The following is a 71,195-nucleotide window of genomic DNA, read 5'->3' as shown; positions in this document are numbered from 1 at the left end:
TAGGTAAATAGAAACTCTGGAAAATACTGGAATTTCCACGTTTTCTCTACCCTTAGTGGGAAGTTACTCCTTTTCAGGTCAGGACTTTCAAGACTTTCAGCTTAAGTGGCTGAAACCATGGAAGCTTGGTGTTTTCCCTCTTTGGGACATTCCATTGAGCAGATCTGCCTCCTGATTCCTCACTAAACTCACCTTTATTTCAAGTGAGCCATTTCACACCTTGTTCTCCAGCGTCAGGGTGGTGTTCTGCGTTGTAGGATGTCAGAAGAAGGGCCTCCTGTCTGAATTTTTCATCCATCTCCTCCGGCTGGAGATGCATCCACCTCGCTTTCAACTGGCTTGCTGGAGTATGGGGAGCAATCCAGCTGTGGAAGCATGGAATTTAGCGTGGGCTAATTCCTGCATGCAGTTTACCCAGCTTCTTTGGGTGTGTCCTGCATGGGCTGCTAGACCACAATGGAAACTACCCACGCAGCTTCAAACAGCTAATGAGGCGACCTCGCACCCACCACACCCAGCGACTGGAAGATTCTGGCCCATCTTGTAGAATAGCACTGTGCAGAGTTACAGCATCTGGCTTTGGCAAGTCTGCAGGCACAGACAGTCTTTGAAACAAAAACAAAACCATGCATCCTCACCACTGTTTATTCCCATATTTACATGACTAAACGCTGCAATGCACACATGTGGGCAAGGGCAGGAAGAATGCGCTCCACCAGTGATTGTGAAGGAACTGTAGTGGCTTAGCACCCTGCAAGATCTGCCGCTCGAGCTGATCCACAGCTTTTTCTAGCCCCAGCAAGGGTTTCACACATCTCAAGCAGAGTTGGTGCTTGCAATGTGAAAGCTACCTAAAAGGTGTCATATTTGGCCTTCAAAATTGAAGTTTATCAGACATTCAAACAGATTGCGAGCACACTTATCCTTAAACCCCAAATATCCGTACATTTCACCGGAGATGCAACTCTTTTCTGAGTCTCCTTCCTACAAGAGTCATATGGATCTTCTGTAACTGACACGCAGGTACAGGAAAAAATGGATTTCTTGGAGTCTTGCTTGTTTTGTTACAAATATACCTCTCATGCTGAAGAGCTGAGCACCTTCAGCTCTTTTATTGGCCTCATTACTCTGGGTCTATGGGTAGCTAGACATGGCAAAAGATAGCAAATATTTTAGATGAAAGATGATAGAAGAAAGCAAGAATTGTTTTAAGTCTTTGTTGGCACACCAGGCTGTTTCTGCATTTCAAACACTTTTGCAGAAAGGCTTATTCTGGCAGTGTGAACACTGAGTGTATCTGATCTTTCACGGTTTAAATGATTTCTGCATGAATGCATTGTGTTCTCCTTGTGCAAGTATACCTGTGTGGGTGAACAGATCTGAGCCCAAAAAGACTGTTATGGCTTTTGAGTTCATCTTTGAAGATGTCTGCCAACCTTAGACTTTTACAGCGGGAATCTTGCGTAAGACCACATGTGCAAGAAAATCATCCATGCAATATTTAAAAGCCATTGTTTCCTCCATTAGTTAAGAGGAAACACAGACTAATTTCTTACTGAATGTGTTTTTATGGCCTTCTCACGGCTTTGATGATCTTGTGGGAGCATGTAATCATAAATTATTAAAAGGAAATTTAAGCTGCTCAAAGCTAAACACATAAGTTATCTTGTTAAGGAGGAAAATGTATGTGAATGGATCAGTAGAATTAAATCACTGCAAGACATAATAACCTTCTGTTGGGATTTCATGTAGGGAACCTGATAATCTTAGTTGTCTCTGTCATAAAGGAGCAGAAAGATATTTTTACACACACATTTTATTGCAAAATAAAACATGGTGCTCTAGGCACAAAGTGGAACAAGAGAGTGCGTGTAAACACATATGTACATACTTGTGCATACACACATGCATTCTTTTGGTACACTTCTTTCCAGATGCAGTTGGAGTCCTGGCTGCTGTGAGGGTTTGGCAGCTTTCTTGAGCAGTGTGGGTGTTTATCATTCTACTGTGATTGTTCATGTTGTGATGAGTTTCCTCTTGAGTGCATTTTTCAGGCACATGTTCCTGTCAACCAAGGTCAATCCTGAGCCAGAGAAGCAGTGCACAGGTGCAGTTAGCCTCTTTCTTTTGGCTGCAGACAGTGGCACTTCTCAATTTAACTTTTATGATTAAACCATTACCCTGATACAACACCAAATAGAATCCTTCTGCACAGATTTCAGAAAAAAAAAAAAGGCTTTTTACATAAGCAAGGGAAAAAATGAGTGATTTTATAAAAATAGACTCTCAAGACTGACCAAGAACCTGTTAAAATTGATGGAAAGGCTCTTTGGATATTATCAGGCTCTGCTTCAAGCCCTTAATGCACTCTCTGGTGTGTATAATCCCAGGTGGGAGTAGCTCTTTGTTAGGCAGAAGGTGGTTTCTTACTTTACTCTCAGTAGGTATAGTGCTGGTATCAGTGGAGAAAGCTGAGGGTGATGGGAGAGTTCATGACAAAGAATGATTTCTTTCTTCTTGGGCGGCAACCGGCTTCTAAACAAAAAAGGCCTAAGGGGAGAAATGCATGAGGGTCATTACAACTGTCATTTGGCACTTACTAACATGTACTCTTGAAAGAAACTGTTAACACAATTTTGCTAATTCTTGCCAAACAGCAAGGGCAAGCTGGCAATATTTTGAAGCCAGAATTGGACTGCAGGCTTTATTGCTCCTCTCTAGGATCAACTGATCAAGAAATATGGGGAACTGAACATGACTAACCCTTCTACCTGCAGAAATCCATGCTTGTCCACTCACCATCACGTACTGTGTTTCTGTCTGACTTCAGAGACAGTAGCAGAGATTATGGAAAGGTCCATTTGGAATCAAATCTGGCCAGGGGTGCCAGGGACAACAAGAGGGGCTTCTTCAAATACGCTGGTAGCAAAAGGAAGACTAGGGAAAATGTGGGTCTGCCACTGAATGGGGGTGGGTGCTGTGGTGACGAAGGATTCAGTCAAGGTGGATTTATTGAACTCCTTCTGTGCTTCAGTCTTTACTGCTGAGGCCAGCCCTCAGGAATCCCAGATTCTGGGGGCAAGAGAGGAAGTCTGGAGAAAGGAAAAGTTTCCCTTGGTTGAATGGGATTGGATTAGAGATCAGTTAGGCAAACCTGACACCCACAAATCCATGGACCCCTATGGGATGCACTCATGAGTTTTGAGGAAGGTGGCAGATGTTATTGCTGAGCTCCTCTCCATGGTCATGGAGAATAGGAGAGGTTCCTGAGACTGGACCACTCTCCAAGCCCATGGAGAGCAGGATTGGTGCTTGAGGACTGGAGGAAAGCCAATGTCACTCTGCTCTTCAAAATGGCAAGGAGGAGGACCCAGGTCAAGGGAGGTGATCCTGCCTTTCTACTCAGTTCTAGTGAGGCTGCATGTGGAGTTCTGTGTCCAGTTCTGGACTCCTCTGTTCAAGAAAGACAAGGAAATCTGGAGCAGGTCCAGCAGAGAGATACAAAGATGATCAGGAGACTGGAACGTCAATCTTAGGAGGAAAGACTGTTTAGCTTGGAGAAGAGAAGAGCGAATCTTATCAATGTATACAAATACCATAAGGGGAGGTGTCAAGAGGATGAGACCAGACTTTTCAGTGGGGCCCAGTGACAGGACAAGGGGCAATGGGCAATGACTGAAACACAGGAAGTTCTATCTGAATGTGGGGAAAACTTCTTTACTATGTGGGTGACAGAGCTCTGGAAAAGGCTACCCAGAGAGGTTGTGGAGTTTCTTCCTTCTCTGGAGGTATTCTGAATTTGCCTGGACATGATCCTGTCCAACCTATTGTAGGTGAACCTGCTCTAGCAGGAGGGGTTGGACTAGATGATCTACAGAGGTCCCTCTCAACACCAGCTGTTCTGTGATTCTGTGTTTTTTGCCCTTCTTTTACAGTAATAATAACCTGTGATGAGGTAATGCTTAAAGATCAAGGATGTTGGTATTAATTGACCTGGAAGGAATTTATTCAGGTGTTTAGACTGTATAGTGGTTTTGATTCCACTCAGGAGCACATAAAAAGCCAGATCTTCACTAGGAGTGGATAAAAGCCAGATTTCAGCTTTGTTGGGTCAGATTTTTCCCCTTAGAGCAGCACATACTGTCCAGAGTAAAGGAGGAGTTGCTTATTCCTCTCAGAACCTTGTTGTTTGTGTTTGTCCTCTTTTGCCTGGAACAAACAGGGTAGAACTCTCCTCTCACTGTGTCTGAAATGACGAGATCCATGATGTGTGAGAAATTCAAGGCCTGAGAAGGGACACCAGTCCCAAGGGTCTATCACAACTTAGGTAAGCAATGATAGAGTAGACTGGAGTACAAAATCGGCAATAAAATATGAAAGAGGGACAAAGCATTTTTTGTGGCTGTTGTGCTTTAATCCGAGCTGGCAACTGGAGCTGCTTGCTAACTTCCCCCTCTCCCTGGTGGGATGGGGAAATTGGAAAAAGGTAAAACCTGTATGTTGATAAGAACACTATAATAATTAAAAAATAAGTAAAATATAATAATAATAATGAAAAGGAGAGAAAGGGTGCCTTCCAACTCAGAATATTCTGTGATTCTGTAATTCTGCAAAATCTGAGAGAAATAAGTGATGCAGAATACAGTTGCTCATCACCCACTGAACAACACCCAGCCCATCCTGCAGCAGCGATCAGCTTCTCCTGGTCAACTCCCCTAGTTTATATACTGGGCATACTGTTCTATAATATGGAATATCCTTTTGCCCAGTTTGCTTCATCTGTCCAAACCGTGCTCCATCTCACCTTCTTGTGTAGCTCCTCACTGGCAGGGCATGGGAAACTGAAAAGTCCTTGGCTTCAGGTGAGCACTGCTCAGCAGCAACAAAAACATTGGTGCTATCAACATTATTCTCATACTGAATCCAAAACACAGCTCTGTACCTACCAGGAAGAAAATTAACTTCATCCCAGGACAGTAGTGGCAGGAGTAATTATAATCTTTCGCTGAAGCTGGACAGAGAAGGGTATATAAAAGGGGGGCTGAAATCTAACTCACTGTGTTTTCCCATCTCTGCCTTCATTCATTTTTGCAGTTTAATTGTGGTTCCGTATCACTGGGTTACATGAACCGAATATTGCTTAAATGCTTGACTTCAGCAAGTTCAATACAAACCACTCCATTCAATACAGTAAGAAACTTCCCTGGAAGCTTATAGAACAGTTTTCTCATTGATCCGAGGCACTTGTTTTGTTGGTACTTTTTAATGTGCTTCTGAATTTATTTGGAGCATTTGACTGTGCCAAGCTCTGCAAAACTGGGGGAAATGTAATTCAGTAACTGTACAGTAAAATATGTCTTGTATGTGCTGTGAATGTTGGCACAGATGGATGCTGGATTAGGTGAACACTGCTGGTCTCAGAGTATTTGGGGTATTTTTTTCTTGCACACACGAAATAAAATCTAATGAATTTACTTTCTTGATATCATTCTGGAATAAATCCACTTTAATAAATAATGTTAAACTACTAAGGTGTGCTACTGATATGACTACATTTTATTTCCTGCTTCATGTAAACCATGAATGGCAGAGAGAACCAGTTAAGTGTTTTTAGTTTTAGATGCAGGATGTGTGATGCAATCCACTACAGGGTTTACGCACTTATGCACGGAGCATATTTTTTAGCTACTGTACTTTGAAACCTGTGCCAGACATCTATGCAGCCAGACAGTAAACAAAGAAAATGATACCTTAGGCCAGGAACCTTCAACAGCACTCCAAGGGTTTTCCTCAGAGATTGTAAATGGGAAGTGTAGCATGTGTAAAGTCACAAAGGTTAGTAGGCCAGCCAAGCTCAGCACTGTGCCTGTGAGCGGCATGTATGGGGTCTGAAGTAAGGGGGAGTTTTGCAACTAATTTCAAAAGAGATAGGACTGCCCCAAGTGTTTTGACAGCGGTTTCTTTTCATTGGTATCAACCAAATTACTGCAGATTTGGTCAAGGATGTGCAAGGTGAATTCCATCTGCTGTCAAAGAAGGTTGTGACACTTTATATGTATTGTTTAATTAAGAAAAATATTTTGCTCTGGCCGTCAAATACTTCATGAACATTTTGCCTTAATCTATGTAAAAGTGCTTTCTGACTGAACCACACTGAATGCAGATTCCACTTCAAGCTAAAGGATTCTAATTGCAGTGAATATTAATTGCATACACTTCCAGATCCCAAAATGGGATTTTGTAATTTAAAGTTTTGATATGTGACTTACATGTTTCTGGAAATTCTGTAAAATTGAAAAGATTGAAGTATTTGATATTTGATATTTTTTCCCCCAAAGCCAAATGTAGAGTTAAAAGCTAAGCTTGAAACAATCTGGTCTGGCTGCACAATTCATTGCAGACTTTAAGAAGGATTGAAGAACTATTTCACATTCTTCAGTTGCAAGTGAATATAACAATGAAATAAAAATAATTCTGGAAATGGAAAATTAAGCATAAAATGTATTCATAGAAAGCAAGGCTGCTGCAGTATGATAATACTTCTGCTGATTTTGATTTGGTTTTTGAGGTGTGGAGATTTTTTAGTTTTCAGGTGATTTGTTTTTGATCTGCTTCTAATAATGATTATTATGACATGAGTACAGTAATATAGTGGCTAGCTAATGACAGTCTTCTGCCCCATCAAAATCAATTTGTGATGCCTCCTGAGAAATGTAGTTTCAAATCTCTTCTCCCCATCACGATGATAGATGCTCATGGTGTCAAAAGTTACTTTTTTTGTGTGTCAGTACAATGGATAAATTTGGAGAGTGTTTATAGCTCTTGGCTTCTTTCTTTGGAATATCTGAATACTGGCTCTACTGAAGGAGGAAAACTAATGTTCTTTGGGTGATAGAGTGGAGATGGAGTAGCAGAAGACACTGAATTGCAGAGCAGTCGAATAGGAGGAAAACTACAAAATGGGATTTTTCCCCATGGATATTTGTAGTCCAGAAGGTTCAATCTCTGAACATCATCCGGTATCTGAGGACACTGACAGGAAGTCTGATGAAGGGTTTGTACCAGTGATATGATGTCTGGGAAAGCAAATATTACCAAGAATTGGTCCTTGTATTTCAGTGGCAGTTAGGTAGAAAGAATACTCAGACCTGTAACTGACTTATTTTAAGATATTAATCATACTGATATTGCCCTGTCTTCTCTTTTCTCCCTGATATCATTATCTGAAAAGTGAAGAGAATAATAATCTTCCTGCTTCACCGGGTAGGAGTGTGCTATAGTCCAAAGACTTCTGCAGTGCTGTGCAGAGTACAGAGAAACCAAGTTTACAATCTTGTCTTGATCTGCCAGATCTTTCCTAATATAGAAAAGGAAAAGAATTTTTGCTTTAGAGTTATCCTCTGATATCGCGCTTGTAGCAAGCGTGGGTAGAAACCCTCTCAGATCTTGGTTCGCGAAGCCTAGCCGTGATGATCCTTCAATATGAACTCTGAACAGAGTTTTGTGTTTGAGTTTCTGCATTTTCTTCAGGGTTTGTTCAAGGAGTCCACAACACGTCCACAACCTTCAGCAGTAAATAGCTAGATGAGACCTGTTAAATCCAAGAATCGGGTTTTGTCAGAAATGTAAAAGTTCATAATATGCTCTGGACCAGAGAGGTGGTTAACCTTCCCGAGATTTTGACAGCTACATGGGAGCAACTGACTCTCATATGAAGAAGAGATTTGCACTTCAAGGGCTGCATCTGCTCCCTCCACTACAAGCTAATGGCCAAAATTATTTTGCCAGGTTGAGAGCAGAGTTAGTCCTGAATCTGCAGCTTCCTTGCACTTCGAATAGGTTATATGGTGGTCATGTATGTGGGTTGTAGAAGCATGATTAAGGTTCTTTAAGCGGAGTATAAATAACAGAAAATTAAGGGCCCATTGACTCTTTACAGGAGGCCTATTTAGTTAATACTAACAAAGCTTTTTTTCCCATTTTAACTGCCATGCATTCAAGTTTGTTTTAGCTGCTTTTGTTATAATTCACTCTGTTTTTTTCTCAGCCATTTCTCTTTGCTTTTGTGATCTCTGTTTTCCTTCCATCCAGAGTTTCCTTTTCTACGCTTCTCTCAAGCAGATTCCTTCCATCCACTACAAGAATGGGTAATCAAATCAATTGTTGATTGAAATCCTGGTTCTCTGGGTGTTTCTCTCTACTGCCTTTAATAGTGTCAGGATTCAAGATACATTTGGTTTTTTTTCTTGCCATTACACGAATAGTGCTCCCCAGTAGGACTTTGAAGTTCATATTGTATTCATTAATAAGATTTTAAATCTTTTCAAGACAGTCCCTCCTAGCCCTTCTTCACCAGCAGGATGTGTAACCTATTGCATATGAATTGGTTCCGGGAGTGGGGCCGGGGAGCAAGGGAATGGGGCTGGGCCAGTAGGCAGGAATAACTGCTTCCCTAAATGTAGGAAAAGGGATGTCTGGGTCCTAGCTTGTGAGGGTTGAGGAGGTGAGGAGCTCAGTCATCTGTTCTGAGCATGGGTGCATCAGCTTCTTAAAGAGCTGGCAGCAGTAGCAGTGATTGGGGTCTGCGAGGACCCTCAGAAGCTCACAACTGGGGAACCAGCTGTGATTCCAAAGGTTGGTTTGACCAAACCGGGACAAACTGTTTCCAGCACAGTTTTGGCTACCCACAACCTCTGTTGGCTTAGTCCTGTATTTCTGATGCCAATGCATTGCTTAATGATGTCAGCGGGTGTTTTTGGGTTTGCAAGGAATGCAGGAATGGGATCTCTGAAAAACAGAATCTGTATGTAGAAATGTTCTAAACCAGAATAATGTTTTGCAGAAACTTGCCTTAAACATTTTAGCAAGAAAGCCGAGCTCCTTCAGGCCCTTTGCTATTGCTTTATGAATTATCCTTGCAGGTAGCTCACATTCTTCCACGCTGCCTTTAGATGCATTTGTGAAAGGCTTCTGAGGGCAAATAATTCAGTAAAATCTTTCTGACCAGTGTACGCCTGGATACCACTGAAGTTTGCAAGATTTCAGAAGCTTAAGGACTTTTGTGAATTATGCCTCGTCAGATCATCACAGATATTCCAGTGGATCTTTTGTGGAGATGATAACATCTCTTCAGTGTTGAAGATTTTAACTTTACTTGATTTTTGTTCTAGAACTGAAGAGTGTGCTATTGTGCCTACGCAGGCCTTTGCTGGGCTTGATGTTTTCTTTCATTCTTTGTTTAATTGGAATGGAGCCACCACACTTACTTCTTACAAGGGTATTTCCTGCCAGAGCCAGCAGTATGGATGTCTGTAACATATTTGGGGATTCCTTATTAAGTGTCTGACATGCTTGATAAATTCACCATGTTTATCAGTTATAAGTATCCCCAGGTAACTTTAGGATGAAAGCTTCTGAAACACATCAGCTAGTTAGATATTAGCTTTTGTACTCAAGATGTGCTGGACACCAGAGACTTCCTTCTGTAGCAGTGTGTTGAACGAATTACTGTGTAGCCTTCAGCCACTGCTGTGTGTTGGTTTTTGTCAGTCTGTGACAATCCCAACTGTGTTGGGATTTTCTTACCTTCTGACAGAAATGTCATTGGCCTTTTCTGACCTTGCCTCGTGGTCACTCATGAGATTTTGAAAGATCTTTTGAAATTACTTGGCTTCTCCCTTGGTACGATAATATTGCAGAGTACTACTTCCTGGATTTTCCTGCTAGAACATAACAGTTTTTACAGTGGTAAAGTTTTAAATAGAGTTTGAAATACTTGGCATCAGGATAGAGGTTTTTGCATGCAATATATTAGTCAGTGACTTACTAAACCCCTAAAAAGAGTGGCTTGTGCAAGAAACTGCATATTCCCTAGTAAATCATAGAAGTATAGGAATGGGACAGAGCTCAGGCGACCAGTCCATCTCTCTGTTTTGTGGCTGAGCCAAGGACTATTTTTGACAGTGATTTGTGTAACTTTTCCATAATGGACTCCTGTGATGAGGATTCCATGACCAGCCTCAGTGAGCTGTTCCAGTGTATGGCTGTTTTTGTTAGTTATTTTGTCCTAATAGCTAACAAATCTTCTTTTACCACATGGTAACCGGAACTATTCTTCTAACCTTGCTGAACCTGAAGAACAGTTGATCACTGTCATATTTATAACAGCATCTTGCATATTTGAAGACTTATGTCTTTCCTCAGTCTCTTTTCTAGACTAAACAAACCCAAATCTTTCAGCTTTTCTTCCTAGATCGTATATTCCAACCCAGTGAGTGTGGGTTTTTTTGGTTGCTCTTCTCTGGATTCTTCAGATTATCTGCATAAATCTTAATGCATATAGTTCAAAACTAGACTGTATTTTTGATTTGAGGCATCACTAGTGCCAAAAGGTGAACTAGATACCTCTCATAAAACACCACATTTGCAAGAGAATCATACTTCCAATTTAGTTTGCACCTGGTTTATCAAAGATTTTTCTTCAGTTCTGTAGCTAATTTGCTTTTCTCTACTTTGTGCATTTGATTTTCCTGCAGAAGTGCAGAACTTGTCTTTTTATTTCATTCCATCAATTTCACAGCCAGTGATTAATTGGCAACCCCTTCAACCTGTCCTGTGAAGATTTTTTTGTTCTTCACAGGCAGATGGCCTGCAAATTTAAGTGTACCTTAGTATTCCAACATTCTACTTCTAGCTGGGCTTCAGTCAATCCTTTCAAAACAAAAAACAGTAATAGTATTCATCCAAGAATCATATAGTAATGTGTTTTGAAGAACTTTCTTCTACTGGCTTACTAATGAAAGCACTGAGGGCGTATTGTGCAGCTTGTGTCACAATCTTTCTAAACTTGATATCCTATTTTCTGTTTCTCCCTTAACCTGTGGACTATAAACATGGAACAAAGTAGAATGGTCTGAGATGAGGTATTTTTCATCTCCATTAGGAAGGTTGGCCAGAATACCACCTGCGTTCCTGTTTCCCCAGCCCTTCCCCAGAGCCAATAGCCACTTCTGGTTGGTCTGGTCTGAGTCACACCTGACAGTTTTATTAGTGCTCATGAACAGCATTGGGCAATGGCTGGATCACTAGCTGAAGCTTGGCACTGTGTCGGTAATATCATGGATTTGGGCTTCTGGCAGGCAGGCAGCTGACACCCTAGGGCACTGCTTTGACAATGGATGTCTCTGTTCATCTCAGAAATAATTGTAACAGAAAAAATAATCTTGCTGTGATAGTCATCAACAAAGCAGAGAAAAAACAAAGAAGCATAGCAATTTACCTAGTGTCTGCTGTATTCGGTGACAGGTTTCCCAACACTGAAATGGTCCCTCTTTACTTCCCAAGTTATTTAAGAGCAACAAACATACTCATCAGCTGACTTGTCCTCCAGCAGCTTTCAGAAAGTTTTTAAAGGGCTGCTTTATTCCCCCCCCCTTTCATTCCTGGCAAATGCACAAATATCTAACGAACTCACATTACTTAAATAGAAACTAATAGAAGAGAGGGTTGTACAAGCAGTTCAGGATCTGATCACAAATATGCACTAAGCTGCTGGTTCTCCTGGGGTGAAATTCACCTTGAAGAGAGGCAAAAATTGCACCTTCGTAGCTCAGAAAAGGCAAATATCCTTCTTGTATTTTAGTCAATCCAGCTGTAGAGTGAAGTGGAAAGGCAGAAGAGGCATCTCAAGTGTTGGTCTTATAGCTTGATAGTTATTTATAGCAAAAGAGAATAATCATAAAATAAGATGAAAATATTTTGGTTTTATACTGTTATCCTAAAGTGAATCACAATCTCTGAACTAATAAATAATAGAGAGAAGTGTTTAAAAAGGAAAAAAATATTAATGAAAACATGATTTTATTTTTGTCTCTTCTGGAAGAGCGCTGTGCCAGATGCAGTAGTAAACATACCTCCTTTGAATCACTGGAAATGAGAAACGGGCATATACTTGAGCTTAGGTTGTTCATACAAGTTTATAACTGTTTTGGATCTTTTGAGCATTCGGGAAAATCCAGCCCACAGATTTTTAAACTATGATTCTGGCTACAGAGGCACTACACATTCTTTTTCTGTTTTTAATAAGTCTCTCTCTTTGTGCAACAAATCCTTCTAAAAAATTGTACCAGCAGTGCTAACCAATGGGTAGCAGCTAGAGACTGAGTGGAGAGGAATTGCTTTGGCTGGACAGAGACTAAGGGATCTGTACACCCAAATTTCTATTGTTTTTAATAGGAATTTGGCTTAAAAAATCATAGCTCTCATATGTATTCAGTGTCTAAGAATTGGAGGTCTCTAACCATGCATTCCTATCTTGCTGGATCCACTCTCCCACTGTCTGGTACACCCACCAGGGAGGCAGGTATGCCATTGCACACATCCTCTGCAAGACTCCTCACTTGTCAGGTGCACATTGCTGTTTTTCTGGTTGAGAGCACCTACCATCTGCTGGCTGGAGCTTATAGATCAAGGAAGGAAGAACCCGTGCCCCACCAGGAGTGCAGAGGTTACTTAATAATCTTAAGAAGGTTTACTATGTTATAATGTGGATTAGTTTTTCTCATTCTTTCAGTGGCTTTTCAGAAGATTATGGGAGACTTTATGGAAATGCAGGACACTTGTGCACTCTACGTGTATTCCGTACACTCTGGCATACTGTCATTCTGATTCTCCCATGCAAATAACCAAAGGAAATGGAAAAATAAATTCCAAAAAAGTCCTTTAATAACAACTGCAATTGAATATCTCAGTTCTGTTCAGATGGAAAATCTGAATGAAAACCTGGAAGCTTAAGTATAGGACAAGGGGATGCTAATTTAACTTCCAAAGACCTTTACGATTACTGGGAACTCTGTCATTTAGGATTATTTACAACAGGGCCAAGTATTACTGTTACTTTTTTGTAGCCAGTTCATCAATAACCGATGAATGAGGCTTATAAGTAAAGAATGTAACTTGGTAGGGTGGTTGCACACGAAGGGAATTTTTTGCAATAGCGTTTCCATTTCCTCTACCTATTGAAGAGACTTTAATTTCTACAGAAGAGAACTAGCTATACAGGGACAGCATTCATTGGTATGTAGGCTTATGAAAAAATTGCAAAGCAGTAGATTCCTGAGCAGAATTTCAGTGGTAGTGCAGTTAGATAAACACATGCTCACTGTAAGTTTGTTAATGTCAAGGATGACAGAAAAATGAGAAACTCATAAACCTTGATCAAGGCATCAAGACAATGGGACACCATAATTTTGACACAGGAATTTTTATGGATTGCATGAGACTGGCTGCACTCCAGAATTAGTTCCAGACTGAATTATAATTCCATTCTGTATCTTCCTTAATGTTAGAAACCTGAGTAGTGAGTGGTTATTACACTGAACTGTATTACGTGCACTGTTTAAGCACGCTGAGTACTGTACATGATTGTGACTCTATTTTTAAGTACACTTCTCTTTTATGTGTTTTCACTTAGAATAGCTCTGTAGGGTGATGTTGGACTCAACCCGTACACACGGTTCACGTGGTTCTAGAGGGAAGTCACATTATCTGCCAGTGCTGAGCATAAAGAAGAGGGGAAGTAATCTCCAAACTATATGAAGAGAATGTATCAACAGGTAATATTTTTACTTTCCTTCCCATTGTGGATGTTGCTTTTATACCAAGAAAATATGGGATCAGTGAAGATAAGGTGATGGCTGAAATTCTCCATGTATTCCCATACACAGGCAGCTTTCTGGCAGAATAGCACAATTAGTTTTGAAGGCAACTAAACCACCACAACTAATGGACTAGACTAATTTGAGGAATTTTATCTGAATGCCTCTTTAAAACTTGGGATATCGCTAGGTGTCACTGGCATTCACCACTTTCTCACCTACCTTCTCTTCCCCTATGCCAATGCTTTCTGGGCTAGTTTCTGCTGGTAAAATACCTACAGAACCTATCAGTCTTGTTTCTGAGTTTGTGTCACCTGCCTGTGTCCTGATCACATCAGTCTCTGGGTCTGCAGCCCACAGCTTGAAACTGAGACAAATGGGTTCTCATTCCCTTTCTTTTCTGTCTCACTTGTGTTTACAGAAAAAAAAAAAGTGTAAAAAAGATGTACAATTTCATCAGAAAAAGGTCTGTTTTGTGATGTCGAATCAAACATTCCTTAGGGTTTTTACCTTTCAGTCAGGAGATGTTGAGATTTTTTCACCTGTTTTGGTGGATGCAAAGATCTTTTACCCAGGAGAATGCTGTAACACTATCCAGTATTAGGGTTTTTGTACTTGGTGCCCTCCTACTGATACTCCTGCTGTATTTTCCCTATGCAGTATCCAGAGGGTAAAAAAGAGAATAATTTCTAGAAAATCTGTTTTAGAACATTTACTACAGAGGAAGGAAAGATAGGCTTCTATCCCTTGAGACTAACAGACATCTAGAAAGTGGAATAGTATTTTTTAAAAAGGAAGAAAATAAAAAGGTATTTATGGATGGATGGTGGGCAGGACAGCGGAAACTTGCTGTGGCATGTTGGTGACTGACATTCTTCTGGATGATGTAGGTTAAAAGTCTGTCCCCAGAAGAAGAACAGAAAACCAAGGCTAAGACTGATGAATGCTCTGATGTTTGGATTACAGCCTCCAAACTAGTTTGGAAGTGTCTATCTCTGTGTCTGTGTGTGTGCAATCTTATACTGCACTTGTTTCTGTGTTTCTTACTGGCTAGTTTAAGCAGCTTCCTGCTTAGTTTGCTGGTGTCTGTGTATCCCATTTCAGTGTGCCTGGAGGCCTCTGATTGATTTATGTGTTGCTGCCAGCTTGAGACAGCTAATGTGGTTATCACCTCTAGCTGTTTACCCCACCCTAAAGTGCTAAATAACTCCAGTGGTTCAGCAGCTGGTTTATGAACAGCTCAAATATCAGTGCAGGGAGGGTGAGGGGCACACTTGGGCACAGTAACCTCATCAGCTGTGTGGGGCTGAGCCGTCTCTTCTTGTCCACTTGAACTCGTGTCCCCTTGCACGGCACAGACCAGGTACAAAGTAGAGTTTCTGTGGCCTGGTCCCCTTTTGAATTTAGCTTAGATGCAAAAGAAATATATTTTATAGTGCTGAATGTAGCCTTCTAGTACAGTCTTCTCAAATAAATGTCTAAACTCTGAGCATAAGGAGGAGCCTTATTTAGCAGATGCAAAATTGGGAAGCCCTTTGAAGGCTAGGGAAGCCCTTTCTGTCTATACCTGGAAGTGGGTATCTCAGGAATGTCATTTGTAAAGGAAGACATCAGAGACTGGGATTCAGTTAGGTACTTATGTCTCTGCTTCTGGTCCAGTTTTTTAGAGTCTTATAACTCTAACTGGAAAAATGGACACTCTTTTAGAGTACAGTGCACCTATGGAAAATGACTCAAGTAGGCCAAGTGAAGTGTGCCTGGAAGAGACCCATTTGCCTGTCATGAGCCTCAGGTGCAGACCCCCAAAGTGAGATGAGATGGATCTCTGCTGCAGGAACTGGAACTGAGCTGGGCAGAAGCTTATCTGGTGATTCAGTGGGTCAAATGTCTATTTTGATAGTCCTTTCTATCCAGGCACGGTTTCTTTGTGTATCCAGGGCTTCACAGCTTGCACCTTTGAGAAGGGCATAATGTTTCTGAGTGCTGGGATTGCTTGCAGCAGGATTGGGTTTGCCTTTCTCAAATGTTTCAGGGGAGGTGGAGGAGGGCAGCTTCCCTGCTCTGGGGCGGGGGGGGGGGGGGGGGNGGGGGTGTAGGGTCTGTCCTGAGTGTTTGCACCTGCTGAGCCTCTGCTGTCTCCCTTTGCTTTGACCCATACAGTTAGGTATTAGGGGCATTAGGACATGGCCACTGTACTCTGCCCCCTGGATTCCTTTTTCCTCTCCACATTTTTAAGTACTGCTCAATATGAAGTGCACTCTGGTCTAACTGGGAATCCTTACCTGTTTGTTCATGGCCCATTTTTGCAGCTGTCCCCAGCTCATACAGGAAAAGGCACAGTTCCTCTTAGGCACCCAAAAAAAGGGTAATTTCTCCAAAAGCTCACCTATTTCTCAGTGGCTTTTTTGTGGTGTGCATGTAGAGTCACTTGGCTTAGGGTTCTAAGCTCAGCATTATGATTTAGAGAGAGAAAAGAAACTTTTTGGTAGAGATGTCGACAGTATCACTTGTTCTGGGTTTCTGGGAGACGTCTAGCTGATACAAACTGCAAAAACAAATCTCTGTGAAAAGCTGTTTTAAATTAGAGAATTTACCCAGTTGAGAGAAAACTGAAGTTTCTGTTTTCTGTCCAGGCTAGAATTACAAAGGTAGATGCATACAAATAATATTTTTCCTTGATTTTTTTTTCTCTAGTTATTTTCCATTTATTTATCTTTTGTTTACAGTCCCCATGCTTATATAACAACACTCAAGAGGAAGCTGCTAACGAGCCCATCTGATGGTTTATGCCAGCTGTTTTAGTTGAGGCATGCTGGATGCAACTGAGCTCCACCTTCTTCGTCGAGGTATATTATACAAGTGACACCGTAATATATGGTTCAGTCAGAATGATAGCTACTTAACCTCTTGGTACTCTTTTCATTAATTTTTCCTTGGATCAGTTATTGTGTTTTGTCTGTCACAGAACTGGGTTGAAAACTGCTCTGGGCATGGAATGTGTCATTCATTTAAACAACATCAAGGCACACTGTTCATGTTTAATTATTACTTTAATGCAAGTGCTAAACTGTTTTCAGTCACATCTAACAAACATGTTTTCTGGGACTGGTTGCTGGCTGACCTCAAGTAAGGGCATGTTAGGTTAAGCCTTGAAATGCTGCATCAAGCTGTCATCTCAAATAGAAGTCAGCTCATTCATCCTCCTGTGAACTATCATATAGATGAACCGATGGAAGCAGGATATATTAACTGCCCATCAGAAAGGACATTGCAGTATGCTGATTTATGATGAGAAAATTCTAGAGTAATCCTATTGATGATGTTAAAAAACATCTGTTCATAATGTCGCAGTAGCTAAGCTAGCAAAACTGCGTAGTAGATGAAAGCCACCTGTTGATGCAGTCTTTAAAAACAATATATAAATATTTCTGTTGGTGCTGTTGCATCAGTTCTTTTTCAGGATATCTATTATGGCATGACACATTCATTTGGAAGTGGTCAAGATATTTATAGGCCCAGTTCCAGAAGACATGAGCATGTGATCAATGCTCTTGCTTTCAGATGCTTGAAAAACCAGTTTGATGCAACATTTAGAAGTGAATGTCATGCTATGTTAATAACTGAGAGAAAAAAATCTAAGTAGACTCTTTTTCAGGATAAGGTGTTTGTAGAAAGCAAGGTTTAAGCTGCATGTACTTGGGAGATCATTGTAAAGGATTAAGGACAGAAAACACCACGATACCTAATGCCTTGGTAAGGGTAGGATTTGCTGGGTTTTGAAGTATTCCAAATAAATTACATTCTGAGCAATGAATTTTGAGACATCCACAGTCACTTCATAGGGCTGATGCATTCCAATTTTTATCTAAGTCAGAAGGTACATCTGCTTCATTTGACCTTCCTTTCACCCTGGATCTCATCATTACTCCATATTAGTGGTTGACTAATACAATGACAGCACTTAAATAAAGATGCAGACCTATTTAAAACTTCCTACAGACATGATCTTAAGGCTTGAGAGTCTTGTTTAGTTCTAAGTAACATCTGTTGGGAAAATCCATTATATCTGCCAGTGGATTTGTTTTGACATTTGAGACCAAACTTTCCCAAGTTCTCCTTTTTCTTTTCTTCTTTCCTGCCAATCTTTCCTGTTTTTCCACTGAACTGATGCTCATCACTATCCTTTCTTCCTGCTGATGGCAGTGGGAGCAGCCAGCAGGGCTTGGCTTGACAAGTACCAAATGAGGTTTATATGTGCCAGGAATGTGTAGTCATGTTAGTGACAGCCACTAGCTTACCAGTTATTGTACCAGGATCTTTTGAAAGAGGACTTGCAAGTGGGAATGACTGTGAAATCAGTTGTCTTTTGCTGCCCTTAATGTAGAGCCATTAAGACTTTTAAAATTTCAGCTTAACTTTTGAGTTTGAAGAAAGCTTTCTTTGTAAATTTCCTGGCCCAGAGTGCTCTTGCTTCATGCTCTTGACACGGTACTCTGTTGGTTTGTCCTGGTTCGAAGGAATAAATCCTGTTTTAAATTTCCTTGCTTTCTTACAACAAAGGGCTCCGGAGGAAAGAAAATCTTTTAATCCTCCCAGCAATAACCTGACATGACCTTCTAAACACACTATTAACTCAAAAATATTAGCAATATTTTGTAGCTGTCTTAAGAAGAGTTTACAATAGAGATGGACAAAATACTTAGAAGAATAATTATACTTGGATCTGAAGAAATTAGTATCCACAACACAATTACACGTTTAAAAAGAGCTAAATGTTAAAAACTCTTTAAAAAGCCATGCAGTGGGGTATTGTTCAGTAGCACTGGCAGAATACAACCAGTTTTCTGCATGGTCTTTCTAGGCTTCTGATTTCCTGACTGCCTTCGCACAAATTATTTGCCTTCTCTGTGTTCTTTAGTTACTCCAATCTGTTTTTCCTTTCCTTCGTAACTGCTCCGCTTTCAGATGTTCAGAGCTTTTTTTTTAATATGCTCAATATGGGATACTTTTGGAAGATCTGCAGTAGGAGACAGTTTTCTGCAAATCTGGTCTCTGCTATGTCAGTAGGCTGCCAACAATTGCACACAGCTTAAATGTCAAATAGGTAATTTTTTTGTAAAAATTGTATAACGTTGTTCTGGTATAAGTACGTTAACATAATTTTTTTGAAAGAAACTTATAGCACTAAAATATCACAAAGGTAACAACTTAAAATTAGGTATCCAGCACTCTATTCTGACTGGAGTCAGAGAGAGATGACATAGCATGGGATGCATAGTAGAGAAATTCAGAGAAAAGTCAGTAGGAAAAGCAAGAGAAAAGAAATTCAAGCTTGCTTTCTGTCTCTTGGATTAAAATACCTAAATTCAGAGATAAAATAGAGGTTTGGAGCTAGAAGTTTTTTTGCTAATTTATGTACCTCAGGTGGTCATTTTGGTATGCAGCAGGTAACACTTGTGCATTCCCTCATAAAAATACTTGCTAAATCCTGCTGCCTTTAGTCAATCATTCTCCATTATGAATTTCCATCAAATATCTGGTCTAAACCTGGTGAAGTCAGTGAGAGTCTTTCAATTGCATCAAGCACAAGCTGCACAAAATAATGGCTAGACCCATGGAGAAACATGAGGGATATGATGCCTCAAAGCAGGATGTACACAGGTACCCTCTGTTGCTGTGCACCAGCTGGTTGCCTTAGAGCCAATAGTAACCATGTTCACCCTCTGGAGAGAAGAGTACTCCAAGGGTAGAGTTCCCTCCTCAAATTCAGATTTGAGCTCTGATGAGCAGATCCAATTAAAGTATATGCTGGGTGCCAAGTTCTCCTCCTGCTGTGAGAACATTTTTGAGTCAAGAGGTATAACACAGAATAGATAAGGTTGGAAAGGACCACCGGAGGTCATCTTGTCCAACCTTCTTGCTCGAGGAAGGTCCCCAACAGCCCATTACTCAGGATTGTGCCAAGACAGCTTTTGAGTATCTCCAGAGAAGGAGATTCCACAACTTCTCTGGGCAACCTGCTCCAGTGCTCAGTCACCCTCACAGTAAAGAAGTTCTTCCTCATGTTCAGGGGGAAACTTGCTGTGTGCTGGTTTCTGCCTGTTGCCTCTTGTCCTATTGATTACCACCACCGAGAAGAGCCTGGCTCCACATGGAGAAGTGTCATGGCGGGAGAACTGTGGCAGGAACAGTCAGGTATGAATTACCTGTGTCTTCAGTGTCCCACTTTTGCGGCACAGGCCCTCTCTCATGGCAAAAGAGAATCACTGGCACTGTGGAGGCTGGAGCAGCAGCTCCACTAACTATTCTGCTGGCTCTAACAGAACACATCCCTGTTGTGGCTGGCAAGGTATCTGTAGTGTCCCTGGTCACAACTGGGATCAGCCCTGGTCTGGTTACCAGGGTAGCCCCTGCTCCCTCAGCCTTTCACAAGCAAATCCTGAGTGCAAGCAGGTATCTAAATCTCACATTTTTTGATGGCTGAGGCCTTCTTCAGTGCCTTACTGCCAGGGAGTGTGCTTTTCCTTCTCCTGCATGGGTTTGAAATACCCTCTCCATTGCATGTTTTCAGCCACAACAGTCATGTAGCTCTACTGTTTGGATAACACCTTACTGAACACACTCAGAGGTAATTTAGAGGAAAGTGTCAGGGAAGCCTCTCTACCCCACTGACATTAACTTTGCAAAGACCTATGGGATCTTTCCCAATTATTCCCCCTTAGCCCTACTAGACACCCTGTGCAAGACCCTCACAGGTTGCTGCTGCAGGGACAAGATTGTGATAACTATCAGATATGTCCTTTACACATTCTTGTTTAATTAAAATTATGTTCCATTAGTCTTAATTTCTTTGAACATCCTTCTTCATTCAGTTCCAAGTCTTCCAGCAGCCATCACTTTGCCCAAAAAGCTTTCTGCTTTTCTTTGAATGTTGAACTACTGTCTTCACTAGCCTCTGTGGACCCATCTCTGGAGTATCTTCTTGTGTTCATGCATGTTTTTTTTTCTTCTGAAATGAAATAGTTCTTATAACAAGCAAGTCCAATTCCTGCTTCTGCATTTGACTCTGGGGAAGATCCCTTAGGCGGCACCGCCCAGCTCCTCCTCCAACCTTGTCACGCTGATTCGTGCTTTAGCCTGTAGCTTCTATTGTTGTATTTATTGCTAAACAAAAGGAGTGTTTTTTTGCTCCCTCATTTAGGGTGAGTAGAAGATAGTTATGTCCACCAGCTTCCCCAAGCTTTGTGACTGCACACTGATAGATGGCTTGCTTGCTGAGCACCACCTCATCTCCAGCAAGGCGGTGTGCAAGGAGCCTGATGGCCTGACAAATTCAGTAATTTTGGCCAAGTTCATAAGGGTCTTATGTTATTCACGGCTTTTGATGAACTGCATATTCCTCACTGATTTAGCGGCCGACTTGTGATGTTTTTCGATGAGTCAAATCTCTGTAATAGTGACCCTACATCCATGTATGTGGTAAATGTGAAAGAAAACAGATGTCTATAAAAATCACTGAATCTGATTTGGAACAATGAACAGTATTGTGGTTAATCGTAGCTGTACAGCTAATGTGAAGTATTTTTATAGGATAGGGTGAAAATTGCTTGTTTCACACCTGTATTACTTCTATCTTAATATTTGAATTCAGCCAAATAAAGTTAAGTACAGGTTATTTATTTGGGGAGTAAAGGTATAATTACTACTGTGTTTTAGAAGTTATAGTACAGTATTGCAACCATAAATTCATTTCAACATTGTTTTTTTTTTCCTGGCAATATCTGCCCTGTGTTTATATGTAAAAAGAAACAAACAGTAGCCAATAACTAACTGTCATCTAGAAATGTGGAAAGAGGGTGTAGCAATTGTTCCCCAAAAGATTTCTTCCAATACAATGAAAACGTATTTAGTGTTCTTCTTATAAGTTGTCTCAGACCAAAGCTGAAACATTTGTTGAACTCTAGATTAAGGACAGAGTCTTAATCCAGATTTAATCAGACACTCTGAAGCAGAGTTTCAAAATTCCTGAGATCAGAAAGTAAAGAGTTTTGCAAAAATAAATATCAGCCAAGTCCTATTCCTGTAAGACTGGAGGTTGAATAATTAAAGTGCAGTGGCAGAAAGGAATAGCTGAACACAGAAAAATGAAAGGTCTGACCCTGTGAACTAGCTTTAAGGTCATGAACAGGATCTTACAAAATCAACATAAATTCATTACTGGAAGAAGCTAGAATAAAGTCCTAAACACAGAGCAAGTGTGATGAGTCAGATCTGGTCAAGTGGCGTATACATGCAAAATTCTGAATAAAAATAATCAAATTAACATGCAGTGAAGAGAGAATTTCCATAGTGAAGCCTGTAATTTCCTGAAGAAACTTCTCTAGATTGCTAAGCATGATTTGGACAAGTCACGAGACAAAAGAACTGCTTTTTTTTTTTTTTTTTTTTTTTTTTAAATTTTTTAACAGGGCTCTGTGTATTTTGGGACATGGACAGACAGTTCGCATTGCAGACATATTTTGTTGGATTACCTGCTTTGGTGTCAGTATTGAAGGACTCATTCTGTAGAACCCTCTTAAGACCTTGTCATCCTGCTTAAATAAAGACTACAGAATGTTCTAAATGCAGTAATATAGATTTGGTTTTTTTTTTTTCCTTTTCTTTTTTTTTTTTTTTTTTTTTTTTTTTTTTTTTTTTTTTTTTTTTTTTTTTTTTTTTTTCAGAAGTAAATGGACACTGAGTGTAGGTGTTAGATGTCTCTCATTTTTTGTACTACTTTTTGAAAGATGGTATTTCTCAGAATAATGTGAGAAGGCTTGGAACACTGATTTATTCCTGTTGGAAGATCATTCTGCAAATGACTCCAAATTGCAGTAATTTAGAAATCTTGAGGTTCTTTCTATATTTGGATTTGTACATTCGGCAAGCTTTTAGTACAAATATATGAATCTTTGGCAATTATTTTAATTCATGAATAGAAATTTAACTGAACTAAATACATGAATGTACCTTACAGTGCTCAGGCTTTGTGAGACATTTCTGCTAAATCGGCTTATGAATTTCCTTTTGATGAGCTTAATTGTTGACAGATTTTTCAAAAGCTAACAACAGCTTGCTTTGCTAGCTAGTATTCACATGAACTGGATAGTCTTGTGAAGTCCCTTATGCAATTTGCATAATATTTTTCTTCTACTGTAAGATGAAGTGAAATCCTTTGTAGAGAACCTAACAACATTTGACATTGTAAAGACATCAATGCAAATAAAATTTAAAAACCAGAAAAATCACCCTCCCAGCTTGTCCTTCAACATCTCAGAATATGCATAGCTAGAAAAAATAGACTTTTTTTCTTCTCTTTTTTTTTTTTTTTGCCCCAGAGGACTATTTAGAACAAAGGTCCTAAATAATGAGATGTGGTCTCTTAATGAAGATATTATAAAGATATTTTGCTATTTTTTTTCAGCAGAACTGTAACTAGGCTTTTCATCTGAGATCCCTCAAGTCAGAATGCATTACATATGCAAATATATTCATTAAATCAACAAAACAAATTAGCCATTTTGTCTATCCATGTGAAACAGATAAATTCTAGATCTTATCTACCCAGAAATTTTTGTTGTTGGTGGTAATATTTCAGAATTTCTATCTTTGAATTCTATTGTCTGGAAGTGTAGGTGGGAAGAGAATAAAATGTAAGCAAAACAGTAGGATCTGTAATCCATAACAACGGTTGTGCATGTCTGAGTGAAGTGAAGCATATAGAAACCTTGAAAATAACTGACCCTGTTTTCCTCCAAACATTTCTGAAGAATTCTGCTCTGTTAATAATGCCTTAAAAGTAATAAAGACTGGTGTCTGTGGATTCTAGCCAAATGAGGTCACATCCTACAGTCCTTGCTTTGTCTTACTGGAGTAAATTTCCCATTTACTCAGGATAAGATGGGAACCAAGCACCGAGTAAGGGTGGCAGGATGGGAAATGGTTTGTCACCTCTAAGACTGCGTTTGCAAACTGCTGGAACCACAAATGAGCTCAGTGTTTAGCAAGATGGTGGATGCCAGCATGAAGCTTGGAAGTGCCAATTTTAATTAAAAGCTGTATCTTCAAATCAAGTTCCTAGTTAACAATGGGTGGGAAATTCTTCCCATCATGCAAGCTTTCTGAATGCTGTATTGACTGGCAAGATGGGTGCCCCTTCCACAAAAGTCCTGCTGCTATCATCTTCCCCTTCACCTCCCCCTGCCAGAAGAAAAAGACTACATTGTTTATGGAATGTCTCCTTGTTCATGTCCTGCATCTAGGCCAGAAGAGACAGATTTTATTTTGTCCTGCCCATCCCCCTTCCTTCATTATTAACAATGGAGTGAACACATGAGATTAACATGGCTCTTGACATGGCTCAGTTGTTTGCCATTTGGAAAGTACTGATTCTTCAGTTGTATAATTGTTAAAATAAAAAAAGTATAAAAGGATTCAGTCATTTTCTGTTTATTCCAAAGACAAGGAGAACAGAATAGTAGGAGAGAGATGGGGGAAGCCAACAACAAAAAACAAATTAGTTTAAGAACCAGCATGTTCCCCTTACTTTAAGGAACACAGTAAACATTTCAAAAGTGCATGCCAGCTCATTATCTAACTCAGTCTTCATTGACTTCATGAAAAACAGCAGCAGTTAAGCAATGTTTGCCAAAAGCAAATTTGGGTACATGCATTGCTAAAAAAATGTGACATCCGCTCTGTACAGGTTCCTTAATCTGCCACACAGGGGCAAATCAACATTTCATCGTTATCGTTTCTCTCTGTTGTTTAGCCCTTTCATGATTGCTCTTCTAGTCTGTTTTGATCATTGTTTATCCAAAACTGTGGTATGACGTATGATTTGAATTCTTAGCCAGAAACGAACCTCTGCAAGTGTTTAAAGATGTAGAGACAACCTCAGTAATATAATCTTGAATGTAATATATGCTTGCAAGTATCTTTCTTACAAAGTTTATTGTTTAAAAAAGTCTTAAATGGATGTGGGATATTTACGAATTCCTTTTTTTAAGATTTAAGATTTAGTTTGTCATTAGTTTCATGTATTTTTTAAAATAAACTTTCTTTTCTGGTTCAGGTATAATATAGGTATCTTTCTTTTTCAGTCAATTTGATGTGGCATTTGCAGATTACTCTTACATTGTCGAAAATACTGTGACAAGGCATTTGAATATTCTCTGTATTCAAATATTACCATTTATTGTGGTAACCAATAATACAACAAATTTAATTAGCTGTTCCTTATAGATAAGTTACCCATTCTTTAGTAAACTAATACCTCTGTCTGTCCAAAATATATAAATTCAAAAATATTTTGATTACTAGTGATCTTGGTTTCCTTCGAGAGTAACTCTTACTCAAGAAAAAGGCAAGCATATATTGAACAATTGTTTTACTAAATAGGTTAAAGAAAAGTTCTGTTTGGAAACCATACAGGCTTCCCCCCCCCTTTTTTTTTTTTTTTTTTGTCTAGTGTGCACCTTTGGGTCCTGTGGGCATTGGTTTCTTTCATCTTAAGTCTCTGCCTTTAAATTTTCTGGTCATTTTAATAAGTTTTGTTTCATTTTAATTCACATACTCTTCTGCCATATGTTTAAAATTCAGAGTTGCTGTGCAGTTCTGATCATTATTTATTCTATTCCACATATAGTACATCATACTCTTTATGAGTAAAGGGTGTTGAAAAAAATGCTTGTTTGCCGTGAATATACAGTTTGGGATTTTTTATTTTTTATTTTTAAAACACAGAAACCCTTTGATTCAGAATTTCTTAATGAAATGAGGAACTTAGTAGAAAATAATGCCACTTTCTTATGTTTTTGAAACATTTATGTCATTTTCCCTTGGGGAAAGAGAAAACAGCTGGTGAAATAAGAATTTCAAAATGGAAAAAAAAATTGCTTAAATAAACACCCATTTGACATTTTATCAAAAGCTGGAAAATGCTGGTGAAGTTTATCTTCACTAATTTTCCTCTTCTTCAAAAATTCCCTTTGTTATTGTTGAATTTGTTAATCCTCATGAGGAGCAGGTGACAGAATGCAGATCAGATAATTTTTTATTTTTTTATTTTTTTTCTCTGGGAGAGATGTGTTTATTTTTTTTTTTTTTTTCAGGTAGTTGTGTCCAAACCAAGTATATCAATATGTTCCAATATTTCAGGCTTTTCTTTGTTGTTAAGCAAAGATTGCTTCACTCCCATGGTGTAGTTTCTTCAGTCAATGCAGTACAATCTGGAAAGGATATTGATGTGGAAAATCAAAGTGTTACACTTTGAAAGCAGTTTTTAAACAACAGTAGGAAGGACATCAGCATTGTCAGCTGAAATAACTGAACCTTAGCTATTAGTGTTTATCAGGGAAATGTCAGAGGAAGAGCCTAAGAGGAGCAATACATGCTGGTACCAAACATCCCAGCAACTTTTTCCTAATAGCAGCCAGCAGAAGGTGCTCATGGAGAAGCATAGGAAACAGGGCAAGTACAATGATTCTTCCAGCTTCTGACAGTCAGCAGTTTTGAGACTCCCTGTGCTGGAGTTGCATCTTAAGCATTGTTTCTTATGAACCACTGAGTTCAGAAGCAACAATAGGAACAATGGATCACTGTTCAGCATCAGTGGCAACTGCAGTTAGAAATAAGTAACAGTGCCACTTCAAAACGCATGACATAGACAACAGAGACAGAAGAGCCAGGAAATTATGGTGGTGCTAAAGCCACACCCACGGCCAGAGGCAACATCTCACAGCTCCTCCGAGTTGTGAACTCCTTGGGAGCTGAGAATCCCCACCATGCAGAGAGGTAGGAGCCAAGCTCACCATTATATAACGCAGCAACTTCTGCCCATGTGGCATCTTAGTGGGTTGTTCTTCAGTGTAAGGGTTCCTGCCTGTGTGTTCCTGCTGACATATTTGTTTGGTGAGAGTTGACTGACTTTGTGTCATACCAATACACGATGCCACCAATCAGCTGATCTCTTGTGGTTAAGGCAGACATCCACATCCCTTCAGAGTTATTGTCTCTTTCTGTAGTTCCTGTTCGAGCATCTGCCTCATGTAGCATGTAAGCAATCCCATGTTGTTTCCTCTGGCAGCCCTCTTTGGGGTCTGTCAGCAGGGCTCCCAAATAAGAAGCTCTGCTCAAGTTTTCCTGCGCAATGCTAGTCCTAAGATGCGATCACCTGTGTATTTCTTTCCACAGCAAAGCATCTGGAAAATGTCACAGTCTGAAGAATATTGGGCATTCAAAATCTGGCTCCAAGTTTCCTCATGAACCAGTCTGCTCCTCTGCACCTGCGGAAAGGGACATGTGCTGCAAAGTGCTCTGCAAACCCCTCCTCAGTGAGCCCCATGGTTAGCCAGTCTCTTGACTCTGCATGAGGCAGCAACTCCTGCTGAGTTCCTGTGAGTATTTTGCGTGCAGCACTTCTCCTTGCAAAGTGGCAACATGCTGGGACACAAAATAGAAGGCCCTGTCCCTGTGTGAGCACTGCGCAGAACGGGAGGGCAGTTGTGATGGATGGGAACTGAGCTGTATTGGTGTTGCGGGTAGTTCCTGCTGGGTTTTGGAGACAGCATGTGTGTGTTTTAAGTTTACTTGGGGATGCAGGGGAATATGCCAACCCAGGTTTTTGAACAGTTCCTCGCTGCACAAATAGCCCCATTCATTGCAGCAGACGGCTCTGCATTTTCAGCTCTTCCTTGTTTTACTTAATTTTGCTCCCACAAAAATGTTACTGAACCCCACAGAAATTTTTCTTGGGTGAAGACTCTATTAAATCATCAAAAAATGCCAGGAGCTGATGCCAGATAAGAATGAAAATTGTAACAGTGTCCACGGCATTAACAATTGAAACCAGTTTTTGCATGTCACCTGTCTCTCTTTTCCTCACACTGGGTTGTTGTAAATGGCAGGCCTTGTTTCCTTTTGCAGTATGATTATTTTTACTGCATCCCTTATCTTTGTCTTTTGGAAAGAGCAAATAAAAACAAAGCTTAGCTTCACATTTTTGCTTGAAGATAATTTGGAACATTTTAACAGAGTAACTTTAAATGACCGTTTACTTTTGCAGTGATCAGGGCCAGTACTCAGGACTACAGCTGCATAGGTAAACTCCCAGGCTCCTTTATAACCATTTAGGGGTCAATGTTTTTGAAAGTGTGAAAAGGATGGCATTAAATCAGTGAGTATGCTGCCCACTTTGCCTGTGAGAGCTGTAAGACTGAAAAGACAACTGATGTAGGTCAGTCTCATGGAAATGGCAGGGCACAATGTGTGAATTACACTGATGTACATAGTTATATGAAGAGATTTTTTTTTTTAATGGATAAACTTTTACTACCTGCTAAATTTAGACTCTTAGACTCATTTCTGTGAAACCGGAGCTGAACCACACCCTTCAAATGTGAAAAGCTGTTGCATTAAATCATTGTACTACTCAGAGAGCTCAGTCAAATGAGGACAAGATTGCAGGCAGGTGCAATTTCCTTTTAGAAATAGGGAGTGCTTCTGCATTCTTTAATGTGTTGGTTTTAGTCTCTACAAAATACAATTTGTATTCTGTTATAACTAGTAACAAATTACACATCTGGAACAAAGAGGAATGTAGCTGAGCAATATATTACATTTATCTGCAATCTGTTTCAGATCCCCTGGTTCCTTTTAATTTTAACTCTGCAACAAATGTACTCCCAGTCTTCATTTTTATCACTTGTTACAGTGTTTAACAAAGGTCATTGTGACCCAGAGGAAGCTTAAGAGGAAAGTGTTATGGTGGATCTTGGAAATGGAGTTTAACTATGATGACAGTGGGCACGAAGCCAAGCCCAGCTCTCCTGCATGTATTTAATTTGCACTCTTTATTTTTCCTCATGCCGGGCTGGATTCAATCTTGGAGCCACATCCATGGATGAGGCAGAAATCTTCAGTAATTAGTACATCTTTCTTCTCTGATGGCTTTTTTCAAAAGAATACTTTAGATTGTTTACTTTTTCTGTGGTTGCATTGTTGAATTAATAACAAAAATGTAGCCACTGTTGAGTAGTCTTCCAGTGAACGTCTAAAAATATTTAGTTTTGTGCTTAGTAACCACCATTTTGTCAAATTTGGTGAAAAACTTTTTTTTTTAATGGGGATTTACCTGCTCAGGTCACTAGATTCAACACCCTAATGTCCTTGGTTTTTTTTATTTTATGATTTCATCTGTTTAGATTTTGCCTGCTTTAAGACTATCTGATTAGACTGGTGCAAAAGAAATTATGTTTCATGGTTCAGAAATGCCAAAGCTATCCTAATTTCCAAAATATTCAGATATAAATCATTGCTCATATTGTTAAAATTTATAAAAAATTATTTCACAGACATTTGTGCTATGCTTTGTACTACTTTATGTAAAAATAGAGAACCTACCCATAAGGAAGGCATCTCTGTATCTAGCCAGATTTATAGCTACTAGTGCTTCTGAGTGTAAAATATTCAGAAGGTTCATTTCTAAGAAATTAGAGCTTTGGTGAATCACTTTGTCTAGGAAAGGTTTTCCAAGTTTTTTTAAAAGGCAATGTCCATGTCTTGCATATTTTTTTCAAATGCAGAGGTTTTCCTGGCTCCATAAAACATCTTGATGCTGGGTTTATCGAGTTGTTTTTGCTTAGATTTCATTAATTTATGTATTAGCATACTATGGCATTGATTACGATTTCTATTTCCTTTGGGCAAGAAATAACCTGCAGGGCTGAGGATTGTGTGTTCCAAAACATGGCATCCACTAATTATATTGTGTCCAGTGAAAAATGTTCATATTTTTGAAACATAACCAATTTTCTCCCTTTTCTCCAACTGCAGTCAGAGAAATTTCTCTATTCTTCTGCTATTGTTCCTGTAGAGAAGGAATGTTTGGGAGAGGGGTTGGCACTCAGATGTACTTAATACATTACTTTTTTTTTCCTGTGCCCAACTGGAGTAAATATTCTGCATTTCTATGTTCTTTTATATTTGCAAATATATATATGGGTTATTGATTGTTTTCCACGAGTGCTGTAAATAATACCTGAGGCTTTACAGCTGTGCAGTCTCAAAAGACAAGATCTAAAAAGTAAAACCTACAAGCTCAGATAAGCTTAGCTGTTAATAAGACAGATTCATCATGCTTTTTTTAAATGAAGGTAGGAGTTACTTTTGCAAATAAAAGTCCTTCAGTGACTGTGTAGATCAAAGTACTTAATTTTGTTCTAAATGTAAATATTCTTGTTTTGCTTATAAGTGCATGTACATCTTCCTGCGCATGGAATACAGTTAATGCTATTATTGACATTGTCTTGTAGTGATATTTCAAACTGAAATTATAGAATTCCATGTCTTTGTGATGATGATAATCTTCCTACTCATGCACTTAGTTCTGATCATTATTATGATTATGAACAGTATGTCATTCTTATGAACAGTATATCATTCAGTCAATGGATAGCCAAAATCCCTTTAAAAAAACATTGATCACATTAATTTTTTTTACCAATACTGTTCATAACAGTTACAGGACATATGTATCAAATCCCAGTATATCAGTAATATTTTTTTCAGTATGCTTCCATTTCCTACCTCCCTCCTACCATTTTGATTTGTATTGGGAAAAAAGACAACTGTTGTCTCCAATCAAAGTAGGAAAATGTAATATTCATAGTTTCAGTATGCCATGAGTAATGAACAGTACATTTCCTGTTCTGTGATTAGTTTGTAATAAAGTATATTACAGATGTAGCTCTAACACTGTCTCCAGTTAAAGGAAAAAAAAAAACCTCTATGAGGCCCTTTATTTGCCAGAATCACTCTGAGTAAAAGTTTAACTATTGTGTCAAGGCTATCTTCTCAACAACACAACAGGCAAACTGGAGTGAATTAGAGAACAAAGTACAAATGTGTTTGCAACCACCATTTCCATAAGATAATTCACATTTCACTATGTACTTAAGGAATGCCACTGTGACACTTGGTTGATGTATACTTGCTGAGTAGATAAGTATATTGTAGCATACTTCCCTTGTGGACTCATGGCCCCTTCCTCACATGTTACCAAAACCATATTTAACTAATTTCTGTCTGTTTTAAGACTAATTGCCCCTGTTTTTAAACAGTGCATACAATAAAAAATGTTAGAATTCCACTTACCTGTGAGTGAAGTGCCTAGTGTGTTGGCATTATGACCATGGTAGTCAGGCTGACCATCTCACAGAAGCCACCTCTGGTAAACTGGCAAAGTTGCTTTGTAGTGAAGAGACTTCAGAGACAAATCCAGACCCTGTTAAAGTCAGTGATAGTTTTGCTGTTAACTCTGCTGGCTTCAGAATTTGTAAGAATCATTTCAGTATGTCCTAAGATTTGTTTTCTCAGAGCATTGTGTGCAAACAGGTCTCTTCTTCAGCAGCACTGCAGTCCTCTGGACTTTGGGATGAGGGAGTTCATAAGGGACCAAGAGAAGCTCATTGAAAACTCTCTTTCTGGACCATAGAAAGGGACACTCATTTCTGAAAATACCAATAAGAAGATGAATCATCTTATCTTAGGTAACTTATAATTTCTGATTAAGTATTTAGGAATTTATCCCTAAATATGTCAATTCTTTTAACTAAGCGACATGTCACCACATTGGTTTAGAAGTACTACAGTCATATTTTATTATCTTGCATGATTCTGTGGAACAAAACCCTTTAAAATCTTGTAGTATGATCTAAATACCACTTTTTTATTTGCTAGTATTATTTTAAATGCCAGAACAATCACAAAAGAATTTTAATCTTATTAAGGAAATATATTTTAAAAAAGATTAATACTTTGCTTGTGCTTGTTAAAACAGTATTAAAACAAGGTGGAAATGTGTTTGTAGTTAACTCCCAGAGGACTTGGTGTCAGAATAAATGTATTGTCCTTTTTAGGAAGGTGGCCTCTACCAGATGTAGGCTCAGAAATGGCAATTGCCATTCATGTAAATGACTAGCAGGTTTATCCTGCCTTTCTCTGAGGCCATCTTGACTTTTGGCAAGAGGCAAAGAGCAGGCCCATAAGAAAATAGTAGTTCTCATGGGAACAGTAAAAATATGCTGGTATTGTTTAATTCTTTCATAACATGCTAAATTAATTTATTTGTTTTTTGAGTCTTTTAAAGTATAATGCCACCAGGGAATGTGTTTTTCATATACCAGTCTTAAAAATATATTAAAGTTTTAGGGAGAGCAGTCAATGAATAAACACCATTGGTTATCCACATTGGGTGACTGGGAGACAGAAGGCTTGATTTTTTGCTGCTTTACAGATTTTATTGAAATTGGCACCAGTGCAAAGTGATCTTCTTATCTGTACATATTGCAATCTTTTTGCATAGAAGTAGACAACTGTAAAACATGTGGGATTGTGAAGTAGCAGATTCATGTTGTTCATAAATGCTTGCAAAGCACCTTGTCGTAATGCTTATTGTTTGGTAGATGCTTTTGACAACTTTTCATATTTGGCTAGTAATGCATGGTTCAACTGTGTTTTTTCCAAACCTGCTGGGATATGCTCAGGACTAGGTCATTAGTTTTGAAAGGTGAATGAAACTTCAGTCAACTCATTTGTTAGTTGGATTATCTCGGTTGGAGAACCTTATTATTTAAGTAAGTTGAAGGGAAACATACTCTCTGTTCAATATGCAGTGGGTAAAAAAGAATATCTCAATTTTGTTTCCCATTGTTTCATCGATCACTCATAAGGCAATAGCTTCAAAATGCCAATACTGCAAATAAATCTAGCTTTACAGATGTTTGGAGAGATATCAACACCAGAACAATGCATACTATAATTACTTCCCTTCTGTTTATATGGAACAATTTTTGATCTCTGAAGCTGCACTTGTTAAAAAGGAAAAAAACCCCGAGACTTTTCCCAAAGGATTCACCATCTTTGCCCATAACTGTAAGTATCTTCTGTCCTCTACCATACAACCTGGCAGGTATTTTGAAGAACAAAGGCAGCTGAAAGCCTCAGGAGCTGTCCAGTTTTTCCAGATACAATCTGTGTGTCCACTTATCATCTGTAAGCCATTTCTATGACTCATCATACATATCTAAACACAGAGAAAGCCAGGGTATCAGTCATTTTTATGAATACTGCAAAGATCAGTGTTAACCTATGGGTCAGAAGCACTTCATTTATTTGGAAACATGTAAAGCAGTTGACGCTTGGACACAGTTTGGCAGGTTTCCCTTAGAATCTATGGAGCCCTGCCAGCATATGCCACGCTTCTCATTTGCAAAATCCCTCTTACTGAGTCCGCTGACTTCTTTTTAGTGAACTTCATCCTTTTCATTTTGTTTTGGTATTGTGATAAAGTGAATGTAGCAATGGTGAGAATCACAGAAATAGAAGTTACATACCTTACAATGAAGGCAAAAGGATCTTATAAATTAACAGACATAAATTAGAAGGACCTATTCTTTACGCAGTGTTGATTTTAACTTCTGATTTTTTTCCACAGACAATTAACACCCCTATTTTCTTCTACCAGAGCTGATAACAAACATGTTGGCCTGCATCTAGCAATTACTGAGTGGTATTAGCCACCAGCACAAGTTCACTTTGACCAAAACAGAGTTTTTTAACTTCTCACATATGTCTTTTCCAATATCTTCCTGCTGGATCACCTTCTTTCCTACCATTCCCATCTTTGACCTGGAATGTCATATTTGACAGAAACTTTCTTCTAAGTCATCATTTTCAGATCTTGATGCCTTTTTTCTTTTTTATATAGAATTACCTATCATTCTCCTCTATCCACATTCATCCAAATCTGTCTACCAAATGTGAAGTACTTTACTTTTGTTTTGTGGCTTTTTGTATCTTCAGATTCACCTTCAGATATTATCTCCAAGCTGGCCTTCCAGTTTGCTACCGATGCTTCACGTCTTGATTTTTGATTTCAAGCAATTACCTTTCTACATTCCTTTCTGCTGCCCCTAATGTTAGGAAAGAATTTCCTGTAATCAACCAGTAACCAAATAATGTAGTCTTCCTCATGACCCTAAAATCTCTTTTTTTCTTTTTTTGATGTGTGTGGGGAAAGCTAAAAGAAACCTTTGCAAAAACTGGGTTACTGGTGATTGATCCCTGCAGGTGGGACTATGTGGTGCTGTGTTGTTGCCTTTGGTATTTGTTTCTCACACTTTCTATGCCCATAATGTAATTTCATTTGGACAAAGTATGTGTGTTACCCCAGCACCCAGCATGAAGGAATCTTCATCCCTAAATAGTGTTACTAATCATGAAGCAAGGTTAGATAAGTCACAGCATGTAAGGAACTTTCAAAGTGCCAGTCCCCACTGATTCTGAGCACTTATCCTACAGACGACATTAGCCCAGAGAAAACTTCAGTGAACATCTGCTGTCCCAGCTTCTGTAAGAGGGGCAGTAGATAAGTATGTCACTGAACAGTTGTATTATGTAGGCTATCTTCAGGGCTAAGGTTTTAGGTCATATATAAAAAGAAGTTTAAAAGGTTTATGGAAGCATACTGTCAAAATCTCTGACAATAGAGTTGTGGGTTCTCTGAGACACAGTAATCTGAACATCTGGCTTAGGATTGTAGTGGCAATGCTCACAGCTTCAGCTGGAGCTGCTGCAGAAATTCTGCAAAGAAATGTAGGTAAATATTCAAAATATAAGAAAAATGGAGTACAATTAGGATTAGATAATCCTTAGCATAGTTGGGGAGCATTAGGAATGAGCTGATGAACAAGGTGTGCTGTAAAAAGAACAAAGCCAAGCTCAAGATTAGGCTATGCTTCACTGAACTTAGAAAAATGTCCCCATTTTAAAGATATGATATGACAATATCACTCCACATTTTCTCATTCCTTGCTGCAGAACCCAACTCTAGGTCTTTATAACAGGAATGTCAGCTGCAGATGAACTTTGTGTTTTTATAAATAACAGATGCTTTTATGCCCAGGTTTAGTAGTTTTTCAGTAGCCAGACAAATGCTCACCTGGGCATAAAACCTCTCTATTGTTAAGAGCAAACTGACTCAGGAGCCTGAAATGCGAAGTCAGTTCCACAGCAAAAGCTGAGGAGAGAGACTGAAAAGCAATGGGAGAATGATTCTGAGAGGAAGAAAGATAAGATAGAAGACAGAAGCTAGAAAGGCTGGTAAGTTGAGAGGTTGATTTTCTGAAGTGAGGGAGCAAAACAGGAACTTTAATACAGATGGCAAGATGTTACAGAAGATGGGAATGAGTGATAATGGGAGACAGAAATGGGAAGAGTATGGTTCTTATTTTTATCTTCTAAAATGTCTATTTCTAGCCTTTCAGTGCTGTGATAATGAACTTTGAGTAAACTGCTGCAAGGCAACCCCTTTCACTTGTAGTAAATCCCCATCTTTAAAGGAAAATTCATAAGAATGTCACTGTTTCCATAAACAGTCATAAAGTGTGTAATTGAGCTCTTAAGCAGTAGCATGCTTCAGATTGTAACAACATGTATACCTCTTCAGGAACATGAGTCTTAAATTCACTGTTGGTATTTTCCTGTGGTCTGGAAAAGCAACGGCTAAAAGGAGAATTTGTTTTTTCAAACTGTGGGGCACAGTGTACGATGTTGGAGAGTAAAACACATTGTTTATATTCAAGAAACTTGAAAAATGCTGCAAAATACAAAATAAAACCACCCTTTCCTTAGGACTTGTAATGCCTTTGCATCTCTTCTGGTTTATAATAGAATCATAAAATTGTTTAGGTTGGAAAAGGGCTTTAAGATCATTAGGCCCAACCATTAACCCAGCACTGCCAAATTGGTTGTCCCTAAGTACCACATATACGTCTTTTTAATACTCCCAGGGATGCTGACTCCACCACTTTCCCAAGCAGCCTGTTTCAACGCCTGAGAACCCTTTCTGTGAGGAATTTTTTTCTGATATCCTATCTAAACCTCCCCTGGTGCAAATTGAGGCCGTTTCCTCCTGTCCTATCACTTGTTACCTTGTAGAAGAGACTGACCCCCACCTTGCTTCAGCCTCCTTTCAGGTAGTTGTAGAGAGTGATAAGGTCTCCCTGAGCCTTCTTTTTTCCAGACTGAACACCCCCAGCTCTGTCAGCCACTCCTCATAAGACTTGTGCTCCAAACCCTTCCCCAGATTTGTCACCCTTCTCTGGACATGCTTAGCACTTGAAGGGCCCAAAACTCAGTACTCAAGGTGTGGCCTCACCAGAGCCAAGTACACAGGGATGATCACTGCCCTGGTCCTGCTGGCCACACTATGCCTCATACAAGCCAGGATGCAGTTGGCCTTCTTGGCCATCTGGGCATGCTGCTGGCTCATGTTCAGCTGCTGTTGACCAGCAGTCCCAGGTCCTTTTCTGCTGGGCAACCTTCCAGCCACTCTGCCCCCAGTCTGCAGTGCTGCCTGGGATTGTGACCCAAGTGCAGGACCCCTCATACAACTGGCCTCGACCCATCGATCCAACCTCTCCAGATACATCTACAGAGCCTTCCTACTCTCCAGCAGATTGACACTCCCACCCAACTTGGCTGCATACTGAGGGTGCCCTTGATTTTGTTGTCCAGATCTTCGATAACGGTATAAAACAGGACTGGCCCCAGCACTGCTCCTTGGGGAACATCCTGTTGAACAGCTGACAGCTGGATTTAACACCGTTCACCACAAATCTTTAGACTTATCCAGCCAGCCAGTTTATTACCCAGTGAAGAATATGCCAATCCAAGCCCTTAGCAGCCAGTTTCTCCAGGACGATCTGTGGGAAACGGTGTCAAAGGCTTTATTAAAGTCAAGGTAGACTACATCCACAGCCTTTCCCTCACCCACAAGTGGGTTACCTTGTCATAGAAGATCAGGTTAGTCAAGCTTGTGAGCTTAAATCCTTTTAATTTAATGCTCCTTTTATTTATATTCACTCAGTTTTTATTAGAGCAATAAATTTTTTATGGGCTTAAGAAGTAAACAAGTCTTAAACCAACTAACTCTTTCTAAATTGCTCTTCTGAGTTTCCTACCTTGACTTAGTTACAAAAAGCATGTCCCTAGAATACAGAGGTAAACTAACATCCCTTCTGGTTATCAGTTTGTGATTAAGTGAACATCAGTTCAATTGGCCTGAATGTCTTCTATGGTGGAAAGTGTTATAACTTAAACTGAAAATAGTCAAATATTTTGAAACCCCAAGTAATTTTAAAATCCTTTATAAATGTTGTCAAAACTTAGTCACTAGAAACCAGCAGCAACTCAGTTTTTCCCTTGTGATATGTTGTTTGTGAGAACAGTGCAGACTGCATCATGCAAGTCTGAATCACTGGCAATCCACACAACATGATATGGAATTACACTGTCTCTATACTGGCCTTTGGGAAGGATGCATGTCTTGATGGTCCTTAGTCTGAAGATATTACAGGCAATGAGTCCAAGTAGGTCTCATGATTGAAGCAGGTGTTATCTCAAAAACCTTGTTTTCTAAGTCAGTCTCCCCTCTTACTTGCTTTGGGTTCACTGAGATGATCAGGAAATAGAAGGGAGTAGTCCTTGCAACCTTGGGGATGTTGACATGTAAGACTAGATTTTCTCACGGTATGCAAGAATGACAGAGGGAAACATCTTGCTCTCATCTTCCTCTCCTTGCCAAAACCCACCACCAAACCCAAGAAATACTGTACACAGACCAGGGACAAAGTCACTGTTTATTTCAAGCTACTGTTAAGAAGCTGTTATTTATTTAAAACTTCAAACAAGATTGCAAAATCATAAGCATAAAAATCAGCAAAGGATATTCTCTTTCTCCCACCATAACATAAACCACAGTATGACAAGTTAGGAGGGGCCTGCAGCAATCAGAAAGCCCAAAAACTTTGCTCTTTCTTCACAGAGGTGTTTAAGAATAAAACTCATAAATATTAAAACTACCCAGGAGAGTAGATGACTGAGTTCACAGTGTCACTATCAGAACCTGGATGTCCCTTGACTACCCTCATAGTAAATCTTTTCAAGTTGGATGCAGAGAAGACTTGTGCATGCAGAAAATTCTTTGGTTTTATTTGGTGCCAGTCAATAGTGGGCCAAGTACTTCAAGTGGCTTCAGTGTGGCAGCCCACAGGTGCCGGAGTCCTCTTAAGAGGGCTGTTCTGTTTATCTTGTCTGCTCTTTGTGTTTCCATTAGATAGAGAGGGCTAAACACTTGAGATCTGCTTGTCCCAGGCATAACTGCACTTGGAAACATGACTGCTCAATCCTTTGCTACTGGGCAGAGAGAGCCCTGCCTAAAAGCTGAGCTTGACTACTGGCTTTAGCTCCATACTGGGCACAGTAGTAGGCTGGAAAAGAAATTGGTGATAGATTTAAGGTCCTGCAGGATTTGAGTATCAAGTTGGGAAGAGAGGTGAAATCTCCTTCTCACTTCAGCAGTCCTGCAGTTAGACTTTGGTGATGATGAAGGGAAAATGTAATTTGGTTTGAATAGGCAATTTCTCTGTATGCCCTTTGGTGTTAGTTTCCCCTGTTTAGTGTGTGGGTATCATACATGACAATGGGAAAGAATGAAATACTTTAGAAAAACAAACAAACGACTCCTCTCTCTGAAGAAAAAAATAAAACTAAACCCCAAAAAAACAAGAAAGAAAAAAAGAAAAATAAGAAAGTGTGGTTGTAAAACCACAAAAATTGGCAATGAGGCTCCAAGGCAAGTGTAAGCCTTGAAATTTCTTTTGGCTCTTAAAAAAAATAGTCCAAACCAAAAAAACCCCAAAGCACAACAACTCTCTTTCCATGGCATCCAACTTAATGAAGGCAGCTCCCCCTGCCCTCCCCACTTTTTAGGAAGATTTGAAAGAATATAGTTTAAACTTTGGTCTAAGTCCTTTTTTGATGTTTTACATAAGAAATGTTGGGGTTTTTTTTCTGTTTGATTTTTACTTAGAAATATAAGAATTGCCAAGTCTGCTATGTTATGGTTTTCCCGGTGATTTCGTGGATATCTCAGAGGATAGGTATTGATTTCTTCCTCAAAAGAACAGCAGGAGTGAAAATGCTGATCACTTAACAAAGAAAATCTTAATCAAAACCTGTGTTAGTTGCAGAAAAATAAAAAGTAATTTAAAACAAAAGGAAGAAACAAAGACTTTAGAATAGTCTCACTTTGCAGTCTCTTTTCCCCGGTTTTTTAGTTTTCGCTCTCTTGACTTTTGTAATGTCACGTGGTAATCATGAGAGTCATTGACAGCAGACTTTCTAATACAAAAGGAGAAAAGTAAGGGGAAAGAAAAACATACAGAGAGAAACTGTTCTTTGTGCTTCCAGCCCTACATGTAACACACCCGGTGACCCTTTTGTACTTCAGTTTCTTGTTATGTTTAGGTGAAGTATGGGTCTTATGCTATTTTTTATCAAAGTGCACTGAGATACAAGGCAGTAAAATTCATCACAAGTTATTCTTTATATACGTTGGAGAAATGGTATTTGATTCTGGTTTTTTGTGAGGGTGACACAACCTATCAGCCTTTGTTGGCACCTGAAGTACATACAGTAAACAAGTTATATTAATGGGGAAAAGCAAATCTGATGATTTTAAATGGTGTTCATTAGGTAATCCAGTTTGATTGTAGCAATACAAATAAAAAAAAAGTTTAGATTTCAGTGTCTTGTCCCTTTGAGGCATCTTCTTTTTACAGGTTACTAAAGGGGTGGAAAATAAAAAAAAAATGGTATTTTCAGTTGCACCTTTGGGAAAGGGGACATAAAGGTCAGATTTGGAAATCTTGGCCAATAAGGAGTTGTGGATGAGAGTGGGCATGGTAGGAGGGGTTATGCAGGGAAAAGTGCATTTTTGACTGTTGATGATACTGTTTTTTCAGTGAGAGCTGATAAGAATCTGTGAATGTTGAATGGTGCAGCAGTCACCATTGGAGGCCAAACAATAAAATGATCCCTCCTAAAATGTGGTGATTCAACTGTATGGATGCTCTCTAATGACATGCATCTTTAGCCTAAGTGTCTCAAAGAGACCAATTTCAAACTAATTGCAGCATAAATACCATGTAATTAATGCCTCAGGAATCCCAAACTCTCTGTGTAAGTCTGAAACCAAAGGGTAATTGTAAACACTGCAGACATTAAGGTAACCGCTGCTATATGGTTTCATGATCTTTATTAAGACTGAAGAAAATCAAGTCCATTGTAATTAAAAATATCAAAAGAGATCTTGAACTCTTTCTTTCCCTCTGCCCCCATCTGAAACTGGAGTGTCCTACATTTCATGGGCATTGATCTATGAACATAGATGCATTAAACTGAATGGTGAAAAGATAGACATCTCCAGCTGAACACTGTGCTCTACTTTTCTCATGGAAATTGCTGTCCAGCTGGACATCAGAAATGGCTAAAGTGCATGGGTAGCTTCTGCTGAGGAGCCAAGGATCATTGGCAAAAAAAAGGATCAGAAATTTCCAGGTCCCAGAACAAGCCAGGCTGTAGATAACTACAGTTGTGGAGCTGCTTCATGGACAATTTAATTATCTCTGCCACTATGGGTAGTTGTTGATTTAAGAACAAGGTGAGTAGAAAGGAATATTAATAACATGCCATTTCTACCATCCAGCTATGACTCACCATTGTCCAGGGATCAAGCGTCACTGTCTGTATTGTTTACACATTCTTCAGGAGCCTGAGTGTTGTCTTTTGTGCATGCATCTTAGAATGGACAAGACAAAGCACCCCAATATCTAAATCCCATACTGACCTGAAAGGGATCTAGGAACAGAGTATTCCTATGACTGTGTCTGTGCTACCAGTACAGAATATAAAAAAGTAGATCAGTTCTGTATATGTACGGGAACATAATATCTGGTAACTCTAAAAAGCAAATAAATGTGTTTTGGATGGACTTGCTGAGATGCGCTTTTGCATTCCAAGGTGAAGCACAGCAGTTCCCTTAGTCCAAATTAATACCTTTCTCCCCTTTTCCCACGTTTGTTTAGTATGCTTAACAATGACATTTTGGCATGTTTGAGATAAATATGATTTGTTTTTTTTTTTGACCACTTCTTTGGAATAGGTAAGAATGTTTTACTAATTTCAAGAGATGAAAACAAACATGTTGAAGCAACATATTTTAAAATAAATTAGTTGGTGTTCGAGTAATGTCAGAAGACATGTAAGGAGAAGTTTAAATTAAAGAGGTAGATGAGAGATCAGTGTGGGAAAGGGCAAACCTGGCAGGTTTGTGAGTTTTGGGATGGGTTTAATCTATAAGGGATATTCACAACTGAGACATTTGTTCATTTCACAAAACAAACAAACAAAAAAGAGTGGCAGCTGCTGACTTATTTCTAAAGCTCACCTCAAGGGGCTTAATCCAGACTGAGTGAGAATGCTTCAGTCCCCTTTATCTAGTGGGGTAATATCCTACATCTTCCACTGACTGAGCTATACCCAGCCTCTAGGCTGTCAATTAGTCTTAATTTGTGTGGCAGAGCATTCATCACCTTACTCCATGAAGCTTTGCCACTGTGTAGGCAGTAGTCAACCATTCACCTTGTCATGCTTCACTGTCCACTTGAGCATGCAAGTGAAGAAGAAGTGCTCAGATTACACAGAGACATGTTTCTTCTCCCTGCTCCCAGGACATATTGTGCATTTTGAATGAAATTGCTGCTTGGTAAAGTAAAGAAAAGTCCTGGTAGAAGAGAAAAAGGGATGCCTCTTTACTTCCAAGTAAATCTACTGATCTTGCTGTGTTTCAGTTTTTGATGTCTGTTTTGAGCCCAGAGCTTCTTGACTGTGCCTGAGGGGTTGAGCATACTTGTAAGGAGGAAGCTTTCTTCGGAGATGGGACTTAGAGCTCCCTTGAGTTAAGGGAAGAAATGAGATCCTTTACTGCCTGGGCAATTACTGGATGATTATATGAAGACAGGAATCTCTCTGCTTTCCCAAGCTGTTTCTAATAGAAAAATAGAAAAGCACTAATGTTTATTTATTTATTTATTTATTTATTTTATTTATTTTTTTTTTCCAGAGAAAGATATGTAATGTGAGTAGAGGCTTCTGGGCTCCAGATCCTCTGTAAATGAAATTTATATTCTGAATGATCAGGATTTATGGCATACACCGTAGGCCTCTTCTAGGCCACTTCTATGTGGTTACCTCCTGAATATGGTGTGTTGGCAGCTTTGGATTAAATTCTGAGGCATGAACTTGTGAACTGACTGAGACTGCATTTCCTTTTTGAAATTTTCTGTGGGATCTGAGGTACTGAAAGATAGGTGTTATACTGCCTAGCACTGAAATGGCTCAATCTCTTACTGGATCTTGCCCAGTTTAGCTAGAATGTAAATTAACATACTTTACTTTTGAAAGATGGCTGATAATTTTTATGCATCTTTTAAAAAAGAAAAAGATCTTAGTAGTCAATATATTAGCAAGAGGCTCATTCTGTATAAGATTCCTGAAGGATTAAGCTGCAGAATAAGCAAGAGAACCCCATTAAACTGTCAAAATGATCGTATCGTGAAATATCACCATGCAAAAATATTAAAGCCAAAAACTCAAAGGAGAATCAACAAAGTACAATGGTTATTGGCTTTATTCCTGAGATTTTTTTTTTCTTGCCTTCCTCATAAAAACAATTATGAAAGCAGGACAAGTAACTTATCAGGTTCACTGGTATGGTCTGGGAAATCTTTATGGTGAGCATTTGAGTCTCAAAAGCATGCAGGTGAATCCTCTTCATATACATGTACATGCTGTATGAATTGCTATATTGAGATCTGTGTTCTGTTGTTTTGTACCTCATATTTCCCTTCCTACCACTGGAAGAACCAGGTAAATGTCAGAATATTAGCAATTCGTGTAGCAGTGTAAATGACTACACAGAAAGAACTGGGTAATTTTGCAGTTGTGATAATCCTAGTGGAAATAATTATCTCGAGTCTAAACACTATAAATCACAGTTTAAAGCAATTCATGTTAAAGTAGACTTTTCTATTTAGTGGCAAGTCTGCTTTCTCTCAGGAATCAGTGCCTGAATGGTAGGTTTTCCTGCTACTGCTTTTCTTCATTGGTCTTGTATTACTTCTTCCCAGCTTGCCTCCTGCTGAAATAATTGTGGTGCTAATAACAATGTGTGGGGAAATGACCAGATGTGCTAGTTTTTTTAGACAATTATACCAGTTTTTCCAATTTTCCAGACATTTTTTCATTTCTTTATTAACTCACCGGTGCCAGGCATTAGATTTTTCCAGTACATAAATCCTAATTAGCGAGCCAGAGAATTGAGTGCTCCATTTTACTCCTGATGTGTCATTTCCCCTCTGTTCTTGGTTAATTGACATTTTTAAAAGCCAGCTCTTGTTTTACCCTTGTTTTTAAGGGTAAAAAAAGGAATACATGAGTATTTTGGGATAGAAATGAAAATCTGGTAAAGGGATAAAAAATGAAAAGAAGGTGTAACTGTGATCAGTGCCTTCTGTTAGTTTCTGGGATTGCAGGGCATGGAGGCCTGGAGAGTGGCTAAGCTGCTCAAGACTCAGCTACATTTTCCTGGCACCATTTGGGATTAAACCCCATCCTGCTGTGCCCATGTTGCTTTCTGCTTGCCATGGATATGGAGTGAGTTTATTAAATGATGCAGGCCCTGAGGAGCATCTACTAATAGCCAGTGTTTGGTGCACTGCTGATGTGAGTTGCTATTATAGGCTTTCCTTGCAGCCTCCGTTTCTTCTTATCAAGGACCAAAAATAGAAGGGAGGAGGAGGAGAAGACAGAGGCTTGTCAGGAGTGAGGGTAACCTCAGATATCCAGTATATGCTTAGGGATGCCCTGAGTCTGTGGAAGGGGTTGGTGGAGGGTTGTTAGGGCAGGAGGAGCGGTTGTGAGTCCCAGGGAGGATGAAGCGCTCTATTGCATTTGAGAGATGTGAGTGAGCAGGTTAACTGTGTCAGGAGAAGGGAATTGTACTAAAGGGGGCTTTTCTAGATAGATAGGATTATAGGGAACTGTAGAGGTTTGTGAGGTTCTGAGGTTCACCTGGGTGATGGAAGGAAGGTATTCCATTTACGAGTGAAATAAAAAAAAATTGTGTGTCCCTGTTGGCACTGATATGTTGTGGCTTGAGGCTAAAAAGATTCAGCAAAAGATGAGATGACAAAGTGGTTCTTGCCACCTTGTAATGGATAGTCTGAGTCCTGGGAGAGAAGAGGAAAGAGTGTTAGTAGAAGGTGGTGCCCCTTTTAGCTTCTACTGGGGTGCTATAGAGGACAGAGGTTCTCTATAAGGGAAGAAAGCCTGATAAATGCAACCCCACAACTTAGATATCAGCTGGTAAGAAGGGAAATAAAGACCGAGACTTTTTTGTTATTTCTCCTTTTCAGCTAGGAAGGTAATTCAGTTCAGATCTTACCCCGTCTCCATAAAGGCCTGTCCAAAACTTGAATCTTTTGACGTTCAGAGAAGGATGATTAATTCCTTTTTCATTTTTTTTTTTTTTCTCTGTGCTAATGCATTAATTGGTTCCAGGCAGACAGGGAACAGCAGAGCCAAGATATTGCAAGGAAGGCTGCAGTCCAGGTAATTCAAGGGCTGTCAGGAGGCTGAGAAGCAGCAGAGGTCATGACAAAACCTGGAGTCTTTTATTTTCCAGAATGTTTCATAGGTCCAGGAGCTCTGAACAATGTCATGTTTCTGGGTGCTCGAATAGAAAGAAAGAAAGAAAAGAAGGGAAATGTCAGAGTGCTTTGGAGTTATTCCAGCACTGCTGTGCTGCCTTTAAAAGGATCCTCAGGAATTTGTTTCCTGACCCTGGGGACCATATTTCTGTCTCCTGAGATCATCCTCCCAGATGAGCAAGATCAGTCCTTGGCACTGCCTACCAGCATTCCTTGTCCTGAGACTCGAGGGTTACCTTTACTTATGAGTGTTCTTGGCTGTGTGCATGTGGGTGGCTCTTCACTAGCCAAAGCTCGAGCCTGTTATTTATTTACTACCCACTTGGGCTGTTGCTGTTTGAAAACATGTCATTGCAGAATTCATGCCTAACAGGTGCTCTCCCCTTTTAGCTGTCTGACTTGGTGTGTCCTCCCAATGTGAGCACTGGGAGAAAAAGAGTATAACAACAGTTTTTGTGGAGTTGCATCGCCAAATCCTGCCCTGCTAGTCAGCAACAGCACAGTATCACCAAACCACAAGAGATTTTATATGAGGCTTTTATTTAAAGTAAATAAAAAAACTATGTTGGTTTAGTCATATTATTTTCTCCCTTTTATTAGCTTTTAGAGAATGAGCAACAGCTCCTTGAGTTGTGTTTGTAACAAATACAGGTTATGAAATGAATGTATTTCATTATTTGCTCATTTTGCAATGAAAGGCTCTCTGAATCTGCCTCCTAAATGGTTTAACTCAACATTAGAAATGATGCTGCCAAATACCGACTGACTCAATAGACGATGAGTTTCAAATTCCTCTTTTACATGGGGAATGTGATATAGAACAATGACCTCAATTTTCAACTGTGTCCTCAGATTCACCTCTTTTTTGGCTGTCTCTTTTTCTTTTTCAGTATCTTATCATAGTTTTTTAAGTCCTGAGGGTCTTATGAGGGCACTACTATTTAATAATTAGACACTATAGCTCTGATGGGTCTTCTGGTGACATCTTTTACAACTAACGAGTATTTAATAGAATTTAATTAGAAGCTCTGATCCTTAGACCTTGACCTGTCTAGACCTTGTATACAACTAAGTGACTAGACAGCCCTTAACACTCATTAGGAGTTATCTGCACCCCACTTTACAAAGCTATGTGAGGAAACTGTTTAGATTTAGCCTCAAGCCACCTGCTTTGTAATCTGTTGCTGTGCACTCAGTTGATCCCGCTGTCCTTACAGCAACTGGAAAACTACCAATGATTTCATTTTCAAGCAAAAATTCTGATTTAGGAAGCATAGGATGGAAATCTGGTTGCTGTATTTGACAGCATGAGCTCTTCAGAAAGCATGTTAATAGGAAAGATTATTTCAATGCTATGGAGAAACTGGTCACATTTTAAAATGCAAGAAAAAAATCTAAAGATAGTTGGGGAAGTCAGCTAAAATATGTTTTGATACAGTATATTGATTTTGGATATATTTAATGGTGCTCATTTTACAGGTAATATATTTGTCTTGTTCTTATTTTTGAAAGCCCCTTAGATCTTTAAAGTAAATTAACAGTTTTTACCGCTCGTTTCAAAAAATTTAAATAAAATGAAATCTACATATGCATTTCTGATAAATCGTCTACTGGGCATGCCATTAAGAAACTCAGGGACCAGGCTTCTTTCTTCTCCATTAATCTTTGAATGTATATGTGCCTATATTGTCAAATATTCTTAAATATCTTTTACCTAGTCCATATGCCTATTTCCTCTCTTTCTTACTTTGCTTCACTTTAGTTTCATTTTAATGGGATAGATTAGTTGTTGTCTTAGTTTTTACTCAGACTTTGGAATCCATTACCATTCCACATGTCTAGGGGTTTATTAAGGATAAATGTGACAAAGCATGTAACAATGGAAAGGAAAAATTAAATTTTTAGGATTTCTTTGATAAATTTTCAGTGGCTTAAGAAAAGGATGCAAATACATTCTTAATATATTCGATCTTGATCCTTTCTGGAAACTATTATATGTAACCAAATGCATCCATATATAGAAGACAGACTTTATTTTAGAAAGTGTCCAAATGATCTTGTTAATGCTGATACAACATTTCAATTATTTGTCTTTTGAAAAGTGTTCTGTTTTGAGATGTTCACTGCAAATAGAGGAAATGAAGTGTTGATGTAGTAAGGAACAATTTACTATGTCTGGAGAGTTCTAAAGCAAAACATCTGGATCAATTTGTTTACAAAGTTCCTGTAGATAAAAGCACTATCTCTCCAAAGGATCAGTTTGTGCCGTTTCCAAATAATTGTTTGAAAAAAAAAAAAGGAAAATTTGCTATCACCATACACATAACAGTCTTGGGAATTTTTTTATTAGGGAATCCAAAGAAAGTTTGAAATTATAGCAGGTCAGCTACTTGCTGAAAATGTGGTGTGGTTTTATGGCCTGAATTTAGCCTTGCCTTCCCTGTTCCTCTGCTTCCCCCTTACCCTTCATCTTAAAAGGTAATACATTTTGGAAGCTACGAGTAAGCACAGCATGTTAGAGGTATGGCAAAGCTGGATGTGCAATGGAGACAAAAGCTTTGGTTTTATATGAACATGAGCATCCTATAATAATTGAAACTTTTTGAGGGTGCATCTCTTGGGGCTATTGAAATCAGTGGGAGGTAACCCCTAACTTAGAGAAAGATATATATGGGTTGGACTTGTACTTGAAACATTTTTCAGCAAAAGAATAAGAAAAGAACTTTTTTGTATTCAGATGTCGCAATCTGGAAGAGCATAGAATGCCCTTTGTTGATATTGCCTCTGATCTTGAAAAGTATTTTGAGTTCCTCCATTAGTAAATGTAGCCACAGCAATTAATATCATCAAAGTGAAGTTTGCAATGATTTTATCAATAGGTTAAATTACCATGGCAATTTTATTTAGAATGCTCATAATCTCCTGGTGAGACCTTAGGTGTTCTGAGGGGGTCTTCAAAAGTCTTTTATTAAATTTAATACAAGCAGCAGTTTAGCTATGTTAGCCATTAGTTTTGGCTGTATTGGTGGAGGTCTGTACCTGAATACTGTATGTTTGCAAGATTTGCTTCGTGCACTTCCCTGATTTGTGGGTTTTTTTTGATATTTTTTTTCCCAGATGTTTTCTCAGATAAAGACTGAATGGATATTTTTCCCCTAGAGGACCCTTTTTACAGATCTTGCGTGTTACCTTAATTTTATTTTGTCTTCCAAGTTTACCTTTTATGCATCCTTTTAGTTAAAATACTGATGCAAAATGCTAACATTGAAATTTAATTTTGTGGTTAGAGAACTGACATGCTCAGCTGCCTCTGTTGTTTTCTTGGAAAGATCAGAAACATCAGCTATATTTCCTATATAGCCATCCTTTTTCATCTCCAAGGGGCATACCTCTTGTAGTAGTGCAAGTTTTCTGTTGTTGAGAGAAGAAATCTCCATCCCTCTTATGGGACATTATCCTTGGAGTGTCAGGGTAGTTAAACAACCATGTAGAAGAAGAATGGCCCTGGGACAGAACCATGGGCCTTATTCCATCCTAAGTTTGGTCATGAATCTGAAGGTTGTGGTTCAGACAAACTTCAGAGCTGTATAAATTCAATTGCAACTCAGCATCAGCATCCACAAAGCCCAGCTGAGAGTCCCGTTGTTGTTGACAGTATACTGAGCTCATAAAAACAAACAGGATCATTATATAAATCAAAAGAAGATGAAAGTAGAACCCACATCTTTCAGCCTGAATACTAAAAGTCTGCCAGGAGGAATAAAAGATACTTCCTGTAAGGGTGATGAGTTGAAAACCTTTAGAGTTTTCTTATTTTACATGGTAAAGAGAAGGGGAGAATGGCCTGAATAAACCCTAAGGGTATGGATTCTTTCTCATTCCAACATGCAAGTTTATTTAAAATTAGCAAGCTATCCTCATTATTTTCAGTTCATTTTATGACACCAGCCCTGTGAAATGATACTGGTTATCTCCACCTTAGGGTTCTGGAAGGAAGAAAGAGAGTATTTGTCTTTCCCAAGAAAACACAGCAAAGTCATTATACTTGCCTGGATTAGATGTCCTACTGTTTCTAGATCATGCAGTATTTATTTAATCCTGTGTTCTCTTGCAGGAGTGTGTTTTCATGCAGATGCTGAGTAATCTCCCAGTAGTGTGGAGGACATTGCAAAGAATTTGTACAGTGTTTGTGTTTCTTGGGGTTGACAAGCAAGGTGTGTGCATAATGATTAGTTAATTAGGTGTATTTATACATTTATTGACAGCAATTAAGCAATAGATTCTATGATCTGCAGCAGTAGGGTCTCAGAAGTCACTACATGTATATTTTATTGTAAAGTGGTTTAAGCACTCAAACCAGTATTTTAAGTTTACTTTGCAGATGTGTTTTCTTTCATAGTTCATTTAAAACCAGAAAAACAATTTAATTCTTTCTTTGTTGTTTAGTGAAATAATCTCATAGTTTTCTGGTAATTGCTGGGGAAATTAATGGAGTTTTTGGAAAAGGTTCTATGCTATGTAAGAATTTAGAGTGAGATCCAAAAAAGCACTTAGATGCCTAAAGTAAAACTTAGGCAGAATCTAGATACCCAAATCCAAGGGAGTGATTCAAATGCTCTGTGCAGAGACCAAGAGATTCTTCACTGCTGAGGCTGCTTATGCTACTGAGAACCAGACACTCTGCTAATGCGTGTGCTCGACAGTGTTGTCCCCATGGAGCTGAACACTGAGCTACCTTTTCCCTTTCTAAGTTAATGTGTTCACAAACCAATTGTCCTGCTACCTACACTTTTCTTTTTGGAATTTAAATCTAGTTGCTACACATCAACTTGTAACTGATGTACTAGTAGTAGGGAATTCATAAAAATGTCTAAATTTTCATTCAAAATGTAGTCCTCTCATTTGTTGCTGTAACATAATAGGTTTTCCAACTTGTCTTATTACTGGTTAGAGATATGTATTGTATCTTTGTAACAATAACAAACACATTGTCTACCTATATCAGAGTTGATTAATTTAACCAATTAAAAGCAATTGTAAGGGATTTTTTTAGCGTGCTGTTCTGTCTCTGAATTGGTCTTGATCCTGTGGATTATAATAATGTGTTTTTATTGGAAGTGGTTACATTAATTGTTATTAATGCTAACTTAATAATAATATCATACTGGAACTTGTCTGTCTCCATGAAAGATCCCACCAGATTTGCTGCTTTTGGTTTTGGCAAAAATCTCATGCAACTATTACCTCTTACTTCCACTTCCATCTTCTGTTATTCTGGTTTAACTTCCAAATCTCTGCAAAGAGGCCTCTTCTTTTCATGGCTTCTCTCTGGTGTAGATATGAGATGCTTGAAGATAAATGTAGTTTTGGTGAAAAACATCCAACACACCGGGTGGATGAAGCAACAAATTTATTCCCTGATCAAGGCTTGGGGATGTCCTATTAATACACTTACATTAAGGGTTATATTTTCTTTGCAGTATTCAACAGATTAAAAAAAAAAAAAAAAAAGGAGAAGAATCTCTTCTCTTTGGCTGTATCTTCTGGTCTTTTAAAAAGAAATAAAATGACTCCTTGACTCTTCCAATCCATTCTTGGAGGTGTAATGGTATGAAACAATCGCTATATCCACATCATTGAATATGTAGTGTTCCCAGATCCTGACCTTTAAAAAAAGGGTTTAAACGCAATCTGTACTGCTCAGTGTGCATAATTTTGCAGGGATGGGTCAAGTAGTTCTGTAGTATATGAGGTCTTTTTAGCATAAATTGAGAGATACAGATTGCCATCAGGTTTTAACTGATTTTTAAAACCAGAGCTTTGCCAATGTGTCTCATGTGATAAAGTGCCTGCTGAGCCTGCTCTGCAGTATTGTGGGCAGTATCAGCCTAATGTATTTTCACTGTTGGGAAAGCTGGTATTTTATAGAAACTGAATCCATTTTCAGATGTTTAGGAGGGAAACTGGCAAAAGTATCTCTGGGAAATAAATTCTTCATAAAAATATCTGCTCCTGTGCCTGCCTTTCTCTCGCAGACAGTAGACAGGAAAGTGGAGGGATATCACAAAGCTTAAAAGGTAACACCATGGAGTTTCAAGCCTGTATATGTATTTTTATGTATGTTGGAAATAATTGTTAGCAAGCATTATTATGCAATGCAGTTTACTGAGGTTTTAGTTAGTACAAATCCAAAACCAAGGCAGTCAGGGCGGAGGCAGGATAATACTGAGATGGCACTGGTAAAGCTAAGATTTAATGAGTAGTACTAGGAAGGTAACAACACTGCTTGTGTTTAGTAATATAATAGAAAATTTTTTTCAGCACATCCCTAAGATATAATGGAACCTTTCTTCAGTATGTTATGACAATGTAATGCCATGAGTCAGGGTGCTGCTACTCCTACCATACAGTGCTCACCAGGCACAGTGACCTAAAAGTGACCATGTCCTTACCTTCTGAAATTCAGCAAAGGCAAATGCAGGGTCCTGCACCTGAGGAGGAACAACCTTGGGCACTGCTACGGGCTGGGGACTGACCTGCTGGTAGACAACAAGGTGTCCATGATCCATCAGTGCGCCATTGTGGCCAAGGGTGGCAATGGAATCCTGGAATACATTAGGAGGAGCATTGCCAGCAGGTCAAGCGAAGTGATCCTGCCCCTCTACTCAACCTGTCCACTTGGGGGACTAAAGTGCCTTGGCAAGACTCCACTCATATATAGATTTTTATTCTATCCTGTAATAGTTTCCACAAAATTCCATGTGTTATGGAACATTTATGTTCACCTCTTTAGTGTCCCAGACACAAAACTACTTATTTTTGTTTATTGTAAATAGATTTATAGTAAAAAAAAAAATAAATCTAAATTAATCTGTATGTTGGGTAGTAGCAAAAGTGTAATATGAAAAATTGTTTATGTCATTATCCTTTAGCTGATGAGCTATTTTCTTCTGCTGTAAAGCATATGGCTTGGAGCCTACCTGAACAAGCTGTGAAATCCTACAAGATTTCTGAGCGGAAATGTGCATAATATTAATTGAAAACTGATAAACTTATTTTTGGAGACCTATAAGAGGAGCAAGTAGTAGGACTTGAGGATTTATAAGGCAGCTGACAGGAATCAAACCTGCCTGATTTCACTTGTTCTATGCACAATTAACTGACTATCAGATGTTGTTTTCAGTACATGACATAATACAAGTGGTTTATTGCCTTCTCTGAACAGCTTTATATGTTGAATTTTCCTCACCCAAATGTCTGAAGACCAGATTAAATCCGTTTCTTCCAGAGAGGCCAAGACTTTCCAGGGTTTTTACTGCTTGCACTGATTTATGTCATGGGCCAAAGTCCATTTGCTGGACAGGAGCAATCCCTGCTCAGTATGTTAGGAATTACACAATTTATCTCACTGATGTGTTGACTGAATCTCATTCACATGTGAGAGAGTGGTTAGTTCTTTTACTTGAGTGTCTTCTAGGAATAGTGTTACCATATGTGCATATGAACTATAAAGGCAATACTGTTGGGTGAAAAAGTTAGTGTGACCCTCTGCACAGGGTAACTAACCTCCATCACACTTTTGATGCTTCACCAGTAGATTTGGGGAGCAGAGTCCAGTGGAGCTGAGCAACTGATGTAGACGACAGCCTACATGATGTAGGCATAGAAGAGAACTTGAATGTACAGACTGAAAGCGTTTGAACAAGCAGTCCCAGGGATTTTGCCATAGGATGTTACTCCAGAGTGGCTCTTCCTGATTGATTGCCTGGAATTAATTTTCTGAACAAATTCTCCTGCACGAAGTCTGTTCAGGAAAAATGAGTTGCTATCTCATCAGGGGTTAATCAGGAAGATTTACATTTAAATTCATATTCCACTATAACACAAATTAGCTTCTCTGTCTAGGTGAGCCTGCATATCTTTCAAGCCTTTCAATTTCCTTTTCTAGTTTATCTTCCCTTAAAAAAAAAAAAAAAAGGCACTAGTAAACATAGATATTCCCTCCCCCCATCCAAGGCAATTTGAAATAGTCACTAGAGAGGGCAATTTCTGTTTTTAATACAGATTACATGCTACGCAAGGTTTGGATTAAGTTACACCTATGGTTAAATTAACTGGCACTAGAAGTCAGTGGCAACATTGTAATGAAGTATTACTAGATCATTTACAGTCAGGGAGCAACTATATAGCATTTACATGCTTATGCTGGTCCTGCATGAACATGGAAATTGTCTGACACACCTGAACTGTGTTAGCTGTGGAAATTCTCTATTGAAGCCAATTACCATACTCTCTCCAAATGCCACAGGCAAACCTGCTCTAATCATGTAATACTATTCCATAATAGAGACTTCCATGTAGTTTGGAGCACAAAACCAGAATGTATCTTGCTCAGTTAAAATATTTAGCTTGGTCTTCATTTGGTGGCTTCACTGCAGTCAAGCTGCAGGAGAGAGGAATTTGAAGAGGGTTTACTTGAGCCAAATTTTGCAGAGTTTAATTGGCAAAATATTCAGAGAGCAATATAATTCAATATCTTCTCTCTTTGCCAGTGGATTTGAAGTGCAGTGATAGGCAGACCTCTTCCTTTGTCATTTTAACCTGGGGAATATAAAAAAGCTCATGCTGTGTAGCTGTATTTTCAGAAATTCCCTTCCCAAAATCTCCAAAACATGTATTTTTTATAATATATTTATAATATATTTATAATTCCATAAGAATTAGAAGAGACATCCTCTATGTGCAAGAGAATGTTTAAGATTGACACTGATCTTGTTTTGGAACACTACTGGCACTCCCTGGATTTCAAGGAAACACTTGAGGACAGCAGCACATACTCATAGATTTCTCCCACCTGCCCTCCCACTCCTTGACAAATACCTAAATCTGTCATACTCAGTGTGTTTTACTCCTCATCTGTAAATGCTTTTAGGCAGCAAACCATGGGTGGCCTTTACCAAAAAAGATTTTGGGTTCATTTAATGTTCTTTAAAGAAATTTAGAGAAAAGAAAAAAAATTATTAAACCATCTGCATTAATCACTGTTGACAGTTCAGGAAAGGACTGTTACTAACAGAGCCTAAAACTTTAAATAAAAATTCTTTATTTACAAAAATAAGCAGAGGAGACATTGCAATGATGCTTCTTACAAACCATTGTTTTGAGGATGCAGTTCATGTGAATTTCTATGAATTGAAAATCTGGTTTACAGTTATTTTGAGCATGTTTAAAACCACACTGTCCCCCCTTTGTTGTATTTTCTTGTGACAACCTAAACATCAAGGTGACTGTATATTGAAGTAATTGTTTTATTGATTTAAAAATAATATTTTTTTACATTACTTTATTGTGTTCCTTACCCGAGGATCTCAAAGCATTTTGCATACCATATTGTATTTATAGAAAGTGGTTTGCTTCCAACTGACAAATATCCACTTCTGAGGCAAATACATGGCAATGAATTTGAAGGGTTTGTTTTGAGGCCCAAGGAAAATTTCTTTTGTTAGGAAGGGCAGAATTTCTTATGCAACTGAATTTGAGCATGAACTTGAGGATACAGGAGAGGAAAGTGTTTCATATCCAGCCTTTTTCTGTTACATGCAATGTAGAATCTCATCTATAATATGACATTTGATATGTAGATGTAATTAGTTATGCTGAGTATTTGATGCAGAAGTTGGAAAGTGTCAGGTGTTGTCTTTTGCCTTTTTAAGAACTAAAATGTGAATTCTTCCTTTACTTTGGCTAAAGTTGTAGGCAGAGGGTTGAACAGTGTTAAACGTTGTAGTTCAGACAGTTTCTGCTAATCAGCAGGACCATGGGAATAGCACATACACATATCTCGATTGCTGATTAAAAAGTTTTGGATAAAATCACCTATATCAGGCCATGTATTCCAGTACTGAATGAGCTATTGAGTGTGTACAGCACATCAAAGTGATAAGGAGAGAGCATTCTCTATGATTCAGGTAGTATCAAGTCACCACAATGCTGCATTGGATTCACTAGTCCTCCTGAAAGATCTGGATGTTAAATCGATTGTATGGATAATGAGTGGGGATGTGGTGTGATGAGATTTACAGAAAGCTCAAGTTTCTTTGAGTGATTGGCAGGAATGCTCTCCACTGGAATAGCCCTGATGTTGTAAAACAGAGAGCTCCATGGCTATATGCAAGGCCCTAGATTCTGTGAATGGGAGAGCTGAAAAGTCCCAGGAAGCAATTTGTTTGTGTTCGGAGAGTGTACACATGATAAGCATGGTTTCTGGTTCAATTTGTATTGATTATGTAACAATAGGTTGTGCCATCTGTTTGGCAGTGGTATATCACGCTGCCTGCTTCTATCATATTTCTCTTGCTAAACTTACCCTTGGATTTCAGTTTGGATTTGACATAAGGAGTGCTTCAAGAGAAAAATGAACCTTGATCTTCTCCTGGTCTTGCTTATATTTTCCTTAAGTGTCTTCCTTCGATGTGATGGGTGGACAGCAGCATTTTTAACAGATGTTTTTCACAGGCTATTGCATAATTATTTTTCAAGTGGCTTCTAAAAGCAGATGTTTCCGTGTCTTTGATCTTTCCCCTCCTGACACTTTAACACAAACAGCAGATTCCGCTGCTGCTGTCCTTTAGGTCTATTGAAAAAAAAAATACCATAGCAGTGATGTTGGGTTTTTTTCAGCCTATTTGGCAATAATAAGTATGTACAGGCGCAATTCTCCTTCCTTTCTCCCTTGTCACTAACATTGCTTACAGATACTATCTCAGGCTTTCTCTTTTAGAAATGCTGCCTTTCTCCATGACCTTTGCCCACAGTTTAGTATTTGATCTTTCTTCTAAAAATTTGTTTCTAGTAGCTTCCTGAACAAGAAACTGTGAATCTTTTACTTTCTGAAACTTTGGTGTATAATTTTCCACCTCATGCTGAGGTAGATCACAACTGTCTTTGTAGCATCTCCATCACTGTGAACATCTTTTGCTATGATTTTTGATTTTTTCTTGGGTCAAATAACCTCATGTTATTTCCATCTCTCATGAATAGATATTCAGCAACTGGACTTTTCCATTGTTTACAGAAGTAATCCTGCATTCTTGTAAACAATTTTGTAAGAGGACTTCCTAATTTGACTATCTGTTCCTCAAAGACCAAGGGAACACAACTAAAAATGAAATAAAGGGCAAGCCCAGGCAAGTTTCATCCAGCCATAATTTATCATTACAAAAGATGAGCTCTAGCTGTTAGTCTAAAATTATGATAAATACTGGAATCAAGAAAACAAAAGATTTCTAGTAAATCTACTCTGTGTCTTAATTTAAACCATCTAGATTTTCACTCCATCACATGGAACATCATCTGATCATTTAGCACTACTACTACTACCTGACAGACTTTGTCATACGCTGATTCTGGCTTATTTACTAATTAGTGTGGGTGTAGTAACAATGGTTCTGTTTTCTTCACCTTAATTTTCCTTTTTACTGGATTTTGAGGAAAGCAAAATATTTTTTAAAGATACAACATATTTTAATGTTCATGAGAGTTTTACATAGAGCACAGAATCACAGAGTGGTCGAGGATAAAAGGAACCGCTGGACATCATGCAGTCCAAACTCCTTGCTCAAAGCTGAGTCAAGTACAGCATGTTGTTTGGAGTAGTGTCCAGTTGCATTTTGAATATCTACAAGGGCTCTTGATCCTCACTGGGCAACCTGTTCCAGTGGTCTACCCTTATCACATTAGGAAGTTTTCTTTACAACCTCCCAGCAGGTATTTATGCACATGGGTAAGACTCCTCTAGTTTTCTGCTATGTGGACTAAGCAGTCCCAGCTCAGCCCTTAAACATTTTTGGGGCATTTTGCTGACTTGCTTCAATATGTCCCTGTGCTTCTTGTCTTAGGGAGTCCAGAACTACAGATGTGTCTCTCTAGTGCTGAGTAGAAGGGAAATACTCCTTACCTTGGCCTGCTGGTAACACTGTTCCTAATATAGACCAGCAGGCTGTTATTTTTATGACAGAGGGGCACAATGCTGACTCATGTTCCACTCCTTCTCCCTCATGAACTGCAGGTCCTTCTCTGCAAAGTTGCTTAACAGCCAGTCATCCCCCAGTCTGTACTGGTGCTCGGGCTTATTCTTGCCCAGGTGCAGGACTTCAAATTCCCTTTTGTTGTATGTCATGGAATTGCTGTCATTTTCTCAATTGAAGTCCTTTCAAAGGCAGTACAGCCAGATCCTCCCGATTTTGTATGCTAAGGATTGACTCTGTTCTATTATTCAGGTCGTGTATGAAGATGTTAAACAGCACTGGACCCCGGGGTATTTGGTGATTGGTCTTCTCCATCTGGACTTTCTATACCATTGTTTACAATTCTTTGAGACATTCAGCCAGTTGGTGGTCCACTCCCTTCTCCATTTATTTAACTCATATTCATCAGTTTTTCAATAAGAATGGTATGGGAGACAGTGGCAAACGGTCTTCTAAAGTCAAAGTAAATTATAATCACTGCTCATCCACAGGAATAATCTTATCATAGAAAACATGATTTCCTCTTCCTAAATTTCCTCTTCCTACTGCCTATCACTTTCTTAGGTTTCAGTGGCTTCCAGGATTATTTGCTTCATCACCTTCCCATGGACCAAGGTGAAGCTGACAGGTCTGTAGTTCTCTAAAACCTCATTCTTGCACTTCTTGAAGACAGAGGTTGGATTTTTTTTCCCACTCACAAACCTCTCCAGAAAACCATAAGCTTTCAAGGATAGTTGAGAATTATCTCATAATGACATTGGTCAGCATACATCTGTGCATGTTATGAGGCCTCATGGACTCGGAGGTGTCCAATTTGGTTTAATGTTTCCTGATGTTACTCCTCCACCAAGTGTAGTTATTTCTTGATCCAGACTTTCAAACTGGTGTCAGGGCCTGGGATTCCTGAAGCTAAACCTTTTTCCTAGTAAAGACTGATGTGAAGAGGGTATTGAGTATAAAATCACAGAATCACAGAATCGTAGAACAGCACATGTTGAGAAGGATGTTGAAAGAACAAATATGGTCCAACCTTTTGTGGAAAAGGGAGTTTAAAGGATATTATCTAGCACACTGTACATTTGTGTTTTGAAAACCTCCAGTGCTGAGGACTCCACCACATCCCTTAGGAGATTTTTCCAGCAATTGATTATTCTTACTGTGAAAAATGTCTTTCCTATATCAAGATGAGTGACTTGACCTTTTTGATGTACCCTGTAGCTTTCAGCAGCTGGCCCATATTATCCATAGGTTTCCTTTTGCTGCTACTGTACTTGTAGAGCCTGTTCTTGTTGCTCTTTCTATCCTTCTCCAGACTGAACTGCTAGAGGGCTTTGGTTTTCCTAGTCCCATCTCTGCACAATTAAACAGTGTCTCTGTATTCTTCCCCATTCCACCTCTCTGTTTCCATCTCCTGTATACTCTCTATTTGTGTTTGTCAGGAGCATCCTGTTCATCCATTCAGGCCTCTTGCCACATTTGCTTGAGTTCCTGAATGTGGGAATGGATAGATCTTAAGCATGGATGAGATGATCTTTGAAAAGTAACTCTCTTCTGGACTCCTCTTCTTTTAGGACTGTATCCCACAGTATTCTTCCTGAACAGGTTTCTGAACAGGCCGAAATCTGCTCTCCTGAATTCTAATGTTGTGATGCTTTTTGTCTGAATCTCATGACAGCTTGAGTGTATGAAGGGAATTTCTTATTACCAGCAATCTTTGAATCTTCCTATTTTTCCCTCTTCCTACGAAAAGTTAGAAGCTTCATGAAACCTTTTTTTTTTTTCCCCCCTCTTTTTCTTCTTTCCTGATTATCTTAGTGGTTTAGTTTTCTGGCAAACTTAGCAATCACTTCTCCAACAAAAACAGTCTTTATCGGTTTTATTATGACACAAAAGTTTGGTGAAAAATGAATTTGCATTTGACTTTTCATGTTGTTTTCCTTTTCCCTGAGCATTTATCCTGTTCCCTGAGCTATTTATCCTGTATCTGATTGTTTTTCCTGCTGTGTTATTAGTCCTGATGACCACAAAAGGGTGGAACACGACAGAAACATGTAACAGATGAAGATGCTCTTTGTTTCAATTTTTCTGTTCTCCAGGTATCTGTTGAATTATCTAATCATTAAGTTGTCTTACTTTATCTTGTCTTCCTCATCTGTTTTTTCAGGCTTAAATTTCTTTTTAAAGTGTTGCTACGCATTCTCAAGCCAAAAAAAAAAAAAAAAAAGACATGTTTACTTCAGCAAGTACAGATATAAAAGTAGTCTTGCAAAGGGAACCAACTGGTCAGTCTTGTAAAACCATGGGAAACTTTCTTTTAGATTACAGAAAATGAAGGAAGAAAGTTTGCTAATTGTGGTATATTCGTTAATTATGTGAAACAGTCTAACCATAATCCCAACTGCATAAAAAAAAAAAAAACAGGAAAAAAAAGTTAGTGTCTACTGCTCTGCAGTATTTCCTTCTTTTCCAAAGTATAATCCAACTTTTTCTTGAATTAATGTACACAAGTCACTTTAACTTCTGGCTGCATAACTTCTGGCAGTTTGTTTAATATTCCAACCAATTTCTGCATAAAAAAATGTCTGAATTGTTTATAGATTTGTCCTACTGCCCAGAGTTTATTCCATGATCTCTTATTTTGAAAACAACTGTACTTACAGGGATGCTATTAAGTAGTTTGTGCCTTGCATTGAAAGGTTGTGGTTAGTGGTCAGAAGATTCACTGAACTTAGAATCATTAGACACATGTTTATCAACAGTTAAAAAAGAATAAAACAAATGAGGCAATTCCACCTAAATATTCCCATGTACCGTTCTTATTATGCAGTATGACAGTAATTTAAGTTTTCACAACAAACTCTCTTTTGTTTCTTAAAATTCTTGGAAATGTACATTTGCTGAGAAGTGAGTGACAAGTCAAATTACTCTCTCCACATTAAATGTAGGGTGGAAAAGTGGCTAGCTGGGTACCAGATGAAGATGACTATGCCTGCTTCTGCTAATTCGTTTTTCCACTTTCTCTGTATTGGTTGTGTTAACAGGTTAGGTAGGAATTTTTGTACTATTATAATTGCACAGTCATGGAATTTAGTAGTAGTCTGATGTCAATGCCGCATACAATGGTGTAAGCAATATTTTCATTTGTTTAAGGATATACTTAGATGAACCTTGGCTTTGTATTTTCTTATCTTGGTGAGGAAATGCTTCTCTGTGTATTTTCATTAAGTTACAGGTTTTAACTGCATGGCATTTAACCAAGTTAATGGTTTCAGATTGTCTGGATTTTACATAACACATTTAGAGATATTTAAAGAAAATGAGGCTCAGAATAATCTCTAATTGATAACTCACTGAAGATAGGTGAGAAAAGGGAAAAAGTTAATGACAACCTTTAGAAGGGAGGGAAAAGAACTGTTAGAAAGAATAGACTGATCAGTATAAGTGCAATTCCTCCCAAAATTCTGGAAGAAATTACAAACAACCTAATTTTAAACACATAGAAAATAAAGAGTTGAACAATAATCTCTATATGAATAAGTCAGAAAAAAATTGTATCAGTTGTTCAAACTGTGTCAAGGCAGTCTACAACTGAGCAGCAGACTCTGGATACAAAAGAATTAAAAAGCTTATGTCAATTTTATTAAGATCTGTCATTCTGATGTGAAATCAAGGCAAATATTCCCAACTGAACTACCACTGAGTGGGTGCAAAATGGACTTACTGTGTCTAAATAGTACTTTTCAGTAGTTCTTTGAAGTATTGAATGAGTATCTGTTGAGGCTTTTAAGATTGTCCTTTATGATTGTACTGAGAAGGTTTATACAATTTGTAGCTGATACTAACTTGGCATACACTACAGAAAATAACTGGAATTCAAAATTACATTTAGAAATGAAGTTTAAGGATTTTTTGACAGACAAGTCAAAGTTCCTGTCTAAGTTACTGCACTTAGATAGGAGTAATCAACTGTGTAAATGGAGGATGGATAACCCAAGTAGAAACTGTTGAAAAAGCTCTAAAGGTAACAGTGCATCTCAAGCTGAATATTAGTCCACAAGAATATTTAAAAGGAGAGATTTTAATGTGTTTGGGTTGATTAACCTAAAGAAAAGAAGACTGAAGAGGGGACATAGTGGGAGAAGAACTAATAGCACAGGCTGCAACAGGAAAGGTTCTGATTAGAAGCAAGGAACAAAGTTCTAATGGCAAGGGATGTGAAGTGCTGGAAGGGATTGCCTAATGATAGCTTGGGGCATCCATCAACAGATGACACAAACATCTGTTAGGAATGACATGGTTATAACTGAGCCTGCTGTAGTGTGGGAGGAAATGGGTAACCTCTGGAGTGATTCTGTATTTCTGTTTATGCCATTTTCCTGCAGAACTCTTATTAAAAACCAGAGTTGCAAGCAGAGTACTTGTGATTCCTGCCTTCTGCACAGAATGTATTTTTACTGCAGTGCATGGAATCTCCATGAGTAGAAACACTGTGGCAGTTGTTCCCTGTATTTAGCAGGTAAAATTTTACTTCATTCACTCAATTATCATTCATATCGTGTGGTGTGGGCTTGACCTGGAGTCCATCTACAGGCAGAATGGGTTAATAGAAAGGGCACTGGGTACAATCAGGCAACCAGTCTTCCTTGTGTTGCCACTGATTGTTTTTGTAAGCCAGATTAAATCCCTTGGACTCTTTCCCTTGTTTTGTTTGTTGTAATTTTTTTTACCTTACATGATTCAAGGTCTTGCTTGATGCAAGCTTTGGTAGGAAGGGATTATGCCACTGTGGGTGTTTGTATAGCACCTGGTATTACAGTGCTTGCTCTTAATTGAATATTTAGTGTGCTACTGTAACACAAGTAATGAGCCACAATAACAGACACTGAAGACCACAAGTCTTCCTGTTGACTCCAGTGGAAGTAATTGAATCAGGCCTTGAATGAATGAAGAAGGGATCTTAAAAGGGCATTCTTGGTCAGTAGTCTCTCCAAATGTCTTCACGTCCTTGTGCCATCTTATTCTCTCATTCTCATTTGCTTGTGTGAGCTGTCATCTTACTTTGATTTGATGTGTCCCTGCTGCTGCATTTTGAAATACAGAATGCATGAAATATGCTTTTCATATGTGCATGAGTTCTAGTTTTTTTCAGACATGTCTGTGGTCAAAATCTGATATTCTCTGTCTAGTCACAGAGTTCAGAGGCTGCTCTTTCAACTTATCTAGGAAAGAATATTTTCCTAGAGAACTGGCTTATACATGAAGTATATAGAGAATGGAACATTTTGAAAATTATGTGTAACTCATACACAAATGCTGGGCTAAGACAAGAAGTCATAACAGGCTACATTTCAGAATCTATTTTTTACTTTTTCTGTCATTTAAAACCAGTATTTCTTTAAGTTTTACGTAATGTATTTTTTCATCGGGAAAAAAAAATCAGAGTCTAGCTAATGGTGAGACAGCTTAAAAATAATTGTAACTAGGAACTGGGCCATGATTAAAATTGTTCAGCTGTTCATTTTATTGTTTGTTCCCAAAACCTTAAATGCACTCTCTGAGAACAATAACAACACTTAGCATGTAACTCCGTATGGGCCAATTCATGCAGTTCTCTCTCAGTCCTTTCTTATTGTAGAAAAACTCCCGTTTAGGGGACTTTGTAAGGAATTCAGGGCTGGAACTCTCTCTTCTAACTATTTTGTAATAATAACATAGAAACTACCATGGAGAGAGGAGAAAAAAGCAGAAACAAAATGAAGTCTACGCTCCTAACATATTTGGATTCGGGGAACTGAATAGAACAGAACAGTCTGCGATGTCCCCTTTGGATAGTACCTGTATCTTTGTTTACCTCAGTGAAATATGTGGGATATTTGCTTTGGGGTTTGCTAGAAGAGGGATGATACCTTGCAATGAGGGTTATAGTGAAAGGAACTGCAAAGAAACATAAAACATACAGAAAAAGTTGATGGCCACTTGCTACAGTAAAGCATAAACTGGTTTCATAAGTAAGAAATCATATTTGCTGTTTGTTGACCTTAGCTGATGCATGGAAGGTGCCAGCTTCTTGAGGCACTGGCTGGTTGATCTTCATGGTTGATTAGACCTCCAGATTGGTTTGGCCTCTCTGAAACTACAGTAGCTAGGCACTTTTGTTATTAAAAATGGACTTTTCTCCTACACATCTTTAGAAATCTTGGTCATTGTTTCCACTTGTAGAACAAGCTTCTAAGACTGGTGGCGAAATGCAGGGAATTGTAACCTGTTGTGGCTGAGCTCAGAAATGATGAGCTACTTTTAGGCTGGGATTTTCAAAACTCCATTGCTGTTCAAAAGCTGATGGAAGATAGAGTCTTGCAGGCACTTGTGAAAGTTGAACCCAAAGAACCTATTTATAGCTATCTACAGGGCATACAAACATTATATAGTTCACAGCCTTTCCATGATAAGACCTCTTATCACATTCTTAATATTTCGATTTCACTGAATTTCAGTTGGGTTACCAAGTGTGTACGAGATGCACAGTTGGGTCCTTTTATCACTGGACTTAGGAAGAGCTGCTGTAAGCATAATTTGAACCTTTTCTCTCAGGAAAAAGATTGAAACCTCATACACGTTTAGGATGAGTAAGGATGTGGTGTCACTCACAGGAGGAGCCTTGTTTAGAGACCACTGTCGTCAATGGAAACAGTTCCCTTTTCCTCCGTGGGCTGTGGACCAGGAATATACATGAGTAACTGAACTAAGGATTCTGCTGACTGTATCATATAGTATATGCTGTACAGTTTTACTAAAATAAACACATTTACTTAGCCAAATACTTAACGTTTAATTTAAAAGACATAATATAAAAAGAATGGATTTTACTTTACTGATGTTTTAAGCTTAATTTAATGTAGCATAGTGAAAAAGACACCAAAAATTCTAGTTTTGTATCATTAGAACCAGATGGTCTATGAAAGACTTTTGGCTATACTAGAATTGGAAAAGCTTATAAACTCTGACTGGTCTGAAAATATACTCAAAATTGCTATATCAGATGATATGCCCAATTTTATAATGTGAAATTCTTTGGCTGTTTTACTGACATCCTGGTAAGGTGTTGTACAATTTAGGCAATTACAAGAAACTGTTTTGGATGCTACTGTCATTATTGTTCTGCTTTGGAACTGGAAAAACAACAAAATTGCCTTAATGCAAGTGAAGTATCCCAGAAAACATCACGGTGATGTTGTTAGTGAAGAACTAATGAGGACAAAGAATTGTTATTACTTATTATTGACTTATTTTGTTTATATGATGGGACAAATTTGTTTGTCTCAAAAAATTCAAAAAACCCAAACAAAATCCCCCAACCCAAAACCTCATGACCTGCATTCTGGGAGAACGATAAATCTTTTTATCATAAGAGTCCTACTGTTATAGTAAATATTCACCTCCAGCTGGCAGTGGCCAGACAGAATAGGAATGCATTAACCGCAGAATGCACTATTAAAGTAATAATGACCATCAAGAGTGAAACATGCAACTTTAATTTATTTCAGTATTATCTTCCACTACAGCCCTGTGGCAGTCCTTCTGCATCCTGGAAGTTATCTTCTGTAGTCAGATGAATGAAAGGAAGAGGAATTGCAATAAGTTACTCAAGAGACATAGAAGTAACCTGAAATGTATTTTCCATTACTAATAGAAACTGAGAGAAAAACAGTGGCCCATAATAATTCATTAGGGTTAGCTATACTTAAAGTCAGAGGTAACTTTTGTGGCATTCTGTCCTGACTTAAATTACAGACTGACAACTGCAATAAGTAATCTGCAACTGAATCAGAGAACATCAAGTGTCTTTGGTTGATACTTTTAAAGGTCTTGTAATGTAATGTAATGTAATGTAATGTAATGTAATGGCCAGTCTTCGTGAACGAAGAACCGGGGAAGGTCTTTACACCTTCCAGCCTGCGCATTGGATTTTTTAGGTGAGACACAGTGTGCGTGGAACTGAGCCCACCCTTTAATCCTGAGGTTCATCTGCCGGGGCCAAGCGAGCTTGGACGGTGGCAGCGAGGTCCTCAGGACGTAGATGGATTGCCTTACAGGGCTAACGAGCTCCATCTGCCCGGGGAGGGGCCCTGACCGGGAATCGAACCCGGGTCTCTGCAGTGACAGTGCAGCGCCTTTACCCCCTAGAACACCAGGGGCTCCCAAAAGGTCTTGCTTACATTATACAATAGTGTCATACCTTGAGCATTAGGAATGGATTTTCAAAACTTTTTTCCTGTGATTTCCTACTAATCCTTTTCAGGTGAGAACTTCTTGCCTCTGCTGTGTTAGTAGTTTCATTGTTCCCAACTAAGCTGTTTGCATGCAGGAGGCAAGATGTATCAGATTCCCTTTGCAGGTATTTCTTAATTTCAATACTGAAATATGATCTTGCTCTAAGTTTTGCAAATACACATCAAGCTGATTTCAGTGGGGATACTCACTGAGTAAGGGCTAGAATGGAAAGTTCTCCCAGGAAATTAAACTACTTTTTTTTTTTTTTTTTTTTTTTTTTTTTTTTTTTTTTTTTTTTTTTTTTTTTTTTTTTTTTTTTTTTTTTTTTTTTTTTTTTTTTTTTTTTTTTTAAGAAAAACACACTGAAAAACATGGTGATAAGGCAGCACAAGTGCTCAATTCAGAATCATTGTATCTCTGAACAAGTCAAAGCTAAATTATAACTTTTGTATGACATTTAGTTTCTTTCTAACTGCATATATAAATCCCTGTTAGCTGTTAGCCTGAGGTGTTTTTTCTTTTTTTTTTTTTTTTTTTCTGAGCAGCTGTATATATAGTATGTGTGCAAGCACATATTTTTATGCATATGTCTGATAGGAGTTGTGAATTTAAACCAGTGATTTGCACAACAAAGTCAGGTGGGTGCATATAGCTCTGCAAATATTGACAAGATGATATGTCCTTTGGTCTTCTGTAGTTTCACAGGACGGTGTTGGCTTAGGATTTTCTTTGTTTTTAATCTATCTGGACTTAGGACCTTCCTTTTCCTTTGAACATTAAGGTCTAGTGAATCGGGTTCCTAAGACTTAGTCCATGATAATTGACACTTTTCATATGTTAGGGAGTTTAAATGAAAAGTTTTATTTCCTCTACATGCTCAACCAGAATCTTCCAGAATTAAAGATAATAAAAAAAAAGAATCATTAAAAAAGCATGACTTGCACAATTCTCTGTACAAAATCCTACAATTGTTTTGCCTTATTAGGCATTAGAATTTATTTGGACGATACTTGCATCTTAGTGAGGCTTTTGAAAATCTTTGTGTGTCAAGTTTGTAAGGAAAGTTGAAGCAAGAAAAACTTAATGTGACTTTGGGTTAACATTTCTCAACAGTGTCCGTGTCATAAAAAGCAAGACATTCGTTTGTATAATTTGGCCTTAGGGTGCAGGGAGGAGTGGGGGATAGGCAGTGGAAAATATACTGGAGGAATAGCAGAAAGTCGAATCCGAGAGACTATGTCAGAAGCTTGTGAATTTGCAATAAGCTGTATGTGTTTTTAAAACAAAAACCAAACCAACCAACCAACCAAAAAAACAAACAGAAAAACACACACACACACACACACACACAAAAAAAGAAAGAATCTTGACTCAGATGGCTATAACCATTTCTTAATCTTAGAGTTACAATCTGTACTTTAAGAAAGTCCAAACTCTTCAAGCCTCAAATTGTAAAGTTGCCATGGAAATCAGAACTCTGGCAAAGAGTTAACTTTGGAACTAGCAATGAGTTTATATTAAACAATACCTGGTTGTTGGTTCACTGGATGAATTACATATCCAGAGAAGTCCTGCAAAAAGTAAAATGCTTTCCTAAGGGCTAATGTGTGTCTTTGCAGTGTGCCCCAAGTAGTTGATTTAGAGTGGAATGAGGTAAATTCCAGTCAAATGATCTCCCAACATATCAACTCAATGCTGCAGGTGCTCCATTGACTGTAAGCTACCCCTGTGATCCTAAAGTGTGGTCCTTGGGCCATGCCTTTTGAAGTGGCCCATGCACACAGAGCAGCTCTTGGAACACTGTCAGCCATTACCTGCTCTGAGTTATTGACTTGTACAAGGAAAATCAGACGCTGTAGAATGCCAAACACCGGTAAGTCTTCTTGATGACAACCTTGGGCAGACACAAATGACTGTATACACTATGCTGAGCTTTGTAATTACTTGTATTTGTTTTAATGGAGATGCCAGAACAGGCAGCATGTGGCTCCAAGGTACTTCTGTTGCAAATATGGAAGACAATTTTGAAAACAAAAGACAACTTGGGAAGTAGGTAGAGATCATTTTTTCTTCTTTCCCATTCACTTTATAGCTCCCTTACGAAATGTGAAGGGAATTGGAATTGTTGGTCTGGCAAATTTGACTGTTTTAATTAAAAATAGTTCTTGCAAAAGAGGAGCAAATGACATAATTATTTACTTGTGGTCCCCATTTTGAAAATTTACATTTTGCACTTAGGTCAGCAAATATTTAAAAGCTGGTGCTACAAAACCCCATTCTTTGGTCCTAGAACTAGCAGATGAAGCTGTTCTGAGAGTATAGGTTGAACTCTAGGAAGTCAGGAAAGGGGAGAAGGAAGGACAGACTTTTCATAATGATTGCTTTAAAGTTACTTTGCATGTTAGCTCACAGTGACATTCTGTAGCTCTGCATATGAAGAAAGAATATATCAAAATTTCAAATTAAATTAGAGAAATATCCATTAGTCTCTTGTGGGGGTTCGGACTTGGCTCTCTGCCAAATGCCCAACCCCCAGTAGCAGCTCCTCTCTTCCCCCCTTTCTACTTCCCCCAGGGCAAAGGAAAAAAAACTATGCAAATTGAAGAACCCGAAAATCAAGCTAGTTATATAAAAATTATATTTTATGTATATTACAGTTAAGATGCTATGTACACAGCAAATGGGAATCTAAACACCCCCTGAAGGGATAGGGAAAGGGGAAAAAGGGACAAAAGGAAACAAAAAGGGACACTGAATAGATATGTGCAATCAAACCCGAGAACTAGTAAAATAACTAGTAAAACAAATCTCACCACATCCCTTAGAAAGAAACAGGATTGACATACACACATGGCCAGCACTCCCCAAGCCTCCACGTGGCAGGTCAGTGGATGTTGCAGGCCTCAGCCTTAGATAAGCGAGACCAACGCAGGGACCCACTGTTCCCGAACTTCAGCGGAAGAGAAGAAGAAGGAAGGCCGCTCCTCCCCTCTTATTTATGCCATGATTTACGTAAAAATTGTATGGAATACTGGGAACACTGCCCCTTCCTTGGTTACAAACTGGTAACCAGGGAAGGCCTAGATTAAAACCACCACATCTCTCAAGCTATTTTAATCCATTTTATACCACAAAGTGAAAAAGCCATACAAATCAATGCTAGTATTTTAGACTGGCTGACCTAGTTGAAGGCTACGTGATACATACTTGAAATCACACATGAAGTAGTAAATGTAACGTTCCTGTCAATGGGATGCCATGTGCACCCTTACAGCCAAAAGAAAAGTGCAATTTATTTGAAAATTATAACTCAGCATGGCCATGCTAACCGGGAGTTGTAAGGAAAATGTGCAGCAGAAATTCTTGTACTACTTTCTATTAGGTGATGAGGTGGTACCAAGCAATGAGTGCTAAGTCAGGTGTTGACTTTGTGCCTTGGGGAAGCTGTTGGAAAAGAGCACAAAGAGGAGGTTTTGTGCTGGTGAGTTCATCTGGCATTGGGAAGTTCAGTCCATGCATTCAAGCTGTAAGTTCTAATGGCAGAAGGGATCATAGTGAAGTGGTCCCTGGCCACGTTCATCAACATTTTGAAGAATCATTAGTCCTCTTGAAATCTGTTATTTGATTCTGTAATAGGTCCTATCCCAGTGCATATCCACAGACAGGTTTCAACATGAACTCAGCCACCCAGATGTTTTGAGGCATATAATGTAATTATTGATATGAGAATCAAAACAAGGTATCATATAAAAGCAGCCACTGTTAGATCATTACAGATGAGACCATCGGTCTTGGTGCTGTAACAAACTCTGTATTCATTATTGTAGCACAGGACATTTTTTCTTTGCCAGAATTGGCTGCTCTTTTAAATAATATTGCAAATCATGACCTAAATTATATGCCTTAGCTGTCCTAATTTTTGATTTGCAATGAAAGTTCAGTAGCTTGATTTGTGCCATGGCAAAACACTTCCTGATGGAGGAAAGGGGCAGACATGCCATGAAAGGGCTGCAGAATTCTGTGTGAACAACCAGTACATCAGACCTCTGGTAGAGAGTAATGGCCAAGCTGTGTTTGGACTTCACCCTGGACTCTTGCTCACAGGGGACAGTGCTGACTTTGACAGTGTTTTCATAAAGACCTGAAGTGTTTCACCAAAGAGACTGAAGATTTACTGATAGTGATGTCTGTCAAATCTCAGTGTCATAAGTGGAAGGTTTTGGGGAAAAAAGTGAAAACATACTGAAACTTTTTTTCTCAAGTGGATAAAAAGTTGGACTTTTTTTACTTACCATCTCCTCACCAGATAATGTCTTTTCCCTTTTGAAAGATTGTGAACTAACTTCTGAATAAAATCCAGAGCAAAATAGAAGAAAAATCAGAAGAGAACTGTCAAAAACAAATGTCTTTTAAAAGCTACTGAGAAATATTGTTGGGTATTTTTCAACTGAGAGATTTCTATTTTTCAGTTAAATTATATGCTTTATGCACATTTGACCTTTTTTAAAAAAAAACCCATAGTGTTTTATTGACTGCCATGAGTTGCAATAAAAGTGGAGTTCCAGAAAAACAATTCTGAAGAACATTAAAGATGAGTTAATTAGCTCAGAATCCAATTTTTGTCTGTACAGCAAACATGTAATGTGCAGCAAACATGTAAGTCCAGTGGCAACTGGGAGTAATATGTGGACACCTGTTAAAATCTGTTCTCTATGTGTCATTTTCTGTCCAAGCATGACAACCTCATTGTCATATTGACCTTAAATTAAAGTCACTCATGAAATAAGAACAATGAGACACAGTAATTGCTTAGATCAAGCAGAGGACTAAAAACTCTTGGAGCTGTTCACCTTCAGGGTACACTTTATAGCCCAACTTCTTGAACAGATATCTAGGGAGAACTGGGAGGGGTTGGCCTCTATGAGATGGGGAGATGTTGTGCAACGGGATGTTCTTGCTGGCTAGTTCTTTCATGTGGGTGGAGTTTTGTTGTTCTTATTTTTATTGTTATGGATTGTGAGATGGGGAATTGTTTTTCCATTAGCAAAGGCAAAACAACTGCTTTCAGTGTAGAATGACCTTTTCGATTATGTACATGAACCACAGACAAAAGAACACAATAAAATATTCCATGGGCAAGCACAGTGAGCTTGACTCACCACTATGTTACTCCACTTCTGCACAAGATCAGCTCAACTGAACAAAGATGGAGCTTTACTACTCATACTGTCTGAGGGGAAGGAGTCCCATTTTGCCCCTGACCAGAATGCTGGTTTGCAGAGAATGAGCATTGGTAATTAATTGTGGAGGGAGAATTGTTATCCATGGGGACCAAGAGTATGTAGAAAAACTTGGGATGGAGAATCTATATCATGTGATATGTAAATCACATACACAACACGATGTATCTTGACATGACATGATGTTTCATTAGGAATGTTCTGAAAAATTAGACTAAACAAAAAGATCAGTGGAAGTTGCATTTCCTAGTTCACAATGACCTCCATAATATCTGAGAAGGTGTCAGCACTTTGACTGTTTTACAGAAAATACTTGCATCTATGTCAGTTCTAGGAAATAGGCCTTCTAATGGGTAGTGGCTGACATAACACATATGTCACACTTATCCTTGTTAGGATGTTTTGAGGCTTTCCTTTGAGTAGCTCTCTACCACAGAAATAAATCATCTCCTCATAGAGAGCAGATGAACAACAACATGTGAAAAGAGGATTTATGGTTGTGGCTGCTTTTCTAAATGCCTTCAGTGCCCTGGACTGCAGTTCCATAGTGCCTCCTAGAGGCACTGACTATAGGCAGGAACGCAGGGAGCTGCACTGTAGCTGATTTGTTGAGACAGCACGCAATGCCAACTGTGTATTTACCAGCATGTTGGCTGATTTCCTCCACAGCTGTTGTGACTTGCGAATATTTGATTCATCTAGTGAAATAGAAATGTTCAGTACTTGGCCCCTGAACCATTGTAGTGTTAAAGTGAGGGAGCTGTTTATAGTTTCTGGCTTGCCTTTATTCCCCCTTTGTGGATACTGCACTAATTGCTATGCCTTCCAGGTGAAAAGAGGAATCCTTGCTTTCCAGGAGATGGTGAATCTAGGTGAGAAGTATGCACTTCTGTGACGATCAATCACAGAGCAGCATTTTGATTGGCAGACTTGACGACATTGTAAACACTTTCAATTTTCAGTCATGTTAATTGCAAAATCCAGTTAAATTTGTTTCTGATAACTGATTTCAACAGGCTGTATTCCTGAAAACAAAGCGAGCTGGACACTGACTATGCAAGCCATGGCTATTCTTTCAATCTCTATATAAATGGTTCTTCAAAGCCTTTACACCTATTTTCAGAACACTGAGTTACTTTCACTAGGTTAGTGGGTAGTATACAAAATAATGTGGAATATGGATGTAATATAGAATAGAAAAGGATGAGTTTGGATATTCAACCTGTCCATTATTTTGGCCCTTGGAATCCAGAGGCTATATTTCCGTATTTCTGGCATTTGCATTGTCCA

The 71,195-nt window shown here is 38.7% G+C and overlaps 1 long non-coding RNA gene across 1 annotated transcript; it reads left to right on the top strand.

Annotated features, from left to right (window-relative positions):
• The first annotated feature begins 16,387 nt into the window (after positions 1-16,387).
• Positions 16,388-47,545, top strand: LOC114062323. The gene is made up of 3 exons (XR_003572346.1): positions 16,388-16,501; positions 26,889-27,091; positions 47,486-47,545. It is a non-coding gene; the product is annotated as an uncharacterized LOC114062323 (long non-coding RNA).
• The last annotated feature ends 23,650 nt before the right edge of the window (positions 47,546-71,195 follow it).

Source organism: Empidonax traillii, unplaced genomic scaffold (assembly GCF_003031625.1).
Source record: "Empidonax traillii isolate 1590-97213 ecotype Southwest subspecies unplaced genomic scaffold, ASM303162v1 scaffold398:size1781980, whole genome shotgun sequence".
Taxonomy (NCBI): Eukaryota; Metazoa; Chordata; class Aves; order Passeriformes; family Tyrannidae; genus Empidonax; species Empidonax traillii.
The sequence above is the reverse complement of the archived record's forward strand: the minus strand, read 5'-3'. Positions and strand labels throughout refer to the sequence as shown.